Source organism: Schistocerca gregaria, chromosome 3 (genome assembly GCF_023897955.1).
Source record: "Schistocerca gregaria isolate iqSchGreg1 chromosome 3, iqSchGreg1.2, whole genome shotgun sequence".
NCBI classification, from domain to species: domain Eukaryota; kingdom Metazoa; phylum Arthropoda; class Insecta; order Orthoptera; family Acrididae; genus Schistocerca; species Schistocerca gregaria.
Genome location: NC_064922.1, coordinates 944,823,480 through 944,895,568, shown reverse-complemented (window position 1 = coordinate 944,895,568; position 72,089 = coordinate 944,823,480). Strand labels below are relative to the sequence as shown.

Here is a 72,089-nt window from a genome sequence, read left to right as displayed (position 1 = left end):
CGTAGCATCATTAAGTACTGCTGTGTTCTTTAAGGTACGGTGAAATATTAGCGGCCCGCTGCGTGTCGCGGCTTTGTTTGTTACTGAAGCGCGCTGAAACTACCATTGTTGCATACTTACGTGTCACGCCGTCCTTTCGTCAGCTGAAATGCAAAAATTTAAGTCAAGAAATGTTTCACGTTGGATACATGATGATTCTCTAATGATTTCTTCTTACGTAGCGTTTCCACATGCACTACATTAGCGTGTGGAATATTACGAACTCTGTAATGGCCTGCATACAGAAGTTCGAATTTACGGCATCTGTGCTTACCTTTGTTGGAAAGAAAATGAGTGCGAATCAGTACTTTGTCGCCAATCTCGTACTTCTGTAGTCGACTTACCTGCTTCTGTTGTTTCTTCCGTCGATCTGCAGCTCTTTTAGTGTTTGCTAATGCTGTGTCTATTATTTCACAATGTCGAAGCCTAAGCGTCTTAGGAAAAGTAATTAGTTCGGTAATTTTGTTCGGTGGGTCTTTATTTGTCAGTATTACGGTTGGTGATAGCATCGTAGATTCATTGGGTATTGCATTTATCACTTCTTGACACTGTAAAATCCGTAGTGTCCATAACTTAGATGTGTATACCATATCAGTTTATTTACGATCCCTTCCGGAATGCATAAAAGCCAATTATTACCGTCTCGGTATGATCGAATAAAGAGTATATTTTGATGTACAGTGTAATGAAGTCTGACTTTAGCGTTACTTCTGTCTTTCCAAAGCGTTACAATCTCTTTCAGTGTTTCATCTTTCTGCTGTTCTCTCTCTATATCCTGTAATGCTGCTGATATAAAGTTTTCGAAAGCTACTTGTTTAATATACATAATACTATGGTTGTTGTAGCAAAAGGTATTTTCTTTCTCCATGCGTTTATTGTGAATGGACCTCGACAATGCGTCGGCAACAGTATTCTGCGTGCCTGGAATGTGTATAATGGTAAAATCAAACTCTTGTAAGTATAATTTCCAGCGGCTTAATCTATCGTGCGTAAGTTTTGCTGACAATAAAAACTGGATTGCTCGGTGATCGGTATATATTGTTGTATGTCGGCCATATAGAAAATGACGGAATCGCTTAAAAGCGTAAATTACACATAGTGTCTCTAATTCTGTTACAGAATAATTGCGCTCTGCTGGAGAAAGTATCCTGCTTGCAAAAGCAATGTGTTTCACGACTGTCTTATCTTCTTCCTTTATTTCTTGGAAAATATGTACTCCTAGTGCTGTGGTTGAACTATCTGTTGCAACGGAAAAGTTTTGTGTTGGGTCAGGGTGTGATAACAAAGGTGCTTTTAATAATGCTTCTATCAGGTTCTCGAATTCAGCTTCAACGTCTTCATTCCATGACCAAAGTGTGTTTTTACTTGTAAGCTGGTATAGCAAGGGCGTGTCTAATGCTTTGTAGTGGATAAATTTTCTAAAATAATTGATAAGACCTAAAAAGCTCCGAAGTTCCTTTTTGTTTGTTGGCACGTCGATGTCTTTCAGTGCTTGCAATTTGTCAGGGTCTGGTGCGATACCTGTTTGTGAGATAATGTGTCCTAGAAATTTTATTGACGCTTTACCAAATTCAGATTTACGCAAGTTTATAGTTATACCATTCTGCTCGAATGTATTCAGTAATTGTTGAAGAGTATGATTGTGTTGTTCCCAGTTTTCTGCTGCAATTAAAATGTCATCAACATATGTAGTAATTTTGTTTTTCAGATCTTGTGGTAGAATAGTATTCATGCCTCGTATAAAGGCGGCAGACGAAATCGTTAGTCCAAACGGAAGTTTACAAAATTGATAGCATTCCCCAAAGCAAAGGAATGCCGTATATTTTCGGCAATTTGGGTGTAGTTGGATTTGCCAAAACCCTGATTTGAGGTCGAGTGTAGTATAAATGGAGGTGCCATGAAATTTTTGCAGTAACTCTTCTAACGTCTGTGGTCGGTCGGTTTCTGTAATTTTTATTTTATTAACTTGACGTGAATCTAAAACTAAACGTAGTGATCCATCCTTCTTTTCAACAATGTGTAGTGGATTTATATATTGGCTGGCTGCTGGTTCTATTATTCCTTGATCGATCATTGCTCGTAATTCTTTCTTAACTGCTTCTGTGTGTATGTGTGGGATTGGATAATGCTTTGCTTTGAAAGTCTCGTGTGGTTTCACCTGAAATTCGTACATAAATCCTGTCATTGTTCCTGGAACATTGGCAAAAACTGCTTTGTGTTGTACCAGAATATTTTCAAGTTCTGTGCGTTCTGCGTCGCATTTTGCTACACTATTGTCTACCTTGCGTGTAATTGTCTCGAACATATTGTACTCCTGTTCCTCTACCAAGTCATTATTAAGTGTGTTCGTGTATAGTGCGATATAACAATCGTTATCTTGAGAATCAGTAATAATCTCGATCCGGTGCATATTTTGTTCTTCGGAGGATACTGTGTTTTGAAATCTTACGATCACTTCCCTGTTTTCCTTTTGTAGTGTGAGGTATGACGATTTGAAGTCAATCTTCGCATCGTACTGAACAAGAAAATTTATTCCTAATATCATGTCTGTTGTTAAATTCGGAACTATCCAACAATCACTGTGGAACGTTTCCCCTGCAAAAACAAATGTTAATTGTGTCTGTCTTTTAACTTCAATGCCTTTTCCTGCAAAAGCTCCCTTGACCTTCGTTCTGTTTAAAGGAAATACTGGGTAATCATTATTGCTATTGCATCTGTTAAATGTGTCTTCGTTAATTACGCACATAGGTGAACCTGAATCAATTATCGCTAAAATATTGTGCGACTGTAAATTTATCTCTATTATTGGGTGATATATTGTTTTCTGTAGGATTGGTTTTTCCTGTAACAATGTGTCTCTCACGTCGTCAAATGTAATGGCATTTTCGGTCGTTATGTTTTCTCTGTGTGATTTCATAGTATCGACATTAAGAGATTCATTGCAGGTTTTCTCTAGTCATAATTCTTCCGATATGTGATTTTCAGCTTGGGAGTTTGGTATGTGTTCTATCAACTGTACAGTTCTGCCGTTTTGATTATTAGCAGTGTCTGGTGGATGAAATCTGGTGTCTGGTACATTCATACGGTAACGCAGCTGTTGGGCCCTGTTGTAGTTTCCGTTAAAATTGTCATTGTGGAACGTCCTCGGTGGTCTGTGTTCGTTTTCTTTTCTCCTGTCGTTATAACTGTGACTGTACGGCAGCCCACCTGCACCCCGTAGAAACGTTTGTTTTTGTTCATTTTGCGGTCGACCCGCGTAATGGCCTTCCCCGGTCGCATTATCTGAGCGATGATTCATATGGAAATTTGACCTATTCGGTTGCGTGTTAAGTCTCGGATTCTGTTGCTGTCCTGAATATAAATTTACCGTGTCAGTATAATGTTTTTCATTGCTCCTGTTTTCGTTGTCATTTTCGCTGCGAAAGCGTTTACTCGGATTGTTATTACCAAATCGTGTTTGTTCAAAAGTAGCTGAGTTTGTTTGTTTTCCGTTCTGTCGTGAAAAATTTTTGTTAACAAATGCTTAGTCTGCCTGGTGTGCTTCTAATAGTTGTAAGATGTCTCTAAAAGCGGATACATTGTCCTTTTGTTGCCCTGTCAGTAATGACACTTTCAAAGCTCTGGGCAGTTTTGAAATGCAAAGCTGTATTAATGCCGATTGACTGTATGGCTCGTTGAGGTACTGGTTCTGTTCCACCATGTACTCGAAAAATTGTGTGATTGTTGGAAAGGTAGAATTTTCAAAGTTTGGAAAACTAAGTAGCCGATCTTTGATGCTGTTTTGTGTAGTGTCAGACCAATATGCTGATAAAAATGCTTCCTCAAATGCTTCTACGGAAAAACATTGTCTAGCAATTGGTCGCATTCGTCGTGCTGGTTCTCCTTCAAGAAAACTGACAATAAATTCTAACTTATGTTGTACTGGCCATGATGGTGGAAGTGCTCCCCTGAACTGTTGGATAAAATCCAACGGATGTATTTGCGCCCTGTCGTTTTTAAATGTTTTAAACTTTCTAACTGAAAGAAAATGTTTGTGATCAAAACTGTCATGTCTGTGTGTGTAAGTGTTGTCGTATTGTCTTGAATATGGATTCGGGTGTCTTTCTTCCTGGGTAAAATCTCTTACTCTCTGAAGTCTACCAACATTATATGTATTATGGATCTGAGGCATTTCGTAACAGTGTGTGTTCTGTTGAAAATGATTATGTGCGGCGGTTTCTTGTGCGTCCGCTATCTCTTGCTGTAGAGAATTTATTTGCTGATGCAATGAATCATTACGCGATTTTAGATCTGTGATAGTTTGTTGTATATTTGTCAATGGCGTGTTATTACTATTAGAGTTCTGTTGCACTGGGACTGGTGCAGTGTCGTCTGATCTCTCGTCATTGTTAGTATCTAAAAGATCTATTCTTGTAGTGAGTTCATTGATCTTTTCTGTCAGTTCGTTTCGTAATTTACGGTTGCTTTTGGTGACTTTCTTAAAATCTGCCTTTAAATTTTCTGTGTCATGGTTAATTTCTATGTGTTCTATTTTGTCAGTTAGTGTCTGAACGTCCTCTGTTAATTTATCTTTAACATTCTGGATTTCAGTGTCTGTAGAAGTTTTCACATCGATTGTCTGTGTTTGGATTTCTGTAAGCCTGTCTTGTATTTGATTATTTGTTTCTTTGACCGTTTCGATTTCTTCCGAGATCGACTGTATGTGATTGTCTACATATGTTTTGCCCTGGGCAAACACTTTCTTTTTGTCGTCCTGACGCTGTTTAGTGATTGTTTGTAGTAATTCTTTTCGTTCTTTATCCTGCGATCGCACCAGTTTACGGTGACGTATCAAACAGTTTTCTGTGTGATTGTTAAAACGTTCATCAATCTGAGCGTTTTGTTTAGCAAAGTTTTCTGTCATTGTTTCCCGTATACTAACTGCAAATGTTGCTTGGTTATCGGATATTTCTTGAATTTTGTCGCGTAATTCTTGTGTTGATTGTGAACATTTTTCAGCGACTGTTTGAATTTCTACTTTGATTTCGTGTTTTAGATTTTGGTACATGTTGTCTAATTTCTGATCTGTGTGTGCGTGTTCTGCCTTAATTTCGTTTTTTAGATCTTGTGACCTTTTTTCTAATTCTTGTGACCCTCTGTTAAAGTTTTGATTCATGTCTTGTCTCATTTGTAGCAAAAATGCCATTATTGGATCCGTTTCGGATTGACTTCTGTGTGTATTTGTATTCGTTGTTAAAGGCTGTAGATCTGTGTTCATTTGAACATCCAAAGATGATTGTGACTGCGTCACGTTTTCCGTAATTTCGGAATTTTGGTCATGAGAACTGTTGGATCTGCTACGCAGGTTGTGTAGCTGTGTACCGTTTGAATCTAAATCAGTGCTTAATGGAGTCTCTCTGTCTGACTGCATTGTAGTGGTTTCGTTACTGAAACTGTTATGTCTACTATGCGGAATTTGTGACTGTGTACCGTCTGTTGCATTTAATGCCAAATTATTTTGCACTACCGTTTCATTGTCTGTGGGCATTTCTGAAGTTACTTGTTCGTTAAACGCTTCCATATTGTTACAGTTATTAAATGTCTGTTCACCTAACGTTTCAGAATCAGGGTTTTCACACGTATGATTACTGCCTATTCCAGAAAAGAATCTCTCGTCAGTATTTTGTACAGTTTTATCAGTTTGAGAACGAGTAATTATTCTGCGGGACATTGTCTATAATCATCACACGCAACAAAATATATCACTGTTCAAAGCGGATTCAACACTGAACAAACACTTTTCAACGCCGAATCAATAAAGCAAACAGAATTGCCGATGACCTGTGAATAAAAGTTATACACTTTAGTATATGCGTTGCGCCACTTAACAGTAACTTATTCACACTATTATCAAAGTCAGTATATTCATATCCACAGTAGATTCACTAAAATGTCGTACTGAATGGATATCGCCAAGTGAAACCTTCCCGTCTAATATTGGATGAACGTTTGCTTGCTGACTGAACGCTGCGTCTCTTAAAATCTTTTAACTGCTGCTCTATCAAGACTACCTGCTGATTATTACGACGAACCATAAAATGTGTTGTCGCCGTGGCCCTCAGTCGTTACCTGAAATTATTAAGACTGATTCTTACCTTTAATTATTTATACTGGATCGCCATCTGACTGCTACAGCAAACTGTGGAATGAATATACTTACTTCTCTTTAACATAATTATAAGCTGCTGGTGGAGTTTCATAATACTTTGTGACTGGAATTCTTTAAGTTGAAGTTAATTTAGATTTGATAAAAGCTGAAGCTCAGTTTAGACTTTTCTTTTAAGATAACAATAAATTCCGTAAAGCATTTACGTGAATGATTTTGGGATAGAAAATTCTTAATGCATTTAATCTGGTAGAAGTTAACTATATTCTGAGAACGATCTTGACAAACAATTACAAGGGGTATAGTTCTTTACAAAAATTCTTAAAAAGTAGCGTTGCGCTACATACCTAATTTTCCATCAAAATTACATAACTATATTCTGAGAACGATCTTGACAAACAATTACAAGGGGCATAGTTCTTTACAAAAATTCTTAAAAACTAGCATTGCGCTACATATAGCGAGTGGCTGGCGAGCACACCGCTTCTTTCAAAGTGTTAATTCATACCTCGCTTACAGCGACCTCCTCTCATGTCTCGCTAGCTACGACTACCTCGTCTCACATCTTACTCGCAACTGCTCGCTTCCAACGCTCAATGCTACAAAAGTGCGGTCTCGCCGCCAACAATGGTTTTTGGTACAGACAATCCCTGCTACCATTACATATGTATTACTGCGCGCTGTTTCCCGCTCTTTCTCAAAATGTATGTATGCGCGGTTTCCCGCTCTTTCTCAATAATACACAATGCAATTTAATTAACAAAACAATTTAAATAAGAAACAGTTCAGATAATTACATGCTAAAACAGTTTAAATACGCCTATTACATAATTACATTGTTCTCATTATTAAAACGTGTTGGAAGAATAAGAGTTACAGTGTATACACCGACGGAAAAAATCACAACAGCAAAAAATAATTAGTGGAGAGCAATGAAATTATGGGGCTACATTTGCCGCAGGGGATTAGCCGAGCGGTCTCAGGCGCTGCAGTCATGGACTGTGCGGCTGGTCCCGACGGGAGTTCGAGTCCTCCCTCGGGCATGGATGTGTGTGTTTGCCCTTAGGGTAATTTATGTTAAGTAGTGTGTAAGCTTAGCGACTGGCGACCTTAGCAGTTAAGTCTCATACGATTTCACACAAATTTGAACATTTTTGGGGCTACATTTGTCTAGAAAACATATTTACACTATGTGATCAAAAGTATCTGGACACCTGACTGAAAAGGACCTACAAGTTCGTGGCGCTCTCCATCGGTAATGCTGGAATTCAATATGATGTTAGCCCACTCTTAGCCTTCATGACAGCTTCCACTCTCGCAGGCGTATATTCAGTCAGGTGCTGGAAGATTTCTTGGGAAATGGCAGCTCACTCTTCACGGACTGCTGCACTGAGGAGAGGTACTGATGTCGGTCAGTGAGGCCTGATACGAAGTTCCAAAACATCCCAAAGCTGTTCTATAGGATTCAGATCAGGACTCTGTGCAGGCCAGTCCATTACAGAAATGTTGTTTTCGTGTAACCACTCCGCCACAGGCCGTGCATTATGAACAGGTACTCGATTGTGTTCAAGAAGCAATCGCTATCCCTGAGTTGCTCTTCAACAGTGGGAAGCAAGAAGGAGCTTAAGACATCAGTGTAGGCCTGTGCTGTGATAATGCCACCCAAAACAACAAGGCGTGCAAGCCCCCTCCATAAAAAGCACGACCACACCATAACACCACCGCCTCCGAATTTTACTGTTGGCACTACACACGCTGGCAGATGACGTTCGCCGGGCACTCGCCATACCCACACCCTGCTATCCGATCGCCATATTGTGTACCGTGATTCGTTACTCCACACAACGTTTTTCCACTGTTCAATCGTCCAATGTTTATGCTCCTTACACCAAGTGAGGCGTCATTTGGCTTTTACCGGCGTGATGTGTGGCTTATGAGGAGCCAATCGACCATGAAATCCAAGTTTTCTCACCTCCCGCCCAACTGCTTGCAATGGATCCTGATGCAGTTTGGAATTCCTGTGTGACAGTCTGGATAGACGTCTCTCTGTTACACATTAGGGCCCTCTTCAACTGTCGGCAGTCTCTGTCAGTCAACAGACGAGGTCGGCCTGTACGCTTTTGTGCTGTATGTGTCCCTTCACGTTTTCACTTCACTGTCACATCGGAAACGATGGACGTAGGGATGTTTAGGAGTGTGGAAATATCGTGTACAGACGCATTACACAAGTAACACCCAATCACCTGACCACGTTGGAAAAGACATTGAGTTCCACGGAGTGCCCCATTCTGCTCTCTCACGATGTCTCATGACTACTGAGGTCGCTGACAAGGAGTACCTGGCAGTAGTTGGCAGCAAAATGCAGCTAATATGACAAACGTATGTTTTTGGGTGTGTCCGGATACTTTTGATCACATAGTGTATCATTGGGGTACGAGGAGACTTAAAAGTGGAACATCCAAATGTAATCGCAAGAGAAGAAGAAGCCACACTGCAGAATCCTCAAGACGTTTATTTATTTATTGTTTATATAGCCTGACCAAATTAGGCCTTTTGCCCTCTCTTAAGCAAAGAATTTTACATAACAATCACAGTAATAATAATTTGCATTAATAATAATATAACTGAGAATGACATTGTTTAGCTTAACAAGTTAGCATATTGGGAATGGATGGGATAATGAAAGAGGAAAAGTTTGAAATGAAAGTGACAAAAGCTATTAGGAAAGAAGAGAATTTCAACTGAGAACTCTGTAGGCAACATATATGTTAATACCATTACAATAACGCAGGGTAATGTAAGCGAGAGATAGGCCATTTCAAATGTGATATGCTGGTACGTTAATAAGAGGTGTATCCGCCAGAATGTTGACTGCAAGAGTGCAGACGGGTATGCATTGTGTTGAACAGGTGCCGGATGTCATTTTGTGGGCTGGAGTTCTATGCCTGTTGCACATGGTCGGTCAGTCAGTTAATGTTGTGTGTGGATGACACTGGAGTTGATGTTCGATGATGTTCCATATGTGCCCGATTGGGGACAGATATGGTGATCAAGCAGGCCAAGGCAATATGTCGACATTCTGTAGAGCATGGTGGATTACAACAGCGGTATGTGGGCCAGCGTTATCCTGTTGGACAAAACCGTCTGGACTGCTGTTCATGAATGATAGCACAAGTCGAATCATCAGACCGACGTACAAATTTGCAGTTGGGATGTGTGGGACAACCACGAGAGTGCAACTGCTGCAATAAGAAGTCTCACCCAAGACCAAAACACCAGGTGTACATCCAGTGTGACCGTATGTTACCCTCAGTACCGTTGGAGTGGCTACATTCCTGCCAAGTTTTCTGCAGTATCGCACAAGCAATATCCAGCTTTCGTAGCCCTATTACAAGACCTCGTACAAACTCAGTGAAATGTTGATAGTGGTGCCTTTGCCGCCTTAAAGGCATTCTTGGGTAACATGAACACAGCATGTCCAATCTCAAAGGCAACTAACGCTGACGACTGTTACAGCGTGTATTTAAAGCGAACCTGATTTGTAACGTCATAGTAGCTCCACTCTTATATGACTGACGTAAAATTTTGAATAGACACCATCTTTCAAACGCAGCAACACTCTTACCAACTTTCATTCATGTCGCACAACTCCTTGGTGTTGCCAGGTTTTTTTCCGTGAGTGGAACTTAATCACGGACTACGTACGTGATACACTTGATCAAATCCTTGTTCGTCAAATTGTTTTGAGCAGTGTATGGGAGTACTGAAGCATCGGATACAACCCGTCGGCATTGACTAATCATGTCACAAGATTTAATAGCATAGACGAATGTTGAGAAACAAACGATTACAGTACAGAAAAACAGACTGTGGACATACATCACGTACATCCACACTTCGAATGCAATGTTACGCGTATCACTTTTTTTCATAGTAGAAAAGCCTAGTACCCTATTCTTCAGTTGACCTACACATGGCAACTAAATGACAGGATATTAGCGTTAGCGAAAGCAAAAAAAAGTAACATACGTAACATTGGCATGGAGTACCTCAGTTGACATATACTATAAATTTTACGTATGTTGGTTTTTTCGCCTTCACTGGTACTAGCATCAGCTGAAGAACACGATAATAGTACCAGTGAAGATGAAAAAAGAGACAAACGTAAAATTTGTATCGTGTACTTCAGCTGACTTAGATAGGCCAGCTAAAGAACAGGCAACTAGAACAGTGAAAGCGAAGAAACCGAGGAACGTCAAATTTGGGTCCTGTTCTTCAGCTGACCTACTCTTCTGAAGAATAGGATAGTTGCGCTGGCGAAGGCAGAAAAAGCGACAAACTTAAAATCTGTATCCCATACTTCAGCTGACTTATATAGGCCAACTAAAGAATAGGCTACTAGAAGTAGTGAAGGACAAGAAACCGAGGAACGTAAAATTTGTACTCTGAAGTCCGCCTGCTGAGCTGGGTGGTAACGTGCTTGCCTCCCATGCACCGGGATCTGGTTCGATTACCGGCCGGATTGGAGATTTTCTCCGCTCGTAGACTGGGTGTTGGGTTGTCCGCATTATCATTTCGTCTTCATCACCGGCATGCAAGTCGCCCAATGTGGGGTCGACTGAAATAAGACCTGCACTCGGCGGCCGGACTTCCCTGGATGGGGGCTCCCGGCCAACAATGCCACACTCTCAGTTCATTTATTGTATTCTGAACTTCAGTTGACCTTTATAAGTCAACTGATACCAGGATACCAGCACTAGCGTAGGCGAAAAAAGCGACAAACGTAACATTCATATCCTGTATTTCATTCGACTTACATAGTAGAAGATACGTAGTAAGTAGGCTGTTTTAGATTTTTATGTTGGTAACGCCACGTAGCGCTTTGTATGAAAAACACTGACGGTGCTGCGTGCAGTCTGTGGCTAGGTTTGCATTGTTGGAAAATTCGATATTGCAGTGTTGGGCTATTGGATGTGAACAGCGCGTAGCGTTGTGCAGTTGGAGGTGAGCCGCCATCAGTGGTGGATGTGGGGAGAGAGATGGCAGAGTTTTGAGAGTGGACGATCTGGACGTGTGTCCGCCAGAAAAACGAAATTTGTAACACCGGATGTTGTGAATTGATATATATTATGACTTTTCAACACTATTAAGGTAAATACATTGTTTGTTCTCCATCAAAATCTTTCATTTGCTAACTATGCCTATCAGTAGTTAGTGCCTTCAGTAGTTAGAATCTTTTATTTAGCTGGCAGTAGTGGCGCTCGCTGCATTGCAGTAGTTCGAGTAACGAAGATTTTTGTAGGTAAGTGATTCATGAAATGTATACGTTATTGTTAGTCAGGGCCATTCTTTTGTAGAGATTATTGAAAGTCAAACTGCGTTGCTCTAAAAAAATATTGTGTGTCAGTTTACTGTTGATCAGAATAAGTAAAGAGAGAAATGTCTGAGTACGTTCAGTTTGGCTCAGGTGCTTGAAAATCAAATAACGTAAGAGGTTTACCAGCACTGTCGTTTATAATATGTTTCAGAATCAATTGCTGAGGAAATAACAATTAGAACGACTGACTGTCAAACAAAGGAGTAATTGAAGAGATGTACACAAATGGTTTAGAATTACCACAAGCGACAAAAAGCATACTCAATATCTTTCTCTTAATATCACATTCTTTTATTTCTATTTACTATTATAATATTTCTCCACTGAAGATAACCGACTTATTACTTATGTTTTGAAAATAAACAAATTAGTGTCTGTTACTAAAAAATGACGTCATTGGTAAAAGTCGACGAGTTGTATCCCATTCTTCAGTTGAGACAAGTGTATCTACTTGAAGTAATTTTCAGAAAATTTGAAAATATCGCCACAGGAAATTCTGTCCCTAGCACCAGTTTAGATCGCTGTCAGTCAGTTGCTGTCCAGTTTCTGCGGTCACTGACAAGCAGAACACGTGCCGTTTTATGTGCCTCTGTGAGCACTGCCGTTTTGGAGGTACCAGACCCAGTGTTCATTGCATGCTGTCCCTTTCACAGTGCTCGCTCGCGTACTGGTTGTGACGGACCTGCATTGACCGACAGCAGCAGCTCATGTTGGAATTCAAGCCCATTGCCACTAACGCGCTTTCTCGGGTGTCTGTCGGTTAGGATCTTTCCGCCACCATTGTTCCTACCTCGTGTTACACGGCTGTCAATAGTACACCATTTCTTGGAGACACATAGGAGTCACCGTAGATACGTAAACGAATCGGACAATTTATTCATTGTGTGGTCACGTGCACATCCGAACACGGTAGCTTTTTCCTTTCAGTGTGTCAGGTACCATTTTCTGCCCCTGTTTCCACATACACATACACATACACATACACACCACTTTACTGCCGTGGTTTATGCCAGCGGTGGAAAGTCACGTAACCTCCCGGTAACAGTTCTACACCATCCACCGTGCAAGAGTGAGTCGAAAACGAGGCGGTGCATCCTGCTCGCTAAGGAGGCAGTGCTTAGGTCCATATTGGTGCCATTGTTGTACAGTGGATGTTTACATAGGAGGGCACGGTGTCCCTTGGTATTTCTGCAGTTTTGTTTCGCCGCCAAGAGACACAGTGACGTCTTGTTCCATAATAAACGTCTGTTTAATCGTGTACAGCGCACTGCAAACTACCTCCACCTCAAAGAAGAGAAATCGCCAGCGCATTTAACGCGAATAGTGTAAGACTGATTCGAGGATCATTCCATGAACGTTGCTTGCGTGGCTTCTAAGGACGTCTGACCCTGGTCTTAATTCTATTCGTCGCGCCATTGCGTAAGGTTTGCTCGCTTCGGTCTCAGTTCTGGCCAATCAAAGAGAGTTGTGGGTGGTGGATGTGTGGTGATGAATCAAGATGGCTGCTCTACGCCTTCTTTGTTTCTTGGAATCTGTGTGTCGATAAGTCACCACCGCCATCATTAGGAACAGGAGTCTTACGTGCAACTAGGCAGGTACCAAATATTGTGTTTCTTATTTGTTTCTCTTTTTAAGCGTAGTCAAAATATTCTCATCAAAACACTTTTTGGATAGTAGTGTCGAATCGGTGGAAAAATTAAATAACCTTTCTGAAAATGATATTTGGTTTTGAGAAGACTATTCAACGATTCTACTTTTAGAACACTTTCAATATGAAATTCTTCCAGTTTCTCGCAGATTAATACATGAGGTTCAACGTTAATTGTATCAGCTTTGTACATAAATTATCTACATATTAAATACTTAATATCCTTTTCTAAAACCTTTCTCCTCGTGCAATGTGTCCTTAAGATTTCTTATCACAAACATTTTTTGGATAGGAGTGTCGAATCGGTGGAAAACATTAAGTAACCTTCCTGGAAAGGATATTTTGTTTTGAGAACTCTATTCAATGATTCTTCTTTTGGATCATTTTTCAATATGAAACTCTTCAAATTTCTTGCCGATTAATATATGATTTTCAACTTTAATTGTTTAAGCTTTATATGTAATTTATCTATATATGAAATACTGAATATCCTTTTCCAAAAACTTTCTCCTCGTCTAATGTGTCCTTAAGATATCTTATTCAACGGCTGACAAATACTGACTGTTGGGTTGCCATGTACTGACTTGTGAACCGTGTGGTGAAACAAAACTTTTATCTTGGTGGATTGCTGAATTTGAAATAATGAAAGTGAATCTAATTAAATCTCAAAAGAAAGTGCTGCATTTTAAATAACGAAAGTGAATCTAATTAAATCCCAAAAGAAGGTAAATGTGTAGTCGGTGAAAACTATCGAACTGTAACTAATACTGAAGTACGTTATGAACGTTACGTAACATGAAGTGCAATGTCTAACTTTAAATAACCGCAAAATAAAATACTGCTCAGCTCGGAACAAAATATCTGTTTAAGATTACCTTTTCTGTTTACTGTAAGTTAAACTGCTTACTTAGCACAACACCTGATAACTCACAACAACGCAAAGTGAGATCTGACCTGAACGAAAAGTAGCTTACCTTTTGCTCAACACGCTATTATATGTCTGGTGTAGTGATGTTCACGAAAGCCAAGTGAAATCAGCAAATGGAGCAGCTAAAGAAAAATAAGCTACTCAGCATTAAATTTTTCCTTGCGTGTCGGAAACAATCTGTAGCTGCGTGTGGTGTAAGGTGTAATGCAGACATGACGTAATGTTCAAACTCTACTAAGAATAATGCAGGAGGGTTTTACTTTTAAAGATAATCTTTCTTGAAAAATTATACTCTGATTATTGTTAACAAAGAGTGTACAACATAAGGTAACTAACAATTACGAAGTTCTTTCATTGCAAAAATTACTGACATTTAAACCAGCTGCGTAATTTGTGACATAATGAAAACGAGGAGATCGAATTAACGCTTCTCATGAATATCATTAGTTATTTAAAGGACAAAGATTTTCCTTCAATTAATAGTTCTGACAAACAAACATTTCTTTCTTGCGCATGCATTGGTTACCTTGAATTATTCCTCCGAAAATATTCTCCCTCCATATACTCAAGAAAATATATTTACAAATGAGTTTTCACCTTCTTAATAGTCCGCCCCGATAGCTGAGTGGTCAGCGTGATGGACTGCCCTCCTACGGGTCCGGGTTCGATTCCCGTCTCAGGGACTGGACGTTTTCTTAATCATTTCATTCCCATCCGGCGAGCAGGTCGCCCAATGTGGCGTCGAATGTAATAATTCCTGCACCAAGGTGGCCGGACCTGCTCCGTAAGGGGCCTCCCGGCCAATGACGCCACAGGCTCATTAGATTCACCTTCGTGATTAAGTATCCCAGATAATTTCTCCAAGGCTCATAAATATCGGATCTCCATCTCCAAAATTCAACTGCTCGCTACAGTGCCTCTAATAAGAATGCCCTAGCGCTGTATAATTGACTGGCGATCAAGTACACCATAGATTACATTAAACACTGAGTCAAGGATTTTATCTACTACTCGTCCCAGTGCAGTAAAGGTGAAATATTTACAATGGCAGAAAACATATGAAAACCTTACCACTGTATGTATACTTTTAGAGAACATCGGAAGGATGGTGTGAATGGAACACACTGTTTGAGTATATGAGTGGCAACACAAAATTTGAGGATGTTTGTTCACGTAAGAATGACCTGATCGAACTGCAGTGTAATAATTGAAAGTAAATGATTTTGGTTAAAAATTATGACTGCCGCATCTGCAACGCATTTACGCGCTCCAAATCTTTGTGATGTTAGGAGCTTAATTATCCTAATAACGATAGGGAAAGTGTCATGTGGTCTGCTAGTTTTATAGGTGCTGGAGCTCTCGTGTTGCAGCCTATCATTTCATCACCTCCCCCCACCTAAACTCCCTCAAATACACTCATGGCCTTTCTGTCCTCAACCGCGCTTGGTTGTGGGAGAGATAGAGCCTGACTAACTCAATATACCACGTAACATAATGTGTAGTCGTAGATGACAGACTTATTTACACCACTCTAGGAAATTTCCAAACAGTTAATCGTCTCGCAGAACTAAAAATTAGTGGGAATTGCGCCGCTGACATGATAGAAAATCCAAAGAGATTCTGGTCGTATGTGAACTATGTTGTTGGCAAGAAACGATCAATGCCGAGCTACTAAACACAGCCTTCCGAAATGCCTTCACAGAAGAAGACGAAGTAAATATTTCAGAATTCGAATCGAGAACAGCTGCCAGCACGAGTAACGTAGAAGTATATTTCGTCGGAGTAGTGAAGCAACTCAAATCACTTAATAAAAGCAAGTCTTCTGGTCCAGAATGTATACCAATTACGTTCCTTTCCGAGTATGCTGATGCATTAGCTCCATGCTTAACAATCATTTGCACAGGTCACACAAATATTCAAGAACGGTAGTAGGATTAATCCACTAAATTACAGGCCCATATCGTTAACGTCGATATGCAGCAGGATTTTAGAACATATATTGTGTCCGAACATTATGAATTACCTCGAAGGAAACGTTCTATTGGCACACAGTCAACATGGGTTTAGAAAACATCGTTCCTGTGAATCAGAACTAGATCTTTATTCACACGAATTGTTGAGTGCTATTGACAAGGGATTTCAGGTCGATTCCGTATTCATGGATTTCCGGAAGGCTTAGGCCACTGTACCACACAAGCGGCTCGTAGTGAAATTGCGTGCTTATTGTCTCAGTTATGTGACTGGATTTGCGACTTCCTGTCAGAGAGGTCACCGTAATAATTGGCGGAAAGTCATCGAGTAAAACAGAAGTGATTTCAGGCGTTCCCCAAGGTAGTGTTACGGGACCTTTGCTGTTCCTTACCTATATAAACGATTTGGGAGACAATCTGAGCAGCCGTCATCGGTTATTTGTAGATGACGCTGTCGTTTAACGACTAATAACGATTTAGAAAAAATATTTGAATGGTGCGAAATGTGGCAGTTGATCCTAAATAACGAAAAGTGTGAGGTCATCGACATGAGTGCTAAAAGGAACTCGTTAAACTTCGGTTACACGATAAATCAGTCTAATCTAAAAGCCGTAAATTCAACTAAATACTTAGGTATTACAATTGCGAACAACTTAAATTGGAAAGAACACATTGAAAATGTTGTGGGTAAGGCTGCGTTTTATTGGCAGGACGGAACTACTAAGGAGATTGCGTACACCAGACTTGTCCGTCCTCTTTTAGAATACTGCTGCGCGGTGTGGGATCCTTACCAGATAGGACTGACGGAGTACATCGAAATGTTCAAAGAAAGGCAGCACGTTTTGTATTATCGTGAAATATGGGAGAGAGTGTCACAGAAATGATACAGGATTTGGGATGGACATCATTAAAAGAAAGGCGTTTTTCGTTGCGACGGAATCTTCTCACAAAATTCCAATCACCAACTTTCTCCGCTGAATGCGAAAATATTTTGTTGACACCGACCTACATAGGGAGAAACGATCACCACGATAAAATAAGGGAAATCAGAACTCGTACGGAATGATGTAGGTGTGCATTCCTTCCGCGCGCTATACGACATTGGAATAATGGAGAATTAACTGTGAAGGTGGTTCAATGAACCCTCTGCCAGGCACTTAAATGTGATTTGCAGAGTATCCATGTAGATGTAGATGGGAAACCAATCAAGTATGAACATCCCTTCTACCTCGGTTAGGGGCAAGAAAGATGGTTGCAATGTGATGTCGCTTTTCCAGGAAATTGTAAATATTTGTGAATTGTTTCAGATGAAACAATAGCAATAAGTACAATATAACTCGTATATGTGAATGAATTCTTCATGTTTCCTGTAGGATTTCTCTGTAGATGATTTCACAGTTAAACCGGTTTGGTTAGTAAGAATTTACTGGGAATTAAGTTCGTCCAGTTTTGAATCTGTATTGTGTTAAGAAAGAATCCTGATCATGTTCTACACTATGTCACCTGTTTATGTTCTTCGCGAAAGGGGCAGGGTGGGCTGTCAAAGAAGTCTGGTTCTTCTCGGGTGCTCACAGCCATCTGTGGTTACAGCAGAAGCAGCCTCAAAATGAAAACATTTGTGTTCATAAATTATCATCCTCTTGACTTCGCAGATGGTTAGATACGTCTCATCTTCGTCCATTTGTTACTCATATACCTGTTAGACATGAACTTTATCACTTGTGTTATTTCCTCACAGTTGCAAACAAGAAACAGGTTTCCTATTCTAGGTGACGTCAGCAGATACCCAGTATGATAGCAGTTGCTGTGATATGGGATCCCAGTCTCCTGCACTACAAACTGTCCCAGTGAGCGAGCGTGTTGTCCTCTTGAACGGAAGTCTCTGTGCGGGGATGGAGAAAGACATCGGCAACGGCGAACTGCAAGCACTAAAGGTACTGTGAAACTTCTGCACAATTACAAAACAACAAACGCACCCTGCATTATATATTTACATAGTTATACACGATGTGGCATTTGAAACTGTTTTGGTATTATTTGGAAAACTGCAAATCAGATTAAAAAGAAAAATTGTATGTCTCGGAGAAGGACCTCCAATCACACCAAACTCCACCCCCCTGCCCCACCCCCAAGGGGAGGGAGAGGATTCAGATTCTCTCAGAAACAAGCGTAACTTCTGCAGTAATTTTTTATTCAGTGTGTTATAGATAGCGCTGTAATCGACAAAAATCAGATTGCGTTAAAAACTGTTTAAGAATGTTAATATTTAAAGAAATACCCATCAGATCAGGACCCCCAGGAAATAGGCTGCCGTTCTAAGATCTTCAATACGAAACCGGTTTTGTAGCAAAAAAGACTCCGGAACGCAATTGCTTTGTCCACATGTTTGGTGTAATTTATTTCACATATGTCCCTCAGATTGCTTCAGCCAATGGGGATTCTTTACTTACCAATAACGCGTATTATGCCGTTTCAATTGAATGCGATTAGTAAAAGTTGATACATCACAGAAAATTATCTGTGAAATAAAATCATCATAGGCTGCTAGTTGTTGTCGTATCCGACTGCAGATGTTCAAGCGGTTATAAAAGTCTACCTCATGTAGTTCTTGATGTCGACGATAAGTAACGTGAATGGAATTTGCGTACATGCAATATGTGCAGAACACTTCTTTGCGAAATATTTGTCGAGAACTAAAGTGTTTTTCAAAACTTATGGAGAGCATAAAAACTATGCGCATCTCCCATGTTGAATTCTAATTCTGTTTCGGACTGACCGTGTTCTGCGTGGCAAGTTAAATCTCTGTTTTTAGATGATACACTTCATAGTATTATATTGTTATCTAGTCCATTCTTCAGTCCATACTTTGGTAATGTGGAAGCCATCTCTCCCAGCGACCTTTTCTGTTTTAGGTGGTAGTCGTCGAGAGCAAAATCAGTTGTGGTTTGCGTCACCAGTATTTTGATGGATTGGTAGATTTTTATTATTCCAGATGTTTTTTTTTGTACTCGTTCGCGAGAGTATTTATGCGTTGTAGTTGACGTGGTGGAATGTGCCTTCTTACTGGTAGACGTTCCGTAGGTGTTGATTAATGGCACCAGCAGTCATTCTTATGGTGTTATTTAGCTGGACGTCTGTTTCTGACGCATGTGGACTACTTAGCTAAACTGGAGCACAATAATCGTCGCTTGAGAAAACTGGAATCAAAGCAGAGAAACGTAGGGTGGAGGCCAATGCTCCCCAGGTTGTGACACACATCTTTTGGATGAAGTTGTTTCTCCTTTTCAGATTTTCAGGTATTTTTTATAGGTGATCTCTAAAAGAGAGGGGTCTATCTGGGGTTACCCCAAGATACTTAAGTGTTGTATTGCAAGTGTAATGTTTTCAAATTGTGTTTTGCTTTTTCTTCTGGTGAGTTTATTAATTAGGTGAAAGCAGGAATCCTCTTTTTTGATGGCATTAGATTGGAGTCACCATTTGGGAAAGTTCTTTCACAGAATAACTAGATCTCCGATAGAATTGCTTGTGACTGTTAGATGAAGCTATACCTTGTTGCAAGTATTTAGTCGTTGGCGTAACCAAACTTCCTTGATTTTGTTTTTGGTATGTCTGTTTTGTGCAAACTGAAGAAAAATGGAGCAAGAGCTGATACCTGCGGTACATCTTTTTTTTATTTACTTGGAGATCTGATGTCGTATACCAAGACTACTTGGAACACTCGGTCGTTTAGCATATTGTCGATTAGTCGAGATGTTGGTTTGCAAGGAATTACATGAAAAAGCTTGTATATCACTTCTGTTCGGACTGTATTGTTGCCCATCGATAGGTGAATGAACGCAGCTGCGGTTTTAAGTTTACTTTGAAATCCTGGCTCGTTGGAGGTGGAGAGTAACAGAATTTGATTTATGCAACTTCATTTTGGCGGAATGCCTGCTTGTTCAACTGGGACTGTTTCAAGTAATATTGGACTGGGTTTATTATCGATAAGCCGTTCAAGTAGCTTGTAGGTCACACTTAGCAGGGCTATTCTTCGACAGCTCTTAGGGTTATCAGCTGATTTGCCAGGTTTTAGGTAATATTGCGATTATCTTTGAGCTTTTAAATTCTTGCGGTATGTTATAAAATCAAAGCATAGAAAGCAAAGGACCACAGAGCAGTAAGTTGATGCAGTCTTTCTCCAGTATAGTTAGTGATGCACCTCTCGCATATGTGTGCGTTTATGTGTTTATTCAGATCCCCATTGTACTGCAATGGTTTTTAAATGCTCGTTATTACGCTTTCGTTGATGTTTTTGCAGCGCACTTAAAATCAGTTCACATCATATCTTTGTGTACTCTAAGGCTGACAGATTTACCGCATATTGTTCGTCAAGTAATACACCATCAGTGCATACTACCACTTGCGGCGTGACGGGGTGGGTCCTCTGCGTTTTTGTTAACGCTATCGCTCAGTCCACCTACCTCAATAGGATTCTTGCCGATGTCCCTTCACTCTGTGGTAGCAGATACGTGCTAGGCAGTGTAGAGCAGCGTTGATGAAACCACCACCTAATACCTACCACGCAGAGGCCTTGTAACTCTAGTTGAAAGTCAGTTCTTGAAAGTCCATGATTAAAAGATAGGGCGTTCGGGATCTTCAGTCTACCGGCACAAAAGCGTTTAAAATTAGATTGACTCTGCTTTTTATTCATACTGAAACACATGAAATGGCTATCAAGTCCGTATTTAGTATGGTAAAACGTTATCATTCAAAGCTCACTGTCTGTATAACAAATATTCACTAGAAAAACACCCATAATTTCAGTAAGTCCGACCCGACTAATTATCACGTTCGACCAGTCACAGACCCACAACTATTAGCGAATTAAACATTCGGTCGTTTCAGCGGTCTTGTTCGTAATAGGCGCTCGCCAAAATATTCCGTACAGAGTACGAAACACGCCACGCGGAGTTTTTACTACGACCAGAAAGTTCACACGCTCATATCTCTCAAACTATTTAATTTAGAAACACCAAACTTTCATCAAATTGTTCGGCCACGACATGTTCGAACCGAAATCAGATCAGTATTTCTTATCTTACAGAGTATCTTTAAGGAGCGACCTGACATCGTGCTATCCGTAGACCGGCTATCAAGCGACTCTCTCTCTCTCGAGGTACTCTCCTATATGCCCACTCCTCCTTTTGCACGGAAACAGCTTAATTATGATCGGCTGTTGATGTAAACGTTCTATATCGTTTTCGCGGCAAGTCTTGCCTTATCCAGTCACTTACTTGATATTAATTAATGTCAGTAACTTCAAATTCTTGTATTTTGTCTAATCAAAATAAACGAAGTGCGAAATATTCTTCAAATTGATAAATAAACTTACTCTGCCTCTAATTGTGGCCACTTTTATACAAAAGCAAGTGCACACCTGAATCGTGGTTGCATCGTAACTTTCACACGGTTCATTATTTCAAGGTTTTATGTAAAATGAAATATTAAATTTTAATATTTGTCCAACATACACTCTCTCAATCATTCTCACGCATTCACCCAGAAAAATATAATCAAATAATAACTTTGACCGATTTTCGTATTACGTAATGCACAGTGACTAAAGTTTTTTAAAAAATCCTAATTAATTGGTTTTTATGCACTGCTAACTTTGGAATGGCTTCAAATGATAATGAAAGTCAATCTGTCATTATTCCTAACTTGGTTCTAAAAAACAAGTGTAGGTTTTAGGACTCTTAGGTAATTCTCTTTACCTTCATAAGTATACTAAATAAAAATCTGAAATTTTGACTGCATCATACCATTAATAACAAAAGGCTGTGTACCAATTTTGAACAAAATTGGATAATAAATATTGATTATTTAGATTCGTAGAGGGTATGAATCTTCATATCGACTGAATGTTACCCTATGCAGTTCTTACAATGTCATCTCGTAGAAACTTGCTGCGTTACGCACTATCGCATTTTTTTGGAGTTGCCTTTATCGACGGTGACTGTGCATTGTCCGCCACACACCCACGGAAGTTACCGTATGTACCTTCACTTAAGGGGTCAGCAGGTTCCTGGAACAAAATATACATTAATAAATGCTCGCGCTATTCAAACTCAATATTAGCCTCCTAATTCCTGTTCACATACAATGTAGGACAGTCGCTACACTTGTAACCACTTTCGTGTTGTCAACACATGTCTCCTTCCAAGGCTGGTTCATTTAGCGCTATTAACCAAAAAGAATCGCTACAATGCTCACTTAAAGAAGAAGCAGCAGAGGAAAATAATAGTTCCATACTACGACACGTACAGACACATTATATTGTGAACTGTCTCTGCATTGTGAGTCTACGAACATGTGGAACAATGTATGTGTACGACTGGAAGCTGAAAGTGGGGAAAGTTGGATCAAGGCAGACAATGATGACGGAACCCGCTGTTAATGGTTGCTGTGTGTCTGAGGGAGGGATGGACAGTTCGCTAGTCGCAGCGGAAAACGCTCTACGTGAGGTCACTAATCCGAGTAATAGGCCAATTTGTAAAGTTCCTTAACCCAAATGTTCTGTTCCCTTGTGCGTTGATCGTAGCAACATGAGTTCTCTCTTTGACACGCTATTGCAGCAAGACGTTTCATCAACCAGTATCCTGTGGGAAGATAGGCATTGCCCAAAACGACAGCAAATAAAGCTATTGATTCTTCAGCTATCGACGACCTCAAAAAATTTACATTATTCCAGTGAAAAAATCCATAGTTACTTGCATATCGTGGTATATAAGAAAGATTGGAATATTAAAAACATGGAAACATAGTGCCCTCTTTGCATGTTATCATTTTCTAACATCTAGTTTTGATGTTTCAAGTCGTTTACGAAATACGATGGCTGGCCAGGGTGGCAGAGCGATTCTAGGCGCTACAGTCTGGAACAGCGCGACCGCTACGGTCGCAGGTTCGAATCCTGCCTCGGGCATGGATGTGTGTAATGTCCTTAGGTTAATTAGGTTTAAGTAGTTCTAAGTTCTAGGGGGACTGATGACCTTAGAATTTAAGTCCCATAGTGCTCAGAGCCGTTTGAACCATTTCTCAAATACTATGGATGTTACGAATATTTTATTCTGGCTTTATCATTTGCCTGTGCAAGCAGATCACACTGTACTACCTAAAACCATTTTCTCGAGACTGCAGATAGATATAGATCCTCTTCCAAATTTAAAGAATTATTCAATATCTTAGCTACATTTTGCAAGGAGCGATGTATGATCACTGTGCATCAAAACCAAACTCACAGCGAGTAGCTCAATTTTATAGGCAATTCATCATGAAGCAGTATGGAGCCATCACCAGCTTGCACAGTGTCTAATTAACAACTTGGTCCATGGCTACTTGTGGTTTGTGGCACACTCGAAACCTACCAACTCAAATCTGGACTCATATGACCAGACCATGGTTTTTCATTCGTCTAGGGTCCAAAACCGATATTTCGCCGCACTGTCCTAACAGATACGTTCGTTGCACGTCCCACATTCACTTCTGCGCTACTTTCACGGAATGATCGTTGTCTGTTAGCTCTGTCAGTTCTATGCAAACGCCGCTGCTCTGGGTCGTTAAGTTGAGGCCGCCGGCCACTGCATTGTCCGTAGTGAGAGGTAATGCTTGCCGGCCGCTGTGGCCGAGCGGTTCTAGGCGCTTCAGTACAGAACCGCGCTGCTGCTACGGTCGCAGGTTCGAACCCTGCCTCGGGCATGGATGTGTGTGATGTCCTTAGGTTAGTTAGGTTTAAGCAGTTCTAAGTCTAGGGGACTGATGACCTCAGATGTTAAGTCCCATATTGGTTAGAGCCATTTGAACCATTTTGAGGTAATGCTTGAGATTTGGTATTCTCGGCACATTCTTTATATTGTGGCTATCGGAATGTAGAATTCCTTAATTTACGAAGTGGAACGCCCATGTGTGTAGGTCCACCTACCATTCAAAGCCTATTACTTCCCGTCGTTGCGCCCATAATCTCGTCGGAAGCCTTATCGCATGAAACACCTGATTACAAATGGCTGCTCCGCCAACGCACCACTCCTTTATACTTTTTGTACACTATACTACCGCCATCTGTGTATGTGAATATCGCTATCCTTTAACTCAGAATTATCCAAGTAATACACATTTATTAAAACAATTTACACTGGAATACTTGTCATTGAGTAATGGAGGATCTGTAGCTGCGTAACTTAAGTTCTGTATGCTAGCCTAACCTGAGACAGTGAAAGAGAACTATATATCTACACATGGCCAGCCAGTAGGAAAATATTCCTCACACACAGAAGAATAAGACTTGTTTTATGAACATGGGTATGGGAACACTTTGTTTACGTGTTAAAGCTCATTTTCTACTTTCCTTCATAATCATACTAAACATGAGAAACACACAGAAAGAGAAAATACCGATACAAAACAAACGTTTTCTTCCATGAAATCTGCAAAGCATTCTCTTGGTTATGTTTAGGCAAAATGTGCAGTATGTTTTAGTTCTTAGAAACATGGCCAGTGTTGTTGTTCCAATTGAACGACAGTAATGTTAACAAGTGACTAACATCCTAGCTTGTGTTGATATGCGAGTAACTGCATAGCTCCACTAGCACCACGTTCATAACATCAGATGTTTTGTGCTCATACTGGGCTGTGCAGGCACATCGTATCAGCTGTTAAGTTTTGACCCCAGACAATGCAAGGATGTAGAATCGACTATTTAGTATTCATCACGAACTTAGTTTCTGGAAAAGTACAATGGAAATGAACTCAAATGAAGAGTTAGCAGATACCAATTTGCTGTACGGATTAGCAGACGTAATGACCGTGGAGCTCAATGTTTGTCTCTGGAGGGATTTGCTGAGTGACAGTGTCCTGACCGGAAGACATTTTAAGCAATTGGTCTCAGGTTGCATGGGATGCTTAAGCCCCCTTCTCATGACTGCGGGAGGGCCAGAAGGACGAGGACACCTGAGCTGGATCTGGGACTCTTTCAGGCAGTTGACAATACCACCAGTGTCAACAAAAGGCAGTTAGCAGCGACGAGTAGTGTTGACCACATGACTGTCTGCAGAGTGCTACATTGAGAATCTTCTGTATTGGTACCATGTACAGCGTGTGCAGGCACTATCAAAAAATGGTTCAAATGGCTCTGAGCACTATGGGACTCAACTGCTGTGGTCATTAGTCCCATAGAACTTAGAACTACTTAAATGTAACTAACCTAGGGACATCACACATATCCATGCCCGAGGCAGGATTCGAACTTGCGACTGTAGCAGTCGCACGGTTCTGCAGGCACTATCAGCAGCATAATTATCCTGCATGGGTGCACACCTGCGAATGCTTCATTCAGCAGCGTGTCAAACCTCACTTAATGGAAAACAAGTAGTAGACCAAAGCAGGCGTCAGCGCATTTTCTTAGTGTGGGTTTCCTACCTCAGGGGCAAGTATGCACTCAGGGGGAAAACCTATTGTTCTTCTTTGATTGACAGGTACCTAATCTATTGCTCTGCGAAAAGGATACTTCATTTTGAATGACAGGCGCTTAACCTATTGCTCCCCTGCCCCCTTTCATTCCTGCCCCCCCCCCCCCCCTCAGGAAATATCACCCGTCACTGCTACAGTTACACTTTCAGATCTAAGTTACTGGATAGCCCCTCTCACTCTTGTCAATTTGATCGAGTACCTAATTAACTTGATCAATTAATTAAACTCTCCCCCTTTGGTAAGCTCTGTCCCCTTCTACACTCCCTCCTGGAAATTGGCAGGAAAAGAGACTCAGTTGATCAGTCATTTGGAGGGAATTTCGTTGCAGTGTGAGGAATATTCTTTATACAATGTATAGAATATTATTTAATTATTTATGGCAGTGTATGGAGTACAGTTTAATTGTTTAGTTAAAGAACTTGTCTGGAAATGGATTGCTGTGTATGGAATATATGGAAATTGGTGGAGAGGAGCATCTTATAACAGGAAATTCAAGGGTATATCGTTTATTTATAAAACGTCCAGTATGTGGGGTATGGATTTCTCTTGCTCATCATTCTCTGGTGTTTGTAAACATGTAAAATCATGTAAGAAATAATTACATGGGGCAAACATGTTGCATAACCTAATGTTCGGCAGTGTACTCTGTGTGTCTTAATCTAATATTTGGCCCTTTGTCGACACTTAACCTATTGTTCTGTTAAGTGGTCTTCCATGTCACCCTAATTTCCTTAAACTGTTGTGCCACCCTTGACACCAAATTAAGTAATTAGTTATGTCCTCCCACTATTTTCTTGTATACTTTACGAGTTTCACATACTTTTTAATGCCACTTCTGGCAGAATAATCATCCTAGGAAGTCGGTCACACATATACTTGATCACTGTACTTACAGTTAAATGTTGCTGTTGTGGCCTCAGTTGAATGACATTCGACAATGAGTGAAGTATTGGAAAAACACCCTGCTGATGGCGGTGGCTCTGCAGTAGAAATATCTGTACAGTTCTAATGACTTGACATAGCCTCGTGTTTTCTATCACAGTATTCCATGTCAAATCCATACCTACCTTACGACTGGACATAGTCACATGTCTAGTAATAAGGGAAGGACACATTTCATGTGGTGAATTGTGATTTCAACGCACTGAGGAGTACATCCGAACGTAAGTGGTGATAGATTCATTTCGTAAACAGCTGCATAAATAGCAATGCAATTGTTCAACTGGACCTGCTATAGTGTACAAACAGGACAGGTAATACGGCTGTAACAATACGTCCCCTCATCGGCACCCTAAGTGCACCCTCGCATTTTCCTCGTTGTTCTATCGATAGCGATGTTGATTAGAGAAAACCAACCCACATCGGTGATGCCTTTCCAAGCCTTACATCGACAGAGCAGTATTCATCATCACGTAGTGCCAGATGCCTGTCCTTCATAAAACTTGTTCGAGAGAACATTGGCAGGATGCAGCATCTACCAGAAGCTCTGATTAGAAGGCTTTGTCAGATGATATCCTAGGACTGAGGAGAATTGAGACATATAGCTGGTGTGAGTGTAGGCATACCATAACTTTTCGGGAACTGTACAATTATAAACAATAACTGCACTGTTTGTGTGAAATGTGTATATATTACAGTGCAATGTTACTGTGGCTTACGTTGTGGCATGACCAGCGAAACTGAGTGTGTCTCCTATCGTGAGGGATGTATAGATAGCACATTGATAACTGTGAGGGAATGAGACAGATTTTTACGAGATTATGTGCGTTATGGATACTTAAATTTGTTACAGAACCACAGCCATCAAGAGGACACATTACCTGTAATCGATTGGTGCCAGACTGCAGTGGCAATCGTAATATTTAATTGTAGTTATACCAGTAAGTGTATTCCGGCTTCCCAATATTCTTGTGAGTCTTGTATGTATTTGATGATCTGTAACTTTTGTGTGGTTTAACTGCCAGTGCAATATGGCGATGTGTACAAAACAGTTTTTTTGCCTCTGAAAGTCTCGTCTGCAGAAAACAATGGTGAACGGTGCTAACACATCGGCAGTGGCAGTAGTTTGTCGACTAAATTCAGTGATGCATGGGCTGTCCCGTTAGGAGTGATAGGAAGAATGCACACTGTGATATTCTGAGAAGCATTGCAACATCTCTCTCGGCGTGGGACCCACAGTGCTGCTATGTGTCATTGCACCAGCAACGGTGCCTAGGTAAACATGTGTTTTGACACGTATTTCTCAGGTCTCATGTATGAAAGAGATGCTGATGCCTCATGCTTGTGGGACCTGTATGGACACATGTGAGTGGCTCGGCAGTTGATGGCCGTGTCATCACTTTGCAGGGGCTGCCGATGCACCCTGACCTCGGCGTCGGCGTCGGGTGGCAGGAAGTGTTTTTTACTAGCGATCTTTTGTTTAAATTATATTTCATAGATTTTACTGACCAATAGGATTCCGCGAATTAAAAAAACTACCACATACATGAAAAGAATATCGATTTAATTAATTTGCATAAATTTTATATATCAAAATGCTGTTAGCAGTGTAATAGTTAAGGGGAGGGTGTGTGTGAGTGGGTGACACTTACCAGAACAGCAGGTTAAGTGCAGAACACTACATTAATTTGATTAAGTTTTATGTAAAATGCAGTAAAATAGTTTAAGGGGGTAAGTGACAAATAAGAATGCGCCAGAAATGGCGTTCAAAAGCATCTGAGATTCGAAAAGTGTATCAGAAAATGATTGGAGGACATAACTGAATACTTAATTTGGTATCATAGGCGGTACAATAGTTTAAGGAAATGAGGGTGACGTGGAAAACCACTAAGCATAACAATAGGTTAAGTAAAGACAAAGGGCCAAACTATAGGTTAAGGCACCTAGAGTACAGTGACGAACATTAGGTTATGCAATGTGTTTACCCCATGTAATTACTTCTTACATGATGTTTCCAAACACCAGAGAATGGTTCGCAAGAGAAATCCATCCCCCACAAACTGAATTTTTTTTTACCCTTGAATTTCCTGATATGAGATCCTTCCTCTTCACCAATTTCCATATATTCCATACACAATTATCGATTTCCAGACAAGTTCTTTAACCACACAAATAAACTGTATTCCATAGACTGCCATGAATAATTAAACAATATCCTATAAATTGTCTAAACTGTTTAAACAATATTCATCACACTGCAACCAAGTTCCTTCCAAATGACCGATCAACTCAGTCTCTTTTCCTGCCAATTTCTGGGAGGGAGAGTGGAAGAGGACAGAGCTTACAAGAGGGGGAGAGATTAATTAATTGATCAATTTAATTAGGTAGTCAATCAAATTGATAAGAGTGAGAGGGGTATTCATAACTCAGACCTGAAAAGTGTACCTGTAGCAGTGAGGGTGAGGTTTCCTGAGGGGGGACAGGAGTTGTAGGGTGTGGGGGAACAATAGGTTAAGTTCCTGTCAATCAAAATGAAGGATCCTTTTAGTAGAACAATAGGTTAAGTACCTGTCACTCAAAGGAGAACAATAGATTAAGTACCTGTCAATCAAAGGAGAACAATATGTTTGCCCCTGAGTGCAAACCTGCCTCTCAGGTAGGCAACCTGCACTAACAAAATGCGTTGATGGCTGCTTTCCTCTATTACTCAAATGTACTGTTCACTAATGAGGCTTCACTTCAACGTGCTAAAAGTTACTACAACATTAGGAGGCTATTGTAAATGGTGAAGGAGGATTTATTATTGATGACTGAAGTCTCTGTTATATGTATCTGTTGTGTTCATTAAAGTTACAGATAAATGCTATGAACTTGTGCATCAACCTAATAGCTGCTTGCATGAGGGCCAGAGTTGGACCATTGAAGCATCCAGTTTCTCTGAAATTCTCATGACCTGTTTGCTTGCAGCCTGCACATGTACACCATACCTACTAATATCCATCCCATTTGGATAATTTCTCCATGTTGCGTCATTTTTTAATTTTCTTTTCTTTTTTTTTTGGTCCTAGAGTGTATTGCTGCACAGTCGTTGTTAATCTCGAAATAGTAATGACATAATGCTGAACTCACAGAGCATATATGCTACTGGATGTAGTAGTAATATCTCAAACACCCAATACCGACACAAGTTAATCACATGCATATAGGAATTGAATTCAACAAACAAAGAAACCACGAATTGTAAGAGGAAACAGCAATAAAATTTACTGAGCGATTATACACAAAAATAACAAACTTAAATAAATAAAACTGATTGAAATATTTCGAAATAAATTAGGGTCAATGAGACTGCTAACTTTTGCTGCTGTGGTAATTTTAAACAGGACTAGATAACTCTACAGACACAAGAAAAACTATTTCCTACATGCTCTACCAGAAGACTGTGGCACTCGCTGCCTGATACTGCAGGTAAGTAAGTTTTGTAGGCACAAACAAAAAGTAAACGTCTACCTGTCTTGCTGGGGACTCATTACCGCTCCCTATCAGTGAGGGCGTTAGTAACACCGGCGTTCCGTTATTCATTTTCAGGAGAGGACAGGAATCCCAGAAAGCAACACAAAAACAAAGGCCTCTTCAGCATTCGAGGAGGTGCTGGAAGCCATTGGCTCCAGGGGGAAGTTCCAGACGAGACTAAACATCGTCTTCGTTTGTTTTGCCTCATGCTTTGACCTGATGAGTGTCAACGTGTTCTACTTGGCTATGCAGACTCCAGATCACTGGTGCTACGTGCCTGGCAGGGAATTTTCCAACCTTTCGATTGAGGAGTGGAAGAACCTCACCATACCGAGATTTGTAGTGGTAAATGTTTTAGCTTTCATCGATCGAATGTTCCGTCGGTTCTTGGTAGAATCTTTGAGACTTTATGGATGAAAACACAATACTTATGTAATATTATATAGTATTTATTATTTATTTCACAAATCGGTTTTTGCCTTTTATGCAATCATCAGGTACAAAGGTATGTGGTGCAGTGAAGTTTTATTGGATATTTTAAACTAGTACATCTGCAGAGTATCTCAATTTCCAGAAATGAAAAATGTTAACGTTAGATTTAAGAGTAAAACAAGAGGGACCGTTTCAGTGTAAATGCGATATAAGATTATGTAACTAAGATAAAATAAAGAACGAAGGACGAACATTCTTCAAGTAAATTAAATTAATGAACGTATGTCCACCAGACCAAGATTAGTACTGAATGACAAGGCGCAGCTCCCTTAGCCGCCACTTCTAACTGCAGATGCTACTCATAATCCCATCCAGGCCATGTCGTACATTCCTCCCCTTACTCGCACGCCCCATTTTCCTCTATTTCAGTTACTATAATTTCTCATGTTGTATGAAAAAAATACATTGTGTAATCACATATGACTGGCTCACCTTCTTAATTTCTTTAATACAACTTGTCTGTTTGTAACGTAGGAGCTATTAAAGACAAAATAATTTTTTTCAGCCACATCTTTGGAATATGTTAACGAATTTTACTGTTGAATTTATTTTCTTCTAAGAACAACTGTTGTAATTTGTATGTAGCTAATGTGTTACATGTTTTACCTTGATTAAATGGTTGTACATCGCATTTACACTGAAATAATTCCTGATGTTTTATTCCTAAACCTAACTTCGGAAATGGAGATAATCTGTAGATGCACTAGTTTAAAGTATTTGATCCAACAAAATTTCACTGTATCACATACTTTAACTTTGTACCTGAAGATCACGTAACAGCTGAAAACCGGTTTGAGAAATAAATAATGTATGTTGTAGGATATTACACCACCGTTGTGTATATTGTTATTCAAATTTTGGCTTTCATCTACTACACTTGGCTGTTAATTCCATGGTAGGTGAAACACAGTAAGTACAGCTTATTATAGGTGTGTGTATCGCATAAAATGATAAAAGATGGCATAGACCAATCCTGGTTTAACGTTATCATTCGGAATATGTAGCGTAAACAGAAAACGTTGCACTTTCAACATTAAAAAGTAGTATACTGTTGGCGAAGCTTGCTTACTGAAACATGGGACATGTGCAAAGGGTGCAACTAGTTTCAGAGTCAGATCTCGGAGAAAAATCTATCAGAAAATCCAGAGAAGTTTCGGTTCTATGACACGTCACGTTGTCTGACCACCGTACGCACAAAAATAAGCACTACCGGTACTGAAAAGCAGTTTAGACCATTCATTGCGAAGACTGCTCCAGGAAAATTTCTATTACAAACAACTTTATGCGGAGGGTAACTATACCTCAGAGTCATTGTGAATAATAATAACAATACTCAACACTCAACAGCCATTGAAATTATAACAATTAAAAAGTCAAGAATGGTGGGGTTCACGATTGTTCCACTCCTCATCGGCGATTCGGCGATTCGGCGTAGATCCCTCAGAGTGGTTGGTGAGTCACGTCGTCCATATACACCCCTTTTCAATCTATCCCAGGCATGTTCGATAGGGTTCATGTCTGGAGAACTTGCTGGTCACTCTAGTCGAGCGATGTAGTTATCCTGAAGGAAGTCATTCACATGATGTGCGCTATAGGTGCTCGAATTGTCGTCCATGAAGACGAATGCCTCGCCAATATGCTGCTGATAAGGCTGCAATATCCGTCGGAGGGTGATATTCACGTATCGTACTGTAATATAAACACTTGTTGCTAACCGCAGATTCGTTGGAATCGGTAACTGGAAATGAGCGATACAGCTTAATTCTAGTGACCGGTTCCAACATTTGTTACTTTTTTAAGTTTCCATTACTAGTGCACTGGCGTTTCATTTACGATTTCTGTGTCGGTTTCTCCACATTTCATGGTCCTGTTCTTTTTTATTTTTGATTTACGTTATTATTTATTTCATGTTTCCCGTTGTTGTGTTACATTTTAATTTCTTCCAACCCCTAAACCCTCACTTTCCTGCAGTAGTCTTGTTAATTCGATAATTATTTGATAATAAATTAACGCTATTTTGCAATAACACGATTTCAGAAAGTGATATACTGTAATAGATTTACAGGTTCTCTGTACTTTTTTCACTCACATAAACAACAATAATAATTTATTTCAGACAAGTGTGCTCCTGTTGTTTTATTCTTATTCGCTTCCATTACCTTCACATCTTTTCAACATAATTCATGGCAGAGTAATTAGTCATGTCAACTGTGATTGTAATTTTATTGTATGCTACGTTCGTTTGTTTCCGAATATGATAGTTGCTTTCAGAGATTGCCCCTGTGTAGAGTCTTTGCCTTAGGTATGACGTCATTGCTCAAGGCCGACGGGTGACATCGGACATTAGAATTAATCCAAAATGCCATGTCAGAACAAGAGGGAAATGCATGAGTGCCCAAAGTATATTACTGATGCGAATTTTAGTGAGTATTTCAAAAGCTTTAAAAGAAATCTGTGAGAAATTATTTATAAAGTAAAAAAGAAAAAACTGCAAATATTTTGTTATTACCACCAAGCTGCGATAAAGCATTATTAATTTACTCTTTCTATAAAATTAACAGCTCCTTAGGATGAACTGTGGTTTTATACAGTTGTAAATAAAATCAAGAAAACTAGCTTACTTTAAACTGACAATATTACGTCATGTTATGTAAACTTAATCTGCAGGAAGATAAATAAACACACATCTTACAAATATAATTTCATGACCACCGCTCTGTGAGCACATCATTTTCAAAACAAAGAAAAAAGCATTTTACTTACATTATACAAGTAGCATCTCGATTTTGTTGTTCAATCTTTACGCCTTGAATTCACAAGCCACCTTTTACGCCGATCTATATCTGAATGAAACCAATAAAACTTATAGCGACCATTTCTGCTATTATTTGAGCAATTTGGAGCTGCACACTCAACCGTTTGACGCTGTGGAACAATAAAATTAAGCAGAATTCGTTGCTTCACTTTCGTACGCCACGTGATGCACACAACACTGTCTTCGGATTGGTATTCAAAATAGCGAATTGTTCAGCTCGGTATACCCAGTGCCTCATCTCTGACAATGACGTCACTGTCCGCGCTGCCGAGTGAGGCGACTGTCTATACTGCGGTGGGGCGGGCAACGACATTACAGTCTGTCAGTCCAGGTTTTTCAGCATCTCAATGACCCTGTCGGCTGACCCGTTGGTCGAACAAACCTGTGACCATTTGCGCTGCCCTATTTCCTTACATTTGATAACACCTGTAGTCATATTTCGTGTAGGTCCTACTCAGTTGAACAATATTCTGGACATACGAATGTTTTGTAAGCAGTCTCATTTGTATCCCCGATGAATCTTCCCAGTATCATACGAATGAACCAATGTATACCACATGGTTCACATACGACTGAGGTTTTGTTGTCATTCCATTTGTATTTATTTGTACTGTAGTCGTAGGATTAGACTATTTGCGTTTTGTGAAAATCAAAAATTTACGTTTCTGCACCTTTAAAGCAAGTTGTTAGTCCTTGCACGGCCTTGAAACTCTGACTAGGGATAGTGGTTGTCGAAATAACCGGTTTTCGATTATATCGGTTTTTTCCACGCAGTTTAACCTATTAAAACCGCTGAAAATAACCAGCTTCTGAAATAACCTATTTTCGGTCTTTTATTCCTATTATTTCCTGTAATAAATGTAGATATCGAACTAAGATTGAGAAATTTTGACGTTTTCCAAAATAACCAATACACCAAACCAGTGCAAATTGTGCGAATAAAAATTACTCCTTTTAAAAAAATGTTTATTTAAAAACAAAAAATTTTAGCATAGCTTCTATGGCTAACAGATACTTCGATTTTTTTACTCGGTTATTAGTGAAAAATAAAAAACGCCTGTTATAACAGAGACCATAGAAATACAAAAAAATACTGGTTATCCAAAACTAAAATACCAGGATCGGTTATAAATGGTCCGTTTTTCCCATGCCTAGCTCTGACTGTTCGTGCAGGTTTCTTCATTACAGATAAACGAATCACTTACAAAAGATGTGAAGTTACTATTTATATTGTCTTCCAGGTCGTGAATATATTGTGCAAATGGCAGCAGATAATTCAGAGGATGTGGAGTTAAATGGAAATTTTAAGATATTAGGGTATGCACATGATCTAAACATCATTAGCGATAGGAAAGAATCTGTAACAGCAAATGCGAATGCGTTAATCAAGGCTAGTGAAAATGTAGGTCTAAGGATAAGTGAAGACAAAACGAAATACCTGGTTACTATTAGAATGCCAACAGCAGTAGATCAGGAAATGTTAAGGGTTTGAGACATGCAGTTTGAAAAAGTCAACACTGTTATGTATCTAGGCGTGGACATTACTTCGAGAAATGAGTTTGAATCCGAACTGAAGAAGAGATTACGGGCGGGAAATGCGTGCTACTTCTCACTGAACAGATTACTTTCATCACGGATATTGTCTAGGAATTTAAAGATTAGAATATACAAAATTATTATTCCACCAGTAATGCTGTATGGGTGTGAGACTTGGTCTCTCACTGTGCAAAATGAAAAGCCGTTTCGAGTATTTGAAGACAAAATTTTAGGAAAATTTTCGGAGCAAAAAGGCATGACATTAGCGGAGAGTAGCTAAAACTGCATAACGAAGAGCTTCACGAACTCTATTCAAGCCCTGACATAATCAGTATTATTAAATCACGTAGGCTGCGATGGGTGGGTCACGTAGCTCGAATGGATGAGGGCAGGGCAGCGCGCAGAGTACTGGTAGGGCACCTAGAGGGAGAACGTCCTGTGGGGAGACCGAGGCGTAGAGGGCAGGACAATGTGAAGGCTGATTTGAGGAGCCTAGGTACTGAAGGCGAATGGAAGGAAATAGCCCAAGACGGGGACAGATGGCGAAAATACGTTGCTGCGGTAATGGACTCTCGAGTCCGGTATGACCAGTGAGCGAGTGTGAGGTCGCGAATATACAACAAGAATAGCAAGGGACTCAACGCATTTCCTTGAGCACACTTGGAGGTACTTCTACTCTGTGTATGGTTCTCCATCCAAGACAACATCCAGAGTTCCCACTAACAAGAAATCCAATTTCGTCCGATATTCTATTTCATTTTTGGTGTACTTGCTTGAGTAGGCTTTGACGTGATACTGAGTCAGATTCTTGGAGGAAACAAAGAATTACAGACCAACATTACTGAAGTCCGCCTGTCCCGTAGGCCAGAGCTCATTATGAGCAGGAACATTGTGATTGTCCTGGAGAAACAGAAAACAGAAGCTTACCTCCACACTCAGTTCTTATGATGATGAGGGAGTGATGGGAGCAAGTCAGATACCATTTTCACGAGAATACACCGTGCGGAGTAGAAAAAGAAGATTAGGATTTTACATCATGACGGAACAAGCTCGCCAGAGCTACTAGGGTAGGGGAATAAACGATTTAATTAAACCAGGGTCCGATTGAGGTGGTGCACTGATGACAAATAGCACTCGTACAAAGGGCGTTCAAAACGTTTTGCACAGTCGTCTCTAATTTTTTTTATTTTTTGCAGGAGGAGAATGAAATTTTTTGGGATCATACTTGGAACATTTAGCTATACATTGAGTCTACTTAATGTAGCCTCCAACAGCTGTGACACATCTGGCCCAACCTTCTTTCCATGATATAAATACACGTTGGTAAAATTCTGGGGATTGACTTTTACACCATCGCTTGACGCAGGAAATAAGGCCTTTCTCACTATCAAATGTTTTACCACTCAGGTCGGCCTTCAGACCACCAAAGAGGTAAAAATTATAAGGAGAGAAGTCCAGACTCTAGGGAGGAGGAACAATTTTCCAACCCATTTCTCTGATTTAATCCTGCGTCATAAGGGCTCTATGTTGGTTTGGCATTGTCATGGTGTAGTCTGACGAGCTGACCCTGAAGCTGTAGTCTGTGGGTCTTGATGGCACGTCGCAGCTTCTCCTATGACAAACAGTAAAGGTCCCAGTTAATTGTGGAGCCAGATTCCAAAAGGTCAATGAAAATGACACCACACTGATCACAGAAGAAGGAGGCCATCGCCTTTCGGCCTGCTATTCGTGAAAGTCTTGGTTTCTTCCTCTGAGGGGAACCCGGATGACGCCACTCCATGGATTGGATCTTGCTCTCAGGTTCGGACAGAAACAACCATATTTCATCCTGGGTAACACTGTTTCCACTCTTCAGTGAATGTCTTCATGAGGCCCTCGCACACATTTTTCCTCATTTCTCTTGTCAGTAATCTAGGCACCCAACGTGCACATATTTTTCTGTACCCTAGTGACTGTACCAGTGATATCACACTACCCATTGACAAACGAGTCATTTCAGCAAGCTGTCGTGTCGTCACACATCTGTCATTTTGGATGATTTGATCAATGGTCTCCTTATTCACATCACTCAGTGGCGTCGATGGTCTAACGGATTTTGGATTGTGCAGTAGCGAGAAATCACCTTCTTTAAACCTCTGCAACCACCGCTGGATACTGCTGCGATCCACTGTGTCCTCCCCATGAACATGGAGCATCTTCCTGTGAATCAATGTGACAGAGTCATCATCCTTCTTGAAGAGGAACTCCATCACTGACCGTTGCGCAACCTGACAGCTGACACCTTCTCCACGGTCCATTATGGCTCATCTGTAAATAAAAGAAAATGCTTTTATACACCAACTAACAGCTAGGTGTTCCAAGCACATTCACAAAAAAATTCATTCTCCTCCTGCAAAAAATAGACTTTGGAAAACGTTTTGAACGCCCTTCGTATTTGGGAATACAAATTTAGGTTACCTGTGATTTCCGTAATTCACCCAAGACAAAATTTGGGATCGTTCGTTTGGATGGCTAAGCCTGATTCCCTTTCCTTTTCTTCCATAATACGATTAATCACTACGCCTCTAACACCCTCGTCGACGACAAAAAGTTAAACCATCTGATCGTCTTCCAAGAAGCGGATAGCTGGATGGGAATTTGAACCTTCGCCATGTCATGAACTGTTGTTCTTGTTATTGTGGTCTTCAGTCCAACGACCGATTTGATGCCGCCCCCCCCCCCCCCTCCTCCTCCATCCCACTCTATCTTGTGCAAGCCTCTTCGTCGCCGAGTAACTGCTGCAAGTCACATCCTTCTAATTCTGCTTACTGTATTCATCTCTGGGTCTCTCTTTTCGGTTTATATCCTAGACGCTTCCCTCCAGTGCTAAATTGGTGATCACTTAATGCCTCAGAAATTGTCCTACCAACCGATCCCTACTTCTAGTCAGGTTATACAATACATTTCTCTTCTCCCGAATTCTATTCAGTACCTCCTCATTAGTTACCTGATCTACCCACCCAATCTTCAGCATTCTTCTGTAGAACCACATCTCCAAAGCATCTACTCTCCTCTTGTCTAAACTATTTATCGTCTGTTTCGCTTCCATACATGGCTACACACTATACAAATACTTTCAGAAAGGACTTCCTGACACTTACATCTGCACTCGATGTTAACAAATTTCTCTTTTCCAGAAACGATTTTCTTGTCATTGCCACTCTATATTTTATATCCCTCCTACTTCGACCATCGTCAGTTACTTTGCTACCCAAATAGAAAAACTCCTTTACTACTTTAAGTGTCTCATTTCCTAATCTAATTTCTTCAGCATCACTTGATGTAATTCGACTACATTTCCTTATCCTCGTTTTGGTTTTGTTGATGTTCATCTTACACTCTTCTTTCAAGACACTATCTATTCCGTTCTACTGCTCTACCAAGCCCATTGCTGTCTCTGACAGAATTACAATATCATCGGCAAACCTCAAAGTTTTAATTTCTTCTCCCTGGTCTTTATTGCCTACTCCAAATTTTTCTTTTGTTTCTTTGACTGCTTGCTCAATATACAGATTGAATAACATTGGGGGTAGGCTACAATTCTGTCTCAGTCGCTTCTCAACCACTGCTTGCCTTTCGTGCCCCTCGACTGTTACAACTGCTGTCTGATTTCTGTACAAATTGTAAATATCTTTTCGCACCCTGTATCTTACCCTGCTATCTATAGAATTTGAAAGAGAGTATTCCAGTCAGCATTGTCCAAAGCTTTATCTAAGTCTACAAATGCTATAAACGTAGGTTTATCTTTCTTTAACTTAGCTTCTATGAGAAGTCGAATGCAACTACAAAGCGCTAAACGTTCCACTACCTCGAGCAGTGTTTAGTCGGGAACCACTTCATGAGGAAACAAACAATTACAAAATGTCAAGAAGTATGCTTTCAGTGATTTTCCTTTTTTTATCTTGCTTTTGATACAACAACTTCAGACGCGCACCAATCGGTCAAGTTGGCAAGAAGGAAGACATCGCTAAGTGGCATTGTTGACTTAAGGATTCCGCGAGTGGCCTAAGAAAATTTCGAGAAAACCTAGATGCGACTGGTCGAAGAATTTTTAATTAATATAAGTCAATACGTTGTAATGGATCGTAAAAGTTTAACAGAAAGTAAACAGGTATTAGGTGTCCTTAAGGAAGCGTAAGAAAACCATTAATACTATCTAAGGCATGATACTTGACTTTCGGAAGCCTTTTGATACAGTTCGATACAGACATCTAACGAACAAAATACGAGTGTGCGGAATGTCACGGCAGCACCACCTATCACGAATAGACAACAATGGTTGATTTAAATGTGCATAATTTTTCCCGTGTAATCTGAATTTTTTGTCATCATTCTTCTGACTGGTCTGATGGGGCCCACCATTAATTCCTCTTCTTAGCCAACTTCAGACGTACATTCTCGCATATTTCTTTCTCAAATTACGGCCTATGTTTGATACTAGTAGTCTTCTCTTGGTCAGGAATGTCCTTAATCCCTTAACTTCATCTACTTCATGATCATCAATCCTCATGTTAAGTTTCTCGTTGTTCTCATTTCTGCTACTTGTCATTACTTTCGTCTTTCTTCAATTTACTCTCAATCCATATTCTGCACTCATTCCATTCAAAAGATCATATAATTCTTCTTTACTCTCACTGAGGATAGCAATGGCATCATAGACATCCTTTCAAGTTCAATTTTTAATTCCACTCCTGGACCTTTCTTTTATTTTCATCATTGTTTCTTCGATGTACAGATTGTACAGTAGGGGCGAAAGACTACATCCTTGTCTTACACCTTTTTAATCCCAGCATTTAGTTCTTGGTCGTTCACTCGTGTTATTCCCTCTTGACTATTGTCCATATAGTATATTACCCATCTCTCCTGTGGTTAGGAGGTGACCAGTTGTAGCACTGCCTTACTAATGTTAACTTTCAACAAGAACATTTATTTCGTAGTATGCATCGTTTTCGGGATACAAACCACCTGTATAGAAATGACTTAATCGATAACGTCAGAAGTCCATGAGGCAATTCGTGAATGATGCTGTTGTGTACAGGAAGCACACAACGTTAGAAAATTGGAGCGAAATGCAGGATGACCTCTCGAGGATCAACGTTTGCTGGAGGGATTGGTGGTTTACCATGAAGATCAATAAATATAACGTATTGTGCATAAATAGGTAGAAAGGTAAATTACTGTATTATTACACAATTGCAGAATAATCACTAGGAGCAGTTACATCAATAAAATATCTAGGAGTAAGCGTACAGAAAGATTTAAAGTGGAGCGACAATAGAAAACTAATCGCAGATAAGGGAAACGACAGCCACATTCATTGAAAAGGAACCTAGGAAGTACAGCCACCCTCTAAAAAGATAACTTACAAAACCCTCGTTCCACCAATACTTCAATATTGCTCATACGTCTGCGACCTGCACCAGATATGATGGATGCAGAAAACAGAGTAGACCCAAAGAAGAGCATGTAACGCCGGAAGTGCATATCTTCCTATTTTCATCTATTGTACTATAATTTTTTTCCTTATTTCGTTACCTGTAGATAGGAAATTTCGGTGTCTTTAAACATTGTAATTGTTTTAGAATTTGTATATATATATATATATATATATATATATATATATATATATATATATATATATGTGTGTGTGTGTGTGTGTGTGTGTGTGTGTGTGTGTCGATGTATAATTGGTTTGTTTTGCAAATATTATTTGTATTTTTACGCTGGGTCTTGTCTAGGGAAAACTATGCTATCGAACGATAACATCGATAGGTCGTGTGGAGAACCAAAGTGTTTAGGGTCTTGGGTAGTGTTAACTGTGCCGCGTGGAGCGCGGGTAGAGCAGAGTCTGGCTGGAGTAGGGCGGTGGAGCAGGTGTGTTGTGTGACACTCCCACGAGTTGCAGCGCTTTAAGGGTTTGGCAGCATGTAACTGCGCTCTACTTGCTACGATAGTTTCTGGAACGGTGTCGCGGACGAGAAACATTAGCTGGCACACATCAAGAGCCTGTTTCACATGGTAACCATGTCGAGAAGAAGGCGCGCCAACATCCAGCCTCTACAACAGCTACGGCCGACAATAAGTGATTGTCGCCATCTCCTCGATCGACGACTTGAAACCTTCATTCAACCAACAAGGAAGACTGAAAGCATGTAAAGTTGTAGAACTGTATGGCAGACCTCAGCTTTTGAAACTGGTCAATTTATGTCACAAATTACAGCAACTTAGCATGAACCTGTGTTGCTCATTGTCCCAATTGCATTACCAAGCAGGGTCCCTTCCTTTTCCGAAATGAACTCGAGTATCGTTAAAATTCAAACGCCAGCATTAAGGTAATATCGTTCGATTACACTGCTTTAATTTCAAAGTTCAGTTAAGGTATTCATAGCTATATTTAGATTACACAATCACAAATTAAGAGTGAGAGTTTTGTTACCATATTTTAGCTTACTTGTGGCTGAAGCTCAGCTTGGTACGTACTAAATTTTACTGTTTTTAATTGTTGAGAATCATTTAATTCAAGTTCAAAATTAAATCTCATAGATTTAAATTGCATAGATTCAAGTAGCTTTTGAAATGATTGTTGAGGTAGCCCAAGACTAACCTTATATTATTGAATTTCGTAGTGCTTCAGAAACAAAGATGACTATTAATTTCAGTCACTAAATTAACTTTCAATTTTCCAGTTTTATTAATTCTTTTGCTAAATTAAGTCAGAGTGTAGAGAAATTTATTACTTCTTACAAACATTCAGTTTTCACACAACACATGTCAAACTTCAGTTGCCACGCTTTTAGTGCTAATTACATGTGCAATAACCTTCCTTTTTCAGTTATTATAGTAGTTGTCCATAGGACTGGCGACAGTAATTTTCCCCATATCTCAAATATCTAATTAAAGCCACTTAATTGTTAACATAACGACTGCACATTTACTTTCTTTACTAACTTCACCCTTTTTCAAAGTTAATTTCCACCAGTTTAACTTGCATTTTTCCTTTCATTTAGATGTAACCCTTTCCTCCCTCTTTACCGACAGATTAACTTCGGGGACGATTGCTTTTTCCAAATATCCATTAGGTGCATGCGGTTTAATTTTTACTGTCATTAAGGTCGATAAGTCAGGGAGAGGTTACAAGCAGCACATTTCGTTATAAATTCAGTAACCCAAAAGCATCATGGAGATGCTAAGCCAATTCCAGCAGTAGCTTCGACTAATAGAATTAGTGGTGAAAGTTCCATTAGAATTTGTACAGGGTCGGGTAAATGTGCAACCTCGTCGGTTTTCGGCTCAATAATGTGCCTTAGAGGTGGTTACACAGTGCTACGTTTATGTCCCTTTGGCCAACTTCGCTGTAGAGTCCTTAGATTTTACTGACTTATCTAGAAAGCAATGGTAATTACAGAATACGGCAACATCTGCAAATAAAATTAATAATGTAGGTAGTTAAGTAACTGGACAAGTAGTTATTGAAATTGAACACAGTTTATTTTAACAAATCAAGTAGAATTCACTTGCAAATGGCGGTCTTACAGTAGAAGAAATAAGACAGAAAGAGTTTTAACAAGAACAGTCCGTCTGCAAGAGTCACGTATGTGTCCAGTGAAGCTAGCAACACATCTTATCTGAACAAAGAGAACTATCATTCCAAGGAAACATTACACTTGGGCGCTCTGTTTCGAAGTCCGGAAGCGTCATAACTTCACGAAAATTGGAAATTAAAGGCCCTCATTTAATTCTGCCCTCATAGAAAATCGGTAATAAAACGGTCAAACAATATGTATTTAATTACTCTTGAGCGGCGCCAGTTGGCAACAAATTACTTCAAACAGAGTTTTGTTCACAGCAGCAGATCGCGACTCTGCAAAATATAATGGGTCAAATCGCTTCAGTGTCTTGACACCTATGTAGAGTTTTCGCAGTCTGACTACACGTATCATCCGTCAATGATGAATTAAGTTACAAGATCAACACACAGCATAAAACTTGGTCTTTCACACACGGAGTGGCCGATATGTCGCACAGAAGTTGTCTCCAGCACTGCCTATCCCGAACTCATTACCCAAGCCGGGACCACAGCTGAGGCACAAAAGACCCCGCGCCACTGACGCGTCTCCATTACAGAGTGTGCTGACGTCACACTTCTATGTTCCTTACAGCGAAAATTGCTTTTATGGCGATCGTTCAAATATGGCAAATAAAACATGTGGTTGTTTGCCGCCTGGAAACCACTGGTTCTCTTATTAGTGAAAAATTCATATTGAAACCTTTGGCAATACTGGTTTACACAAAGAAAACGTGTTTAAATAAACATAAAACTTAAAGGGGACAGTTGTTCCGAAACGCCCTAAACAGTATACGCTATTCCTTCTGTAATTGTTCTTGGCAGTCTGCGAGTACACTGCTGCCACACTCTGACAACAACCTGATACATGTGCAGCCCGCATCTCTGTAATATGAGAAATAAGAAACCTCCATGTTTTAATACATCAACAAGTCTCGACTTGTCCGGGACCTTAATGTAAGGAGATTCACACATCTCAGCACAGCCCCGTCCCCTTACATAATCATGTTTTCACTTCTGATTATACCATTTAGATTCAGAACCAGTCTTGACTCGTCTGAGACCTTGCTGACTAAGAATACACACACGTATAGCAAAGGGGGGCAGAGGGGGACGAAGGGGTGGGGGAGAGGGGCAGCGAGTTTCAAGACCCATATCCCTCTGGTTCCTGGAATCTCGGTTGTTGTTGTTGTGGTCTTCAGTCCTGAGACTGGCATGACACAGCTCTCCATGCTACTCTAACCTGTGCATGCTGCTTCATATGCCAGTACCTTCTGTAGCCTACATCCTTCTCAATCTGTTTAGTGTATTCATCTCTTGGTCTTCCTCTAAGATTTTTACCCTCAACGCTGCCCTCCAGTAATAAACTGGTGATCCCTCGACGCCTCAGAACATGTCCTACCAACCGATCCCTTCTCCTAGTCATTCATCTGTAGCATCACATTTCGAAAGCTTCTATTCTCTTCTTGTCTAAACTATTTATCGTCCATGTTTCACTTCCACACATGGCCACACTCCATACAAATACATTGAGAAACGTCTTCCCGACACTTAAATCAATACTCGATGTTAAGAAATATCTCTTCTTCAGAAACGCTTTCCTTGCCATTGCCAGTCTACATTTTATATCCTTTCTACTTCGACCATCATCAGTTATTTTGCTCCCCAAATAGCATAACTCCATTACTACTTTAAGTGTCTCATTCCCTAATCTAATTCCCTCAGCATCACCCGACTTAATTCGACTACATTCCATTATCCTCGTTTCGCTTTTGTTGTTGTTCATCTTATATCCTCCTTTCAAGACACTGTCCATTCCGTTCAACTGCTCTTCGAAGTCCTTTGCTGTCTCTGACAGAATTACAATGTCATCGGCGAACCTCAACGTTTTTATTTCTTCCCCATGGATTTTAATACCTACTCCGGACTTTTCTTTTGTTTCCTGTACTGCTTGCTCAATATACAAATTGAATAGCATCGGGGAGAGGCTACAACCCTGTCTCACTCTCTTCCGAACCACTGATTCCCTTTCATACCTCTCGACTCTTATAACTGCCATCTGCTTTCTGTACAAATTGTAAATAGCCTTTCTCTCCTGTATTTTAAATTCGCCACCTTCAGAATTTTAAACAGAGTATTCCAGTCATCATTGTCAAAAGCTTTCTCTAAGTCTACAAATGCTAGAAACGTAGGTTTGCCTTTCCTTAATCTTTCTTCTACGTTACGTCATAGGGTCAGTATTGCCTCACGTGTTCCAACATTTCTACGGAATCCAAACTGATCTTCCCCGAGGTCGGCTTCCACCAGTTTTTCCATTCGTCTGTAAAGAATTCGCGTTACTATTTTGCAGCTGTGACTTATTAAACTGGTAGTTTTCATTTTCACATCTGTCAACACTTGCTTTCTTTGGGATTGGAATTATTATATTCTTCTTGAAGTCTGAGGGTATTTCGCCTGTTCATACATCTTGCTCACCAGATGGTAGAGCTTCGTCAGAACTCTCTCTCCCAAGGCTGTCAGTAGTTCTAATGGAATATTTTCTACTCCCGGGGCCTTGTATCGACTTAAGTCTTTCAGTTCTCTGTTAAACTCTTCACGCAGTTTCATATCTCCCATTTCATCTTCGTCTACATCCTCTTCCATTTCCATAATATTGTCCTCAAGAACATCGCCCCTGTATAGACCCTCTATATACTCCTTCCACCTTACTGCTTTCGCTTCTTTGCTTAGAACTCGGTTTCCATCTCTTCAGCTCTTGATATTCATGCACGTTTTTCTCTTTTCTGCAAAGGTCTCTTTAATTTTCATGTAGGCACTATCTCTCTTACCCCTCGTGAGATAAGACTCTACATCCTTACATTTGTCCTCTAGCCATCTCTGCTTAGCCATTTTGCACTTCTGTCTATCTCATTTTTGAGACATTTTTATTCCTTTCTGCCTGCTTCACTTACAGTATTTTTGTATTTTCTCCTTTCATCAGTTAAATTCAGTATCTCTTCTGTTACCCAAGGATTTCTACTAGCCCTCGTCTTTTTACCTACTTGATCCTCTGCTGCCTTCACTATTTCATTCCTCAAAGCTACCCATTCTTCTTCTACTTTATTTCTTTTCCCTATTCCTGTCAATTGTTCCCTTATGCTCTCCCTGGAACTCTGTACAACATTTTTGCAATTTCCTCAGTTTCAATCTACAGTTCATAACCAATAGATTGTGGTCAGGGTCCACATTTGCCTCTGGAAATGTCCTACAATTTAATACCTGGTTCCTAAATCTGTCTTACCATTATATAATCTATCTGATACCTTTTAGTGTCTCCAGGATTCTTACATGCATACAACCTTCTTTTATGATTCTTGAACCAAGTGTTAGCTACCAGGCAGCTTCCTCTTTCATTTTTTAGCCCCAATCCATATTCACCTATTATGTTTCCTTCTCTCCGTTTTCCTAGTGTCGAATTCCAGTCTCCCATGACTATTAAATTTTCTTCTCACTTCACTACCAGAGTAATTTCTTTTATCTCATCACACATTTCATCAATTTCTTTATCATCTGCAGAGCTAATTGGCTAATAAACTTGTACTACAGTAGTAGGCATGGGCTTCGTGTCTATCTTGGCCACAATAATGTGTTCAGTATGCAGTTTGTAGTAGCTTACCCGCACTCCTATTTTTTTGTTCATTATTAAACCTTCTCCTGCATTGAACCTATTTGATTTTGTATTTATAACCCTGTATTCACCTGACCAAAAGTCTTGTTCCTCCTGCCATCGAACGTCATTAATTCTCACTATATCTAACCTTAACCTATCCATTTCCCTTTTTGAATTTTCTAACCTACCTGCCCGATTAAGGGAACTGACATTCCACCCTCCAATCCATAGAACGCCAGTTTACTTTCTCCTGATAACGACGTCCTCCTGAGTAGTCCCCACCTGGAGATCCGGATGGGGGACTATTTTACCTCCGGAATATTTTACCCAAGAGGTCGCCATCATCATTTAATCATACAGTAAAGTTGCATGCCCTCGATAAATATTACTGCTGTAGTTTCCCCATGCTTTCAGCCGTTCGCAGTACCACAACACCAAGGCCGTTTTGGTTAGTCTTACAGGGCCCAATCAGTCAATCATCCTGACTGTTGCCCCTGCAACTACTGAAAAAGGCTGCTCCCCCTTTTAAGGAACCACACGGTTGTCTGTACTCTCAACAGATACTCCTCCATTGTGGTTGCACCTACGGTATGGCTATCTGTGTCGTTGAGGCACACAAGCATCCCCACCAATGGCAACAATGGCAAGATCCGTGGCTCATGAGGGGGGCGGGGTGGAATCACGGTATGCAGGGGTATTAGATGTGAACAACAGGACTGATTGTTGAAGGGGGCCTGAATGCTCGCTAGTTTGTACCATAAATAGTAAATCATGTTGTCATAATACGAGAGAAGGAAAGTTGCTACACACCATGCCACAGAGATTCTGAGTCACGATAGGCACAAGAAAAAGATTCACACAATCATCGCTTTCGGCCATTAAGGCCTTTGTCAGAAGTAGACTCACATACACACACGTACACACACACTCACGCAAGCGCAACTTGCATACCTGTCTGCAGTCTCAGAGAGCACAAAGTAAACTTGGCAGTGTAGTTTCAGTTCTCTGAGACTGCAGACGTGTGTGCAAGTTCCGCTTGCGTGAGTGTGTGTGTGTGCGTGTGTGTATGGGAGTCTACTTCTGACAATGGCCTTAATGGCCGAAAGCTATGACTGTATAAATCATTTTATTGTTCCTATCGCGACTCAGCATCTCCGCTATATGGTGAGTAGCAACTTTCCTTCTCTCGCATTGTTACATTCCATCCTGGATTTTCCATTGTTTGAAATCATGTTGTCATAATTTTAATGATCAAGGTCTGAATGTTTCAGGACAATGCGAGACCCCACACTGCAGTTCGCACCATAAACACTTTGAGAAATGTACGAATCCTTGAATGACTTGACCAGTCGTCTGATTTGTCACCTACAGGGAACGTCTCAGACACGATGGGAAGACGTATACTTCCAACGGGACTAGACAGCAACTTTTGTGACTGACCCACCATGTGTTTCAGGCATGGTAAGAGGTACCCCAAGGACACATTAGGAGGCTGCTTCCACAACATGATATACACAAGTGTGTCTTGGGACCCACGGGTATCACACCTCATACTGATGTTGTTAATTTACACCATTTCCGGAAGGAATAAAAGTTTAATCATTTAACAACTCGTCATGTGATGAACATCTCGACAGTCTCATATACATCGGAAGGGTGCTTCATGATGTAATATTTCCCTTCTAGGTCAGTATATGAAATACTTTTGTTTTCTCCGGTAATGTCTATTGGAACTTTTCTCAGACATGTGTCAGCATACTGAGTCATAAATTTCATGTCGTCCAGTAGATACCTACATCGGTGCAGAAGAAACGATGCTGCTCGCACTGCTAAGGAACTATTTGTCGTGGCGTGTTCGTCCATTATTATATTTCGGCTTCTGGTTAGGTGCTTGCGCAGCAACAAGTTTGAACTAGCTCCATCAACTCAATCACAATGGAAAGGCCATTTACTGCAGGCGTGTTCTTAAGCCGACCTGAAAAATATCGTGTACGAGGGCTGAAAAAAAAAAGAATCAAGGCTCATATTATAACTTTGTGTACTTAGAAAATACGTTCAGTTGCTTGTGGTTACCCAAGCTAGTACCCATCTCCGCCCACATACGTTGACATTTTCGCATGTGCCACTGTTCAAAACATTTGTGCATTTCACCGCGTATAGAGACAATTCAAGGTCAGAAAACAATCGCGTGTCAATATGACACTACAAAAAGTTCTTCAGTAGTATCAAGAATCTCTCTACTTGTCTGGATGTAATTATTTCGGGTATTTAGTTTTCCACTGTTTTCGCGTCACATGAGTACGCAGTGAGCTCCTCTTTTATGCCCTGCCGCGATTTCCTCCTTGTTACAGGGAAGGAGCCTTGTTCAGCAAGTGCCTGATGTACGACCAGAGTGATGTAACGGACTTCGGCGGCGGCAGGGAACCTGTGAAGTGCCAGCACGGCTGGGAGTACGACGATACGTGGTTCTCCCTGACGGTGACGTCACAGATGAACTGGGTCTGCGACAACCAGCAGTCCGTCAATGACGTCTTGTTCTACTCACAGATTATTGGAGTGGCCCTGGGGTTACTGTTAGGATACATAGGCGACATGTGCGTAACTATTTTTTTATGGCTGGTTTAATCCATCGTGAATCACTTAATAATTTTGATTAATTCACGAAAAGACAAACTGATTATTTTTAGTAAATAAGAAGTTGAGCTATTTTTAGAAGTTTTGATTGGTTTTTCAATAACGACAGATACGTGGTACATTCTTCACAAGTCGCTTCCGTTTCAATCACTATAAGGAGAGTACATTATCATTATCGTCGACGTCTTCCTACACGCACTACATTGCATTTCCGCATTGTGTCTTTTTCTGCAGGCACTGTGGTGAAGTCAGTTACTTGTTAATGCACCATGGATTTTTTTCATTAGCACTAGACATTTATGTTGATAAATAGAGAAGACCAAAAGATGATCTTATTTGTACATAGAAGCCAAAGCTACTTAAGGGTTTGGTTGCATAAGGATTTTACAGCGCTTTCTTGTGTCCACACACACACGCACACGCACACACACACACACACACACACACACACACACACAGAGCTGTCGATTACACTTTTCTATAATAAATACTAAGTTAAGCTCAAGAAGCTGAAAGTAGGTTAATATTATTGATCATTGACTTAAGATTTCAGATATGTCAGTACCATGTATTGCACTGTGACAGTATGTTGTAGAATCAGTTTTTTACTATCATATTACAGAACGCATATACAGGCACTTCAGTTGCACAAAATTTTGACAACTGACCACGGTTTTGGTTGAAGTAGGGCAATCTTCATCAGAATAGAAAGTTACATGGAGTACATGTAATCACACCATGGTTTAAAATGTCTGAGCAAAAATGCTCTCGCCAAACAGAAACCATGATGTGATTGCATGTATTCCATGTAACTTTTTTTTCTGATGAAGATTGCCCTGGTGCAATCGAAATCATGGTCAGTTGACAAAATTTTGTGCAACTGTAGTGGGTGTATGTAAGTCCTGTAATTAAATAGCTTATAGTTGCTGGATCACAGCCAACCAAATGTTTTGCTATTAGTTTTTCTACCAATCCATACTCTGTTGTATAAGGAAATATAATATATAGGATAATTATGCAAGATGTATTGGTAAATTTCTGGTTTTAGTTGTTCTCTTATTTGCCTTGGGCTGTCTATAACGCATATTTATTCCCAGTTTGAAAGGGTTATTTTGAATTTTCGATTCATTTTTTCCGGCTATATGTAGATAAAGATTGTTCATGTTCTGTAATCATAACCAGAACTTTAGGGCAGTACCAACTGACGATTTCTTAATGTGGATAAAAATTTGTTTCATGTGGTCCATTATGTTCTTATAACTAAATCCTTAAAACGTTTTTTATTGTATAACCAGGTACTGTTTTTGATTTTACTCTGATGTCCCTTGGATTAATGGAGTTTAAGAGACCAAACTACGAGGTTATCAGTCGCTCCATCGTATGTGTGTCAAGCCGGTTGGTTCCTCAGAGAGGAAGGACACAGAAGATAAATCGTGATGAACCCATTGTAACTGAGAATCAATAAAATTTAGAGATACAAGCAAGTAGAAGTGAGTGAGGTGTAGGTAGGAGAAAATGGGTGTATTGCTCGTCCCAGACAGCAGTTGGAGACCCCCAAAACATGTTATGTAATGGGAGATGCACCCTCTGCATGCGACTGGCTTTTACCCTCACTCCATTATCACAAGAGAAACTAGCAACACAGACAAGTTTATAAAACGTCAGGAAAGACGACAGCGATGACGAGATAGTAAACCAACGACATACGAGTAAAAGAGTAAGAACTTGAAATGTGCGAAGTCCAAAAGCCAGGCTGGGCCACCGATCAATGGCAGCCACATATCCCCTGGGTCGGAGAAGGCTACAGGGAATCCCTCCAACCACTCAAGAGACTGACGAGGCCATTATGCCCTCCCTCACAGAGTAGAAACCACCTTCACGACTAAAATTTAAAACCAGATCAGCGACTCTGACGTCATCCACTAGCACCAGAGGCAGTGTATCTACAACTTTAGGGTGTCACTGTGTGTGTGTGGGGGGGGGGGGGGGGGGGGGAGGGGGGCAGATTAGGGCATTCCAGTCGTCGCCTTTATTTCTGGCAGAATTTTAGAAGAAAGCAGGGCACACCAATCAGTGTTCAACTGGGGTGGGGAGTCGACCAAAGGCACCCCCAACTCCAAAGTCGTCATCCTGATACCTAACTTCGCCAAGAAATCAGCATGTTCGTTCACTGGGATCCCCGATGTGACCTGGTATCAAGACAAAGACGGTCGATCGTCCGTCTCGATTAATGTCAGAAAGGGGATATGAACAATCACGACCAGTGGTTGTGGAGGGCAGCATTGGTCAATAGCCTAATGACAAGGTTCCAGAGGCTTCAAATATTGCGATTACTAGCATATTTGTTGTTCATTTCAATTCAGATGATAATTTTAAACCTTTAAATTTATACTGTTGTTTCATAGTCCATGAAATTATCACCTAATTTTAATTTAACGGTGTTAATACGCTGCACACTCTCAGTGGGTGAGAGCCATATTACTGACCCAAAGGGCATGGGTTTAGCACCTGGTCAGTCCTACAATATTTATGTGATACTTTTCACTTTTGGGAGTAATTTTCATTTACAAAATACGCATAATTGCGCCGTGGTTCGAGGGTTCACATTGAGCTGTAGGTACCACTGCAGCTCACTGGGTAAGTCAGTTGTATGGCCAGAGGAAGGTAACATGGTATGTGAAAGTGGGTGTGACACTTATATGTGACCATGATTCGCTCGCTGTCACTGCGTTCGACAGATACATCTATCTACAACATTCTGTGGCTTTTAGCTAATGGACTACCGGGAATGACGAGTTTCATGCCGATAATTATAAACTGAGGTGATAAAAGTTATAGGATACCCCATAAAAACAATTCGGACATCCTTTCGCCCCGTGTAGTGGGGCATCTCGATATGGCATGGGTTCAACAAGTTGTTGGAAGTCTTCTGGAGCTGCACTGCCTCTGTAGACATCCATAACTGCCAAAGCGTTGCCAGTGAAGGATTCTGTACACGCAGTGACCTCTCGACTAAACCCCATAAATGTTCGATAGGATTCATGTTGGGCGACCTGGCTGTCCATATCAATCGCTCGAATTGTCCAGAATGTTCTACAAAGCAATCTCGAACAATTGTGGCCCACTTACATGGCTCATTGTCTTCTATAAAAATTCCATCTTTGTGTCCAAGTAGCCAAACATAACCATTTCCAGTTCAGCTGGATCAGCAGATCCTTTCTGTTCCATGCAGCCCACACCATTATGGAGTCACGAGTAGCTTGTTGACAACTGTGTCCACGGCCTCATGGGGTCTGCGTCCCATTCAAACCCTGCCATCAGCTCTTACCAAGTGAAATCGGGACTGTTTTCTGCAGTTGTCTAGGCTCCAACCAATGTATTCGCGGGCCCTGCTGCCATAGCCCAGTAACGCCATATTTCGCCGCACTGCCATGAGGGTTACGTTCGTCGTACATCCGACATTGATTTCTGTCGTCATTTGACACAGTGTTGCTTGTCTGTCAGCACTGACAACTCTACGCAAATACCGCTGCTCTCGGTTGTTAAGTGAAGGCCATCGAGCACTGCCTTGTCCTTGGTGAGAGGTAAGGTCTGAAATTTGGTATTCTAGGCACACTTTTGGCATTTTGGAGCTCAGAATATTGAATTCCCTAGCGATTTACGAAGTGCTATGTCTCATGGGTCTAGGCAGAATCATCATGCAGCGTTCAAAGTCTGTTAATTCCCGTTGTACGGCCATAATCCGTTCGGAAATCTTTTCACATGGATCACCCGAGTACAAATGACAGCTCCGGCGATGTACTGACCTCTCAGACGTTGTGTACGCCATATTATTTCCATATTTACATGTGCATATCGCTATCCCAATACTTTTGTCACCTCAGTGTAACGCTATTGGTTAATGACAAAAGATAAAGAAGAACGAGAAGTAGAGAGATAACCCATCACGGGTTGAACCTACACTGATGAGCCAACAGTTACAAACACCACCCACCACGAGGTTGAATGAAGCCTCGTGGCGATGCCGACACTAGAAGCTGTAACGAGAGTACAAAGGAGCTTCAGAAGATAAATTACGCATGTCGCCTCACAATAAGTCCATTGTGCAACAAGAGCGTCACATAGTCGGTAGAGCCACGAGGGATATCCGCGTGGTCTTAGGCGCCTTGCCACGGTTCGCGCATCTTTCCCCATCGGAGGTTCGAGTACGTACGATATAATATTTTTTAAACACAACGCGCAACTCACCGCCTTCTAATAAATAGCTTGCGTGGGCGTTGTTATTTAGAAAAGAAAATTGGCGTATTCTTACGCAAACTGTAATTATTAACATGGGTCTCAGGGGCTACTGGTTATTTATATACCAAACTAAACAAAGATTAACTGAGATATGATTTTCAATATTTCTAGTTGATTATTTGCAAGGTGAAACTGGAGAGAATCTCCTCTGGCGGCCAAAATGAAACATACTGAACTCATTCAGTACTGTCTTTAACTTTGAAATTAATGAAAGATCAAAATTGAGAAAATTCTCGCATTTACATTTAATAACATGAATTATCAGGGTAATGGCCGACTAAATCCTGCTATGGGAGATGAGCTCCCTGCACTACGAAGTTCTGTAAAAATATCGTTAATTATAATTAGTGGTTGCGCTCTTGAGAGGTGACAACTAAGTCCATAATACACTCTTTCAAAAATATAGATAAAACTTACGTTAATTGTCAAACAGCACTAAGATGGCGGTCTACCGCTGGACGAAACAAAACAGGAGAGCTGGTTCAATCAAAGCATTGTCTCTGATCTTCATGGCCTATATTACACAGAGATTATACTAAAAACTGTGCTTTGTTAATTACATCGATTTTTGTGTTTTGATAATTATAACTTAGGTTCTTTACTATTTGTTATGCATCGAGCAGACGTACTTAGTCTTTAGATAATTTATGTTTCACTCGTCTCGTAACAAAAACTTGTTTTCCCTTTCTCCAAATGTCCATTTATGTGACGTACCGTCACATGATGTCCTTAGCGTAAGATAGGTTGAGTTAGATTAAGTAGGGCCTAAGCCTAGGGACCGCTGACCTCAGTAGTTTGGTCCCATAGGAACTTACCACAAATTTCCAAAAAAACATTGTCAGTTGAGAGTTCTCGGTTTCCTGTAGACAGAATTGTGCTGCAGTACGGGTAACCGATGCATCACAGTGTACGATGGAACTGAAGCGACATCTAGAAATTTACTCCAAAGTTCAAGTACATGGAAGAGAACGAGTCTTGTGCACAAAAGGCCTAAATTGCATACAGATTCACTGTGAAATTCTGGCGCTATATGGAGCAGAAGCAATGTCTCACCCAGAAGCAAGGAAATGCCGCAAAAAATGTGACCAATACCGCACAGACATGACCGACGCTGACCGAAAAGTCCAGATCTTTCCATCTTCTCAGTAAGTTGAAAAGACGTCTGGGGTGGGGGGGGAGAAGGAGGGGGAAGGCAGATTTTTGAACTGAGAGAACTTTCACATAGTGATTCTTGAATGGCTGCAGGACCAAGGAGCGGCTTTCTATCGTCAAGGAACTCAACGATTGGTAAAATGTTTCGACGGTTGTTGTGCACAGATTTGGTAACTATGCGAAAAAATACTGTCATTTATCTCAGTCACTTCGAAGTGTAGTGCAGCATTCAACAAAAGCTACTTGACCTGCGGAAATAATGCGTGACTTACGTTTTCGAGTCCCCTCGTACTTACACTGACTTGAAAGAAGTCGTGGGCGTACGTCATGTACACATACAGATGGCGGTAGTATCACATAGACTGGGTTTAAAAGGTCAGAACATTGACGAAGCTGTCATTTGCACAGAGATGATAGAGTGAAATATCATCCGCTGTGATTATAGCCGCACGACGGGAAATAACATACTTTAAACGCGGAAGGGTAGTTGGAAATAGATGCATGGGTCATTCCATTATGGAAATCGTTAGGGATTAAAATATTCTGAGATACACAGCGCCAAGAGTGCGCTGGGAATGCCAAATTTCATGCATTACCTCTCACCAAGGACAACGCAGTGGCCGACGGCCTTCACTTAACGACCGAGAGCAGCGGTGTTTGCTTAGATCTGTCAATGCTGACAGACAAGCAACACTGCGTGAAATAATCGCAGAAATCAATGTAAGACGTCCGACGAGCGCAACCGTTGAGACAGTGCGGTGAAATTTGGCGTAGACGACTGACGCGAGTGCCTTTGTTAGCAACACGACATCGCCTTCAGTGGCTCTCATGAGGTGGTCACATCATCAGTTGGACCGTAGGCGACTGGGAAACCTTGGCCTGGTGAGATGAGTCCTGATCTCAGGTGGTAAATGGTGATGTTAGGGTCGAGTGTGAGCAGACCCAACGAAGCCACGCACCCAACTTGTCAACAATGCACTTTCCAAGATTGTGGTGGCTTCATATTTCTATGAGCTGTGTTTACGTGGAATGGACTGTGTCCTCTGATCGAATTGAACCAGCCATTGACTGGATATGGTTGTCTTCAGCTTCTTGGAGACTATTTGCAGCCTTTCATTTACTTCACGTTGCGATACAACGATGGCATTTTTACAGATTGCAATGACTGGGCCACAATTGTTCTCGATTGGTTTGAAGAACATTGGAGACAATTCGAGAGAGTTCTCCACCCAGATCGCCGGACATGAACCCCATGGAACTTTTATGGGACATAAACGTAAGGTCAGTTTGTGCACAAAATCCTACACCGGCAACACTTTCGCAGTTATGGATGTTAGGTCTGACATGATGTTAGGAGGGATCCCACTACACTTGTCACCTTTGACTCTCCTGTACCATTGCCCAGGAATAGAACATTCAAAGGTGCTCAAAGTGGTGACCCTGGACACTGATACACTGGTGCAGTCGTCGAATGAAAGAATTATTTACTGCTTCCAGTGTTGCCAGCTGAAGAGAATTACAAGCAAGCATGATACATTCCTGCATGTCCTCTGAAGTTGTTGGAATATCGCAATAGGCAACGTCTTAAATGCATCCCCAAAGAAAAAAGTCCAGAGGATTTAAATCAGGAGACCTAGCAGACCAAGCAACTGTTCCTCCTCGACCAATCCATCTGGCAGGATACCTTCGGTTCAGAACACGACGTGCACGCTAGGCATTATGTTCATCTGAGGAAGCTGGCACACACTGTGCCGTTTAGACTACCATTGACGAAATAAGGGTCAATAATTGTAGTACCGAGCATCCCACACCAGACGTTAACTCACCATCGATGCTGATGTTCCACCTGTCTAAGCCACCGTGAGTTGTCGCTGGACCAATAATGCATGTCTCTTGTGTTTACCTGTCCTTTGTTTGAGAAGGAACATTCATCGGTAAATAGAACATTGGAGAAGAAGTTCGGCTTGGCCAGGATTTGCTGCTGTGCCCACTGACAGAACTGTACATGATTCTGGAAATCATTCCCATGCAATTCTTGATGTAGGTGGGCATGGTAAGGATGGAACCGGTGACGTGTAAGAATACGATGTACACTGTTTTTAGGAATGCCAATCTCGTGTTCAAGCTGTCGTGTGCTCACATGTGGATTCATAGCAACGGAAGCGAGAAAAGTAACTTCGGCAGCTTCGTCTGTGCGAGTGCTACAACGATTGCGTTGTCGTGGGTTGAAACTTCCCATTTCCTGTAGCGTTGCAACAAGACGAGGAAACATGCATCGGGAAGGTCGTTTCTTTTCAGGATACCGCTCTGTACAGTTCACTGCCTGAGTTGCATTTTGCACACCTTCTACAACAACAAAAAAGACACAGCTGTCGATGGTGTTTGTAGGAAGGACAGCCTTTACTGTATGACTACTCTACACACCAGTATTTAAAAGGACTACACTACTGTACTAAATGTACCCTTACATAAGAAAACAGTATTGCAATTACTGTTCTGCTAACTTACATTCCCCACAGATGAGTAGCGTTTCTACCTTCTCTTCGTTGGTGTACATTCCACTCACACAACTCTCCAACCGACGATGGTTGACAGAATTATGGGTGTGCATTCTACTTATGTTTACGTTTGTCCACTATAAACGTCAGCACGTGAATGTGTTCCATTACCTCGAGTACCTGCACTAAGCGCTGGGAGCATGAACGCCAATGTTGTATTATGTGGTTAATAACGCTGTGTTTCAGTGAATGGTACTCTGTGATACATTTTTAAATAGGTCTTTAGGAAACGAAATGAATTGCCGAAAAAAAAACAGGGCGCCACTCAAAAAAGTCATACTGGTGTTCACATGTTTGTAAAAAACAAAACTATAACGAAGGCAATCGTGCTGATTGATGTCCCCCCTGACGACTAAAGCACATTTGCTTGAAACATTTTGTAATTTTCATTTGCACAAACAGTTATTTAGGGAGGCCAAGATATATGACACACACACACACACACACACACACACACACACACACACACATATATATATATATATATATATATATATATATATATATATATATATGTGTGTGTGTGTGTGTGTGTGTGTCTGTGTGTTCGCATTAGTACTGATATATTAGGGTTTCCAAGAACACGAAAAAATTCCCCCTCCTCACTCGAAAAAGTTTCACATTAGTTGACAAATAAAAAGAAAAGTATAACTTCACAACTGCATATTTACATTGTATGACAAAAAATTTTCACTTGTAATTCATATATAATTTACACACGTGGTGGTACATGAAGTTAGACACTGCTGTGTTTCTACCACTATCTGGTTTCTTTCATTATCCACTTGCCAGTCTCTCTCTTTCCTTTGTCAAAGGAAACTTTACTGTTGCGCGTGGGGTTTCCTTTGTTATTCTGGAAGATGACGAGAAAACTTTCTATCTACACTGGTGGCTGGTGTTGCTTCAAATGATCGAATGTCTGCTCACGCAGGTAACAAGTCTATACTAACTTCGTTTTACAAATTCCACTAGAGATATCTTCTGCTCGGTAACATCCTTGTACAAAATAAAACCAATCATACGCAACAGACATTAAGTGAACGTGAAAGAAAAGCTTTTTTACCACTTCATTGTTTTTCTGGAGAATGGGCAGTAGATGTGAAGCTGAATGACAGAGTCTACATTGGTATTGTCGAAGTTAGATTGCGATAATGTTTGGCTCTATTGTTCTTGCAAAATATTCTTTTGAACATACAGAATGTCTTTGGTGGTTGCCTGACGTTTTACAGAGAGTCAATGTATCTCACGTTGTTTAGCCATTTGAGTCTGGAATATATGCTTGTTTTATTTTTTTAAAAAAGGAAAAGAACTAAGTTACTTTGCTTTGAAGCTCCCTGGCAGGCCCTTTCTGTTCTTCACGAGAGTTCCCACAGGTAGTATCTTCTGATGTTTCTACAATGTGCAGTGCGGCCATGCAGTTATAGGCGCTACAGTCTGGAACCGAACGACCGCTACGGTCGCAGGTTCGAATCCTGTCTCGGGCATGGATGTGTGTGATGTCCTTAGGGTAGTTAGGTTTAATTAGTTCTAAGTGCTGATGACCTCGGACGTTAAGTCACATAGTGCTCAGAGCCATTTTGAACCTGCACATGATCATGGGACTTTAACTGCTAGCTGTATTGCACAGCACCTTGAGATGCAGGCTGAGCTGACTCTTGCTGACGCCAGGTACGGCCGGCGCCCCCAGCAGCTGCTGTGCCTGTCAGCCCACGTGGTCATCAGAGTGCTGGTCGTGCTGTCTCCACACGTGCTGCCGCTCTTCATCCTGGCAGTATCACTGGTGTCAGCTGCGGCTGGGCCTTTGAAAGAATCTGTCTTGTCTGTTGGTAAGTGTTGAAAAGATAGATTCAACTTTCACAACAATCTCACCAACAAGCCAATGCAGTGGAATATTAAACCAGTATTGTACTTTGTGAGGTCCGCCAGTTAAGCAGATTGCTTGCCATCTGCAACCAAACGATGTTGATGATAAATTTTGTTTGGTTGCGGATGACAAGCTACCTGTAATAAATAATACAAAAGTGGGACTGAAAAATCATGGACACCAAGTGTAAAAGTGATTATATTTGGAAATCAGACACTTAAAGTAGTAGATGAGTTTTGCTATTTAGGGAGCAAGATGATGGTCGAAGTACAGAGGATATAAAATGTAGATTGGAGATGGCAAGGAAAGCCTTTTTGAAGAAGAGAAATTTGTTAACCTCTAGTATAGATTTCAGTATCAGTAAGTCGTTTCTGAAAGTATTTCTATGGAGTGTAGCTGTGTATGGAATTGAAACATGGACGATCACAAGTTTAGACAAGAACAGAATAGCAGCTTTCAAAATAATGTGCTACACTAGGATGCTGAAGATTAGGTGGGTAGATCGTGTAACTAATGAGGAGGTACGGAATAGAATTGGGGAAAGAGCAATTTGTGGTACAACTTGACTAGAATAAGGGATCGGTTAATAGGACATGTTCTGATGCATCAAGGGATCACCAATTTAGTATTGGAACGCAGCGTGGAGGGTAGAAATTGTAGAGGGAGACCAAGAGATGAATACACTAAGCAGATTCAGAAGAATGTAGGTTGAAGAAGTTACTTGGAGATTAAGAAGCTTGCACAGGATGGATTAGCGTGGAGTGCTGCAACAAACCAGTCTCTGGACTGATGACAACATCAACAACACCATTCGTACTACAATGGAGTATAGAAAGAGGCTTGGCTTAGCAAACACTGTTCGTTTACAGTTTTAGGCTTTCATTAAAAGTTATATGTTGGGGAACCGTACATAGTGCTATGGTGTCTGTCCTGCAAGTGCACTATAGAATCTTCTCCGAAACATTTTTGAAGTGAAGTCTGTGTTATATTGAAAGCATTTGAGGATGATTTATCGTGTTTCAGGTTTGGAGCTGACTGATATCAAGCACCGCACTGCAGTCAACCGCTATGCCTGCTGCAGCATGGCCGTCGGAATGATGCTTGCTGGTCTGGTGTCTTGGGCGCTGCCCAATTGGAACTATTCCCTCTCGTTTGCTGCCCTCAGTTGTTTCATACTATTCTTCTTCTTTAGATAATGTACACAAAAGAAACGATACATGGGGATGTGGAAACATGCAATGAATATTCAGATTTTATGATTTTGAGATGAATGAACAAAGGACGAAGAAAATGTATAGCTTGTGTTTAGTCAGCGTGTCTTGTGCAAGAACAGAAATTCACCACAGATTATTTTTCAGCGAGAAGCATGTACAGTCGAAAGGTGTGATGCGAAGAACATAGCGAGCTACGTAGAGCTTTCGAGTGTCTCATATCACTGTACAGTCGAGTGGTGTGTGTGTCGTGGGACATTGCTCGCAATTAATCAAGAGCAGGGGCTGAAGATCTGTTGGTGTTCGGTATTCCCAGACTGCTCCTACATACGTCATCAGCCTTATAATGAGAGTTACATACATGTACTAGCCACGCTGCCATTCAGTGTACTTTGGCAGTTGAGCATTGGGTAGGAGGAATTAGTAAAGTCTGACTTAAACTCTGGTTTCAATTTCCTCCAGTCAAACTTAACACCAATGTAGCTAATTCTCACAGAAAATTTTTTGTGTGATGTGATTTATCTACACTGTTTGTGCTTATGTGTGTGTGTGTGTGTGTGTGTGTGTGTGTGTGTGTGTGTGTGTGTGTGCATATGGGAGGGGGTGCGGTCTGCTTGTTACAGAATTAACTTCCACTTACTAAACTCACAATTTCTCCAACCAATGCCTGAGAGTTTTCAATCCTGTCTGTAAGCTGAAATGATGTGATGTTTGTAAAATATTATAATGATGTACTTACGAGCTGGGTTTGAATTCCATCTAGACCAATTTCTTTCATAGGATGGATTACCTGATAGTTACCATGATACGCCTTGTTTTACGATACCATATGTTGGCAAACCTCGAACATCATATTTCTTGTACATATATTTGGCTACAGTATGTATAATCTTTCTTTGTTAGCAGATACTTACCATGAATAATTTTTATTACAATTACGATAGTTTTACAATTTGTACGACGACGTAATAAAAAAAGCATTAGAGCAGTGTTTTCTTTTCGGTACTACAGTGTTGTGTTTTATAATTAATCGCAGATATGTTGTTCAACTTTAAAAAATTTATTAAATTGATAATTTGTAGTCTTTGATTTAGTCTGCTCTGATGTACAACCGTTTCTGTTCTTTAAATAAAATTTGTACTGTTTGAACCTTTGTCAATATTTTTGCTTCAGGTACTTCCACAATATGCAGACGATTAGCCCTAACTTATGGTCTTTGGCGTTATGTATCTATTAAGTTATAAAAACACTCTTATTTCAGTTTTTCCGTTTTACTTCTCTCAAAGACAAGAACTGGATGTTTGGTGAAATACTCTGTTCATATAATTTAACTTCTTCACGTTCGCAAGATAAAATATTTATTTTTAGATTTTGCAGTATTATAAACTCAGTAACAATGTTCTGCTTTCGTGATGCACGTTAAGCTTTTGGGACGAAATATAAATGGTAACTGAATACTGTGAAAGTTTATTGGATGAGGAATTCCGTTTTATGAAGACACATTTGGAGTTTTGTTTTACCGAGACATGTTTCAACATTTTTTGTGCTATCTTCAGTGGATTACTTTATCTTCTTTCTTACATGAAGCTATTGAATGTTAATGCTGGTACACAATATACAACTTAGTATGGCAGCGAAAATACTGAAGAAGTTCGAAAAAATCGCAGAAAATTCCTGTGAAGTGACAAAAGTGGTAGAAATCTGCATGTTACCATACCAAAAAAAAGGAGACAAAAACATCAAAGCCATGAGAAGTTGCAGAGTGTGTAATGGCCCACTGCTACCAACATTAACATTCAATAGCTTCATGTGACAAACGAAATAAAGCAATCCTGAAGATATCACAAAAAGTGCTGAAACATGTCTGGGTAAAACAAAACTCAAAAGGGATCTTGCATTAGAAGGAATTCATCATCCAACTTTCTTAGCAAGCATGGGAATAAGAAGAACTGCAACACAAAAAGGTGCTCGAACAAGTTAAATTCATACAACTTTTTCTTACCTTTGTTTTTACATTTACATTAATAGTGGTCGAAAATTGTGTCTTCTAGCTGTCGTTGGTCTTCGGTAAATATGGTCGCTCTGGTTCCTGTCCTTTCGATATAAAATATAAAAATTAAAAATTTTGTAATTATTTCACAAATTTTAATGGGTAAAAACACTTTAATTGTAATTTGAAAGAAATATTGATCTTACAGACAGCAGCGTGACCGAAATGCTGTCGCACTATCTAGTACATATGGTTTCAAGTATCGTATGTCTGATGTAGGCGTGAGGCGCCTAGGCAACAGGTGTGAAAGTTATGTTTGATGGGCTAAAACTGCCCTGGAAGAATGTTCCGCCTGGTCCCAGAGGGTTGGGAATCTAGCTTCACTTACTGGTTCACTGTCCCATCAGATTAAACAGTTTGGTGGGCCGTGTCCAAGCCAGTGAGTGTCTGATTCGATTATGGGCCTCTGTGAGTATGTGTTTGTTCCACACGTCAATTCCGACTGGGGCGTTTACCGATAACGTTTCCAGTAGCAAAGGCATGCAGCGCTATGTTGAGTACTCTGCTTTTTATTGGCCTTGAGAGGTGCAGATTCCGATTTCTCGATTTCTCAAGTTCCGTTAGTTCTATTCCACTGTCTTGGTGGCCGTTTGTCGTTCGGTTCTGTCTATCGGTACAGCAGACAAAACATCTGATTATCTTAAACTGTCTGCGACGTTTTGTTAGCATATCAATCACTAGCGCGATGTGCATGTTCTTCTGATTGCTGAACACGATCGCTTCGAACCTATTATTATGCACACTGAGGAAAATTGTAGTAATTATCACACCAACAATCTGTCTATCATCACAGGACAAGAGTCACATTTAACAATTTTCATATGACATTTATAGATCATTTGTTAAATAATTCCTATGATACCTTAATGGGTTACTTAGACAACATAGAACAATCGTTTGTAAAAATGTAACACATATGTATAATACAATGTCCACTTCATTCTACAATACACTTTCTATAATACACATTCCTACAGGAAAATCTTACATTTAGATCTATGTGGCAATAGTAATAATTTTTCTTCTTCCTCATAGTGAGGGGGGACAACCAACTGGTTTTAACAACCGATTGTCCAGTCTACAATTTTTTGTTCAGTCGTTTTTCTTTCAGTCAAATGAAACAACCAATAATTGAATATAGTCTCTGCGACCATGTAAGATGTATCAGTGTTCTCACTCACTCTCAGTGTTTGAATTGTTTTACTTAATGTCAGACAGGCGACTGACAAGTATATGATGGTTACATCATCCATATTAATGTTTTCACTCAGTCTCTAGGTTTGAGAGATTTCATGTGCATACTCTTTCAGTCTTTTCGGTTATACATGAATCACAACTAATTTTGGCAACTTCTTTAGAGAAAAGTAGTGTAATTTATCTGAAGGAAAGCTGAAAAATTATATTTCTTAAAATGAAGCATTTTTAAAATTTAAGTATCCATTTACTTAAATATGCATTTTTCGTCCTTCTGGTATTAAATATGGATGTTTGGTGGGTTTTAATTGGTTAATGATTGGTGCTACAAGATAAATTTATGTTGAACTAAATGAACAATCACTTTTTTATTTAAATTTACTGAAACTCTATTTCCTCTGGTTTGCACCAATAACCAATCATCCTATTTTGGTACACGCTGAGGTGATGTGAACATAAAACATAAAATGTCAATTGCTGGAAGCTTTTGTGCGAGAAATATTTGTTAATTTTCTTTGTATTTCTTTTATTAATATAGATTCAGACTATGAATCATCTTTACAGAGACTTTAAATCTCACTGAGTTTGCCTTGAGGATCATTTTCTTATCAGTCATAAGGTTTATTCCATCCTCACACCAATTAGCATTTTCGAATTCTGAAACCAAACACAGAGTTCACTATTAAGAAAATGATTCTTCATAAACGTGGATGAAGAGCCAAACTAATAGTTAGTGAATGCACTCAATAAAAACCAGATGTCGAGAAGACAACAATGGTGATGACAAGTGATAAGAGTTGAGTCAACAATAAGGGTTAAATAGTGGAATAACAATCGAATGTTCACACTCAAAATGGAATGCATTGGTTTCTAACAACCAACTGAATCGATTCCTTTGATTCAGTTGTTCCCATCACTACGTCCTCATCTGAATATACATTTTATTGCTCAGGAACATCTACTCAGTTTTTCAGAGTTACAAAGATTCAAAGATTGAAGTGCACAGGAATAACGAAAGTTGTAAGGTGAATTGGAATATATATATATATATATATATATATATATATATATATATATATATATATGTGTGTGTGTGTGTGTTGTGTGTGTGTGTGTGTACATGTGTGTGTGTGTGTGTGTGTGTGTGTGTGTGTGTGTGTGTGTGTGTGTGTGTCTCATAATGGAACATTCGTTTCCCTATTAAGCTTAATTTGTTTCGAGTATGAACATACTAAAATACTAAAGAATATTGTGCATTATCGATAAATTATTGTTAAGCTCAAAATGTAACCATTTAAATGTCCGAATTTATAAGTAAAGTTTTCATTGTGTCTTTTCTTTGTATTAAGCTGACAGCTCTAATATTGTTGTAAAGCTGATAAGTGGACCAATATTCTACTACTACTACAACTACTACTGTGATTAGTACTTACAGGAGACTTGTACTTTTTCTGCGACAGTTGGTTCCCCGAGTCTCCACGATGGCTGGCGTGCAGGGGTCGTGAGCAGGAGGCGTTGGCCATTCTGCGTCGCATAGCAGCCACCAACGGCTCCACGGCGCCCCCGTTCGCCCTGCAGGTGATCCAGACCGTGGGTAACAGCAAGACAGACAGGAGGGGCTTCCTTGGCATCTTCTCCAGCTGGAACGTCTTCAGGAACACAGTAATCCTCATTGTTGCCAGGTGACTTACCAATCAATTTTCCAACTCGTCTTTGTTGTACTAGAACCTAGCAGCTTATGAGTGGTACACATTATCTGCAGCCTCTCCAAATTTCTAGTTCAAGGGGAAGGTGAAGGTGTCACGAAACTTGTGAAACCTTCCTAATATCCTTCCAGTCTATTCAGGACCAAAAATGACCAAAATTATGTTTTGTCACCATGTGACAACTTCTGACTACAGTGCTGCATGTCTGATGTTTTCTCCAGTACTGTGGCGGTCGTGGAGTTACCAATGCATTTTATTTATTGACTGATGCGTCCATACAGCAATAGAGTTAGCAATGCCATGGTGCAGCCACTGTCACATAGGCAGCGTGTGAAGGTGGCGTGCAGAAGCAGCACAACAGCAGCTGACAGCGATGTATGTGATGTGTCAGCTTATAACGTATCTATACTTTACTGTGCATGTAAGATTTCTATCGTGTCCACCCATTCGTCTAATGCAGGGTGCCTAGGAAGCTGTTTTCTCGGATACCTAGACATCAACTCAAGAAAATCTTATTAATGGAGTTTACTACATTAAATTAAATTGACAGTACTTAACTTTGCCTTTGTCACAAAGAGGTGCCGCAAGGTATTGGCGACACGTATATATATTGAAGGACATTGATTATTTGCAACTCCCATGCAAGAAATTTGTGTAGATCACAAGTCACGGCTAATCGTTTGGATCACGGCCCGCCTTCTAGTGAGGCTGTGGCTATGCAGAGTGGCGCTTATATTCTCTACATATAGGGGTTGCTCCTGTCACTGTGTCAGCCTAGTGAGCATGCTATGGCTGATGTCGTCTCACAGTCCTCTCTGCTGTATCATTCTAGACTGACGTGCTGTTGCTTGATGTTACACTCGATCAGTTTTAATTCTGACATATGCACATAAGATTCCACTGTTGGTGGAAACGAGGTATGAAATTCGATGATTAATGCTTATCGATTGAGTACAGACAGGTACAATCTGATTGCTATTGCAAGAGTATTTATTACTATGTAAACAATGATCTAAATGTAAAAAATGGTAATAAATAAAAATATCTTTGTAGTTAGCCATAACTTTAAATCCTATAGTATGGTTTGAATGAATTTAAATTGCAGAATAAAACGGTCGTCAGCACCAAAAATGTGCAAAATTTTAGTAAATGAGTGTAATGTCATTGAAATCACCTGAATATTGTGCGTCAAAGACTAAACATCAACTTGACAAAATCCACCCATGCTAGCTGACATGTGAAAAACAAGTGTGACATGAACACAAAAGATGTCAATTTGGAATGCAATGGTGTTAGTTACCATAGTGGTCACCAATAACAATCAATGACTAGTAAAATTTTACAAAAACTGTGCTATGTTTGAAACATTCCCTTTTTGAACTCACTGTTATTGGCTTGTGGATAATAGCCTAAGAGTTTAGAATAATCTGACTGTGTGCAACTGATAAAGGCTGATCAGTTAATATTTGAATGGGAGTTGTTTTGTATCAACTCTAACAAAGTTAACTAGGATGTCAGGCAGCAATAACTGGTACAAACTTTGTTCTTAAGGTTCCATATATTTTGTCTAAACAGCACGAATGATGCAGTTACTCCCTTCATCTGACAAAATAATAATAGTTTACTCATCACAGGCCGCCTATTAATATCGTCACACGCCAATATGCTTTTTGTAGTACTGACTGTGCAATCCTCACTGCAATCCAAATCGTTGGTGCCCAGTGCGGTTATTTGTGTAATCATGGTACACAAATGATCAATTAAACATACCAACACGTCACTCAGTTAATGCAACTTCCGTATTCGCTAGAGGTCACGCTCACGGCGTTGGGTGAGACACACAGCCATTAAACAATGGTAAATGCGGTGGTCCGTCCTGCCGAAATCCGCCCTGCTCGTTTCGCAGGCAACAACTTACTGTTTCAGAGTCTAAACACTGACTACTTTCTGGTGCATTCGGCTCTCGACTATGGATAGTACCTACTGTTCTTCGTATATAAGGGGTGGTTGACCCCTTACATCACCACCTCCCCCCCCCCCTCAAATGTCAAATGGACCTCTTTGAAACTGGAGATAGAAAAGAAAATAGAGTTAACAGTGATATAAAGTGAATTAATATATACATTCAAGAACAATGAAATATACACACTGAATGGTAAGTCCTCAGATTCCAGTTGTAAACTGCCCCTACAAAACAGATTATTGCTCAATTACAAACTATACGAATGACACAACAAAAAATTGTAATTTGTTGAAACGATACTATCACATATAGATCATAACAAAACGCCTCACTACCACAATTTATTAACTATACAACGCTGGATGTCTATTGAATCATTGTAACAAAACAATTTTCATTTTGGTTCATCTCTGTGAGGTTTGCTGTGGAGAATACAACGAAAATCGTGCTGTATTAGCACCACACATCACAGGAAACAACTATCTCTATTTAGACTAATACCTTCTTAACACAAATGCAGATAAATGACAATAATTTCATCTCTACTCACAAATGTATATATAAATCTATCGTTAGTGTGGTCATCACAAGATAAATCTCTAAATAAATGTCTTTGTCATTTGTTACAAATTGTGTTTTCTGCTTTTGGGCGTCTGTTATTCCCACAATTCATAGAATGCTCCATATCTAGGTCATATTAATACACTCTACAATATTCTAAACACTAATACTTCTCACACTATAAAGGATAACTCTGTCTCAGTTCTGACATGCAGTTCATCCCTTAAATATGGTTAAGTCTTTTGTCATCATGAAAACCCATAATCCAGAATAGAAACAAATATAGTAAATAAAAGACAACAACTGAATCTTGAACACGACTTCTCAAGATCTTTATTCTCCAAACACACATAGTAACCAAAATCATCCATACACACGTTTGTGGCTGTCTAAGCCTTACTTTATCGTCCTGATTACTTCTATCCTTCAGATTGCCCCAGTCTTCACATGGATAGTAGCTCTTTATATTTTCAATATGTTCCTTGCCATGCACTCCATCGGTTTGAGCATATTCCAACTCCACAGTATTATGGTGTTCGACATTGATAATTCTATATGGTACCTCATATACATTGTTAAATTTATGTATTTCTGAATTTGTCTTCTTGGATTAACATGCACTTTCACCAACCCTAGGTCTCCTACCCTGTAGTTTACAGATTCCACCGATTTAACTTGTCTTTTCTGTCTCCTTTTAACATTCTCCCTCATGGTTAATTTCTATTAGTTCAAGTTTACTTTCCCAAATTAGGTTATCGTCTTGTGGATATTCCACCAACTCATGAAAAACAGTCAGGTTCCTGATTAAGTAAGATATTGCATGATGCAAATCCTTTTGGATCATGTGTTAGGTGGTTCCAAATACACTCGAATTCTTCTAGGTATTCCTTCCAAGTGCCGTGTTTCTTGCCACAATACGTCAGACACAAACGATTTAACTCCATCATCCGTTCAGCCTGGTTCGAAGCCAGTTTGTATCTATAGATGGTGATCTATTCTATTTGATGTCTGTTCAACATTTCCCTCCACTTCTTGGATCGAAATTGGGATCCATTATCACTTAGGATTCGTTTCAGTGTACACGCATTGCTAAAGCGATCTTTTTCAAACTTATAAATGATGACTTTGCTGGTTGCTTTCTTTAATGGATAAAACATCACAAATTTAGATACTAATTTTTCTGCAACTAGAATTTGGGCGTAATGTTTTTGCCACAGGCAAGGGACTGAACAGGTCCACTGCCACAATGTCTCTAATTGATCCTGGTATGACTGGATGCATGTAACCTTTATGTTGAACAGTGGCAGTTTTAGTTTTCTGACAGGTGTCAGAAGTGCTCAGCAACTTGTTTTTATGCGCATATGTTGAAGATGCTGTCGACTTTCCGTTTCTCAAGGCATTTCTTAGGTCCATAATGGGCATTGCTATAATGTGTGTACCAGATTAACTTGTCTATTATATTCTGTGGTATACATAGTCTCCAGCTCTCTTCATCCACTATTTTTCTCTTGTACAGTATTCCCTGGTGGATATAACAGTATATCCTAATCTTTTATTTACCAGCACATCTATACTTATTCCTGATTAATTTCAGTTTTTCGTCCTGGTTCTGCTCTCTACGTGTGTTCCTCAAGAAACTCTTCACAAAATCTTCATGCTGTACTCCCTTTATTAAATTTACCTGAACTTCTCCGTCTTCTGGTCCTCTCACACCTGTTCCCCAAGAATCGAGTGGCTGCCTTGATACATGACTTACCTGGCTTGTATATCACTTTGCATTCATGATCCTGCAATGCAATTTTATCAACCAGCTGTGTTTCAGTTTACTTGTTATTAAGAATGTTAGGGCTTTGTGGACCGTGACCACCTTTCCATGTCATCCTGTTAGGTAATAACGAAATCGCTTAAAAGCCCACATAACAGACAGTGCCCCTTCCTCCATAATACTGTATCTCCTTTGCCATCCATTCAAGCTTCTGCTTTATAACCTTGGTCTCCTTCTTTCTTTATCTGGTTGAAATGTATGCCTAGTCCATAATCTGAGCTACCCACTCCCAAATAAAAGTCTCTAGAGAACTCAGGATTGCATAATATATCTGCATTACACAATGCTTCTTTAATCCTTTCAAATTCTTCTTGACATTCATCATTCCAATGCCAGGTCATTTTAGCTTTAGTAAGTGTTCTCAATTTGGGGGCAGTGAGTACAGGTTCTTTCAGAAATTTTCGATAGAACTCTCAGACAGCGAAGAATGCTCTCAGTTGCCTTTTTTTAAGGTCTGGAAATTGCCTAATTGTCTCGAGTTTACTTGGATCAGGATAAATACCCTCTTCCATAATCATGAAGCCAAGAATTTTATCTGGAATTTACATTTGCTGTTACCCTAGCTTTCTCAAACGCCTGCAAGACTCCCTCAAGTATCTCTAAATGTTCTTCCCATGTCTCAGTTGCAATTAATATATGATCTACGTTAACAGTAAACTTCTTAAGTAATTCTTCACCCAAAATATTGTCCAGTGCTCTAACAAATTCCAAGACCGATACATTAAGCCAAATGGCTTGGAATGTATACCTCAGAGAAAGACTGGATAGTGAAGGGCGAGGCATGTTTATAGCGATAAAAAGTGCAATAGTATTAAAGGAAATTGACGGAGGTCCGAAATGTGAAATACTTTGGGTGAAGGTAATGGTTAAAGCAGGCTCAAACATGGCAATTCGATGCCTCTATAGGCCCTCTGGCTCAGCAGCTCTTGTGGCAGAACACCTGAAGGAAAATTTGGATAATATTTCGAATAGATTTCCCGACCATGTTATAGTTTTGTGTGGAGATTTTATTTACCAGATATATACTAGGAGACTCAAACGTTTATAACAGGTGGCAGGGACAAAGAATCGAGTGAAATTTTTCTAAGTGCATTATCTGAATACTACCTTGAACAGTTAAACAGAGAACCGACTCGTGGCCATAACATATTACACCTTCTGGTGACAAACAGACCGAAACTATTTGTAACAGTTAATGGAGAACAGGGAAACAGCGATCACAAAGTGGTTTCAGCATCGGTGATTTCAGCCATAAATAAAACTATTAAAAAAGGTAGGAAGATTTTTCTATTTAGCAAAAGTGACAAAAAGCAAATTTCAGAGTACTTGATGGATCAACACAGAAGTTCTATCTCAAGTACAGATGTACAGATAGTGCTGAGGATTAGTGGACAAAGTTCAAAACCATCGTACAATATGCATTAGATTAGTATGCGCCAAGCAAGATCTTAAGAGATGGAAAAGAGTCACCATGGTACAACAACCTAGTCAGAAAACTGCTACGGAAGCAAAGGGAACTTCACAACAAACATAAACGTAGCCAAAGCCTTGCAGACAAACGAAAATTACACGAAGCAAAATGTAGTGTGAGGAGGGTTATGCGAGAGGCGTTCAAAGAATCCAAAAGTAAAGTTCTATGTACTGACTTGGCAGAAAATCATACGAAATTTTGGTCTTACATCAAAGCGGTAGGTGGATCAAAACAAAATGTCCAGACACTCTGCGACCAAAATGGTACTGAAACACAGGATGACAGACTAAAGGCCGAAATACTAAATGTGTGCATTCAGGAGGACGACGGTTCAATCCCGTCTCCAGCCATCCTGATCTAGGTTTTCTGTGATTTCCCTAAATCGTTTCAGGCAAATGTCGGGATGGTTCCCTTGAAAGGGCATGTCCGATTTCCTTCCCAATCCTTCCCTAACCCAAGATTGCGCTCCGTCTCTAATGACCTCATTGTCGACGGGACGTTAAACACAAACCACCACCACCACCACCACCACTAAATGTCTTTTCCCAAAGACGTTTCACAGAGGAAGACTGCACTGTAGTTCATTCTCTAGATTGTCACACAGATGACAGAATGCTAGATACCGAAATAGATGAAAGAGGGATAGAAAAACAATTAAAATCGCTCAAAAGAGGAAAGGCCGCTGGACCTGATGGGATACCAGTTTAATTTTATTCACAGTACACGAAGGAACTTGCCCCCCCCCTCCCCCTTTCTTGCAGTGGTGTACTGTAGGACTCTAGAAGAGCGTAGCGTTCCAAAAGACTGGAAAAGGGCATAGATCATCCCCGTTTTCAAGAAGGGACGTCGAACAGATGTGCAGAACTATAGACCTATGCGTCTAACGTCGATTAGTTGTAGAATTTTGGAACACATATTATGTTCGAGTATAATGACTTTTCTGGAGGCTAGAAATCTACTCTGTAGGAGTCAGCATGGGTTTCGAAAAAGACGATCGTGTGAAACTCAGCTCGCGCTATTCGTTCAGGAGACTCAGAGGGCCACAGACAAGGGTTCCCAGGTAGATGCCGTGTTTCCTGACTTCCTCAAGTCGTTTGATACAGTTCCCCACAGTCATTTAATGAACAAAGTAAGAGCATATGGACTATCAGACCAATTGTTCCTAGATAATAGAATGCAGCATGTCATTCTCATTGGAGAGAAGTCTCCTAAAGTAAGAATGATTTCAGGTGTGCCAAAGGGGAGTGTCGTAGGACCATTGCAATTCACAACGTATATAAATTACCTTGTGAATAACATCAGAAGTTCACCAAGGCTTTTGTGGATGATGCTGTAGTATATTAAGAGGTTGTAACAATCAAAAATTGTATTGAAATTCTGGAGGATCTGCAATAAATTGACGCATGGTGCACGGAATGGCAATTGAATCTAAATGTAAACAAGCGT

General features: G+C 40.2%; 1 protein-coding gene across 1 annotated transcript; it reads left to right on the top strand.

Moving 5' to 3' along the window:
• Nucleotides 1-17,999: 17,999 nt before the first annotated feature.
• Nucleotides 18,000-64,803, top strand: LOC126355718 (solute carrier family 22 member 7-like). Its single transcript, XM_050006086.1, has 6 exons — nt 18,000-18,041; nt 30,136-30,326; nt 48,507-48,753; nt 58,426-58,624; nt 59,686-59,812; nt 64,578-64,803. The coding sequence occupies exons 1-6, from the start codon at nt 18,000-18,002 to the stop codon at nt 64,801-64,803; spliced, it is 1,032 nt and encodes a 343-aa protein (XP_049862043.1).
• Nucleotides 64,804-72,089: the final 7,286 nt, after the last annotated feature.

Coding starts and splice junctions, on each gene's coding strand:
- LOC126355718 (XM_050006086.1), top strand. CDS start 18,000: ATGGAGAAAGACATCGGCAACGGCGAACTGCAAGCACTAAAG. Junction 30,327..48,506: donor ATGCAGACTCCAGATCACTG/GTGCTACGTGCC, acceptor TCCTTGTTACAG/GGAAGGAGCCTTGTTCAGCA. Junction 59,813..64,577: donor AATTGGAACTATTCCCTCTC/GTTTGCTGCCCT, acceptor TTTCTGCGACAG/TTGGTTCCCCGAGTCTCCAC.